Genomic DNA, 65,210 nt, shown 5'->3' with positions numbered 1-65,210 from the left:
GGGGCCAGTGCCATCTCAGCAGCCAGTGTCGGAGCCAGAATCTCCACAGCAGCCAGAGATGGGGCCAGTGCCACCTCAGCAGCCAGTGTCGGAGCCAGAGTCTCCGCAGCAGCCAGAGACGGGGCCAGTGCCACCTCAGCAGCCAGTGTCGGAGCCAGGGTCTCCGCAGCAGCCAGCGTCGGAGCCGGGGCCTCCGCAGCAGCCAGAGTCGGAGCCGGGGCCTCCGCAGCAGCCAGAGTCGGAGCCGGGGCCTCCGCAGCAGCCGGTATCGGAGCCAGGGTTCCCAGAGCAGCCAGATTTGGAACCAGAGCTTCTTCAGCAGCCGGAGCCAGGGCCAGAGTCGGAACCGGGGTCTCCACAGCTGCCGGGTTTGGAGCCAGAGGCTCCTCAGCAGCCAGAGGCTGAGCCAGTGCCTCCTCTGCAGCTACCAGAGTGTCCAGAGTGTCCAGAGTGTCCAGTTGAGGGGGCTGAGCTGCTGCAGCCACAGCCACCAGAGCTAGTGTGGTCCCGGATCCATGCCCGCCGGAGAGGTCGCCCGCCAGCGTGGTCCCGGGTCCACACCCGCCGGAGAGGTCGCCCGCCAGCGTGGTCCCGGATCCACGCCCGCCGGAGAGGTCGCCCGCCAGCGTGGTCCCGGATCCACGCCCGCCGGAGAGGTCACCCATCTGCGTGGTTCCGGGTCCTCGTCTATCGGAGTGGTCGTCCGCCTGAGCGGTCTCGAATCCCCGCCTGCCGGAGAGGCCGTCCGCCAGAGCTGTCTCAAACCCTCGCCTGCCGGAGAGGCCGTCCGCCAGAGCGACTCAGGGACCTGGCCCTGAAGGGCTTGGGGGCTCTTGTTGGGCCCATCCACCCGCCCTTGGGAGCCCTCCTCCTGACCGCCCACCGCCCGCCCTGTTCGTGGATTTGGTTTGGATGGGTTTGTATTTTAAAGGCCGTCCGGAGCCGGCCTTTTTGGGGGGGGGGTAGTGTCATGATCCGCTGTCGGGACTTCCTGTTTGAATCAGTAGCTTACGGCAAATGACTTTGTTTCCTGTCGCGTCACGGTTACGGCTCGGAGGAGCTAACTCTTGACTGTGCTTACTACGAAGAGGGGTAAACTCGACGTGGGGGACGCTTTCCTCTATTGTGGATTACCTGCTGACTGTTGTCGCCTTTATATAGGCACTTTCTGTGCTCTCACTCCTGAGGAGTCCCGGGTGCGAACACTGTTTGCTTTGTTTTGTGTCACTCCTACATTAACCTAGTTTTCTCCTGTTTCCTGAGTTCTAAGTTCGGAGAGAGCCCGGCCTCTGGTTGGCCCCAGAGGAATCCATACCCGTCAGATATTGCTCTGCGGACCCGTGACGGACTTACCACCCCCCATCTCCGAGGACCAGCCCGGCGGTACCGGAACTGGCCGTCGGAGAAACCATCTCCTGTCGACTCCTCTTGGATTCAACACATCCCCACTGGCCTGCATTCCCACTTACATTCTGTTGTTATACATTAAATAAACTTTGGCTTAATCTGCTTCCGTTTCCTGGTCGCTTGTGTTAGTCGAGGTTACGATCCATACAAATTGATACTGAAATCATGACAGAAACTTTCTGTTCCTGTTAACGCAGTCATGATTGAAAACTGCTGGGGCTCCAGCGAGAACTTCAGGGGGACATCCAGAAAGCCGTGCCAAGTCCTACCGCACTATGCTCGGCTTACACAGGTGCCAATCCCCGCTCTGATCACACTGTCATTTCTGAATTCTCTGCGCCCCTGCTGCAAAACCACTTGTTTTGAATTCAAAAATCCTCATGATAATGATATAATGCATTTTCTAAAAACAATAAGGTGCAGCCAAAAGTATTCACAGAGGCTTCATTTCAACTCATTTACTCTCAAAACATGTGAAATGAACACTGATTTAAACAGCAGACGCTTCTCTCGTCCTATATGGCTTCAGTCTCGTTCAATGAACGAGGACAACTACTGCTCTGAAACAGCTGCGACTCGTTTCGTTGCACAGACATAACTACATGAAGCGGTACAGTTGATATTCACTTTGGATATGGATTATCATGCCCATGCCCAAAAATCATCGTCATATTAACATAATGCATTTTCTAAACTCAATAAGATGCTGCCAAAAATATTCACAGAGGCTTCATTTCAACTCATTTCCACTCAAAACATGTGAAATGAACACATTGATTTAAACAGCAGACGCGTCTCTCGTTGTCCTATATGGCTTCAGTCTCGTTCAATCAACGCTGACTACAGCGCAGAACGAGCTGCGACTTGATTCGTTGCACAGTCATAACTACATGAAGCGGTACAATGGATACGTTAAGTTGATATTCACTTTGGATATTGACGCTCATTTGTTGGGCTCGGCATACTAGCAATGCAGTCGTCCTGGTCAGGAGGAGAAACTGTCATGATCCGCTGTCGGGACTTCCTGTTTTGTTTTTGTTGTGGATCATGACAGGAACTGGTTTGGTTGTTTTTTGGTTGCTTGTTTTGATTGCTGATCTGTGTCACCTGCAGTCCCAGCTTAAGTAGCTGGGTTCGTGGTGACACAGATCTCCGGATTGTTTGTCCTTAACTCTCGTGTGGATTCACGCTACGGCAAAGTAAGTGCACGTTTGTGAGCTGTTTTGCTTTGATCGGAGGAATCAGTAGCTTACGGCAAATGACTTTGTTTCCTGTCGCGTCACGGTTACGGCTCGGAGGAGCTAACTCTTGACTGTGCTTACTACGAAGAGGGGTAAACTCGACGTGGGGGACGCTTTCCTCTATTGTGGATTACCTGCTGACTGTTGTCGCCTTTATATAGGCACTTTCTGTGCTCTCACTCCTGAGGAGTCCCGGGTGCGAACACTGTTTGCTTTGTTTTGTGTCACTCCTACATTAACCTAGTTTTCTCCTGTTTCCTGAGTTCTAAGTTCGGAGAGAGCCCGGCCTCTGGTTGGCCCCAGAGGAATCCATACCCGTCAGATATTGCTCTGCGGACCCGTGACGGACTTACCACCCCCCATCTCCGAGGACCAGCCCGGCGGTACCGGAACTGGCCGTCGGAGAAACCATCTCCTGTCGACTCCTCTTGGATTCAACACATCCCCACTGGCCTGCATTCCCACTTACATTCTGTTGTTATACATTAAATAAACTTTGGCTTAATCTGCTTCCGTTTCCTGGTCGCTTGTGTTAGTCGAGGTTACGATCCATACAAATTGATACTGAAATCATGACAGAAACTTTCTGTTCCTGTTAACGCAGTCATGATTGAAAACTGCTGGGGCTCCAGCGAGAACTTCAGGGGGACATCCAGAAAGCCGTGCCAAGTCCTACCGCACTATGCTTGGCTTACACAGGTGCCAATCCCCGCTCTGATCACACTGTCATTTCTGAATTCTCTGCGCCCCTGCTGCAAAACCACTTGTTTTGAATTCAAAAATCCTCATGATAATGATATAATGCATTTTCTAAAAACAATAAGGTGCAGCCAAAAGTATTCACAGAGGCTTCATTTCAACTCATTTACTCTCAAAACATGTGAAATGAACACTGATTTAAACAGCAGACGCTTCTCTCGTCCTATATGGCTTCAGTCTCGTTCAATGAACGATGACAACTACTGCTCTGAAACAGCTGCGACTCGTTTCGTTGCACAGACATAACTACATGAAGCGGTACAGTTGATATTCACTTTGGATATGGATTATCATGCCCATGCCCAAAAATCATCGTCATATTAACATAATGCATTTTCTAAACTCAATAAGATGCTGCCAAAAATATTCACAGAGGCTTCATTTCAACTCATTTCCACTCGAAACATGTGAAATGAACACATTGATTTAAACAGCAGACGCGTCTCTCATTGTCCTATATGGCTTCAGTCTCGTTCAATCAACGCTGACTACAGCGCAGAACGAGCTGCGACTTGATTCGTTGCACAGTCATAACTACATGAAGCGGTACAATGGATACGTTAAGTTGATATTCACTTTGGATATTGACGCTCATTTGTTGGGCTCGGCATACTAGCAATGCAGTCGTCCTGGTCAGGAGGAGAAACTTTCTGTTCCTGTTAACGCAGTCATGATTGAAAACTGCTGGGGCTCCAGCGAAAACTTCAGGGGGACATCCAGAAAGCCGTGCACAGTCCTACCGCACTATGCTCGGCTTACACAGGTGCGCCAATCCCCGCTCTGATCACACTGTCATTTTTGAATTCTCTGCGCCCCTGCTGCAAAACCACTTGTTTTGAATTCAAAAATCCTCATGATAATGATATAATGCATTTTCTAAAAACAATAAGGTGCAGCCAAAAATATTCACAGAGGTTTCATTTCAACTCATTTCCACTCAAAACATGTGAAATGAATACATTGATTTAAACAGCAGACGCGTCTCTCGTTGTCCTATATGGCTTCAGTCTCGTTCAATCAACGCTGACAACAGCGCAGAACGAGCTGCGACTTGATTCGTTGCACAGTCATAACTACATGAAGCGGTACAATGGATACGTTAAGTTGATATTCACTTTGGATATTGACGCTCATTTGTTGGGCTCGGCATACTAGCAATGCAGTCGTCCTGGTCAGGAGGAGAAACTTTCTTTTCTTGTTAACGCAGTTATGATTGAAAACTGCTGGGGCTCCAGCGAAAACTTCAGGGGGACATCCAGAAAGCCGTGCACAGTCCTACCGCACTATGCTCGGCTTTACACAGGTGCCAATCCCCGCTCTGATCACACTGTCATTTTTGAATTCTCTGCGCCCCTGCTGCAAAACCACTTGTTTTGAATTAAAAAATCCTCATGATAATGATATAATGCATGTTCTAAACTCAATAAGATGCAGCCAGAAATATTCACAGAGGCTTCATTTCAACTCATTTACACTCAAAACATGTGAAATGAACACATATTGATTTAAAGAGCAGACGCGTCTCTCGTCCTATATGGAGTCAGTCTCGTTCAATGAACGATGAAAACTACTGCTCTGAAACAGGTGCTACTCGTTTCGTTGCACAGACAAACCAACATGAAGCGGTACAGTTGATATTCACTTTGGATATGGATTATCATGCCCATGCCCAAAAATCATCGTGATAGCACTATAATGCATTTTCTAAAACCAATAAGGTGCTGACAAAAATATTCACAGAGGCTTCATTTCAACTCATTTACACTCAAAACATGTGAAATGAACACATTGATTTAAACAGCAGACGCGTCTCTCGTTGTCCTATATGGCTTCAGTCTCGTTCAATGAACGCTGACTACAGCGCAGAACGAGCTGCGACTTGATTCGTTGCACAGTCATAACTACATGAAGCGGTACAATGGATACGTTAAGTTGATATTCACTTTGGATATTGACGCTCATTTGTTGGGCTCGGCATACTAGCAATGCAGTCGTCCTGGTCAGGAGGAGAAACTGTCATGATCCGCTGTCGGGACTTCCTGTTTTGTTTTTGTTGTGGATCATGACAGGAACTGGTTTGGTTGTTTTTTGGTTGCTTGTTTTGATTGCTGATCTGTGTCACCTGCAGTCCCAGCTTAAGTAGCTGGGTTCGTGGTGACACAGATCTCCGGATTGTTTGTCCTTAACTCTCGTGTGGATTCACGCTACGGCAAAGTAAGTGCACGTTTGTGAGCTGTTTTGCTTTGATCGGAGGAATCAGTAGCTTACGGCAAATGACTTTGTTTCCTGTCGCGTCACGGTTACGGCTCGGAGGAGCTAACTCTTGACTGTGCTTACTACGAAGAGGGGTAAACTCGACGTGGGGGACGCTTTCCTCTATTGTGGATTACCTGCTGACTGTTGTCGCCTTTATATAGGCACTTTCTGTGCTCTCACTCCTGAGGAGTCCCGGGTGCGAACACTGTTTGCTTTGTTTTGTGTCACTCCTACATTAACCTAGTTTTCTCGGCGGAACCGAAGGACTAAGTCCAAAGAGGTTCCTCTGCCTCAGCCGTGCTCCCCCCCTGCGCCTGCGGTGAGGTGTTTAAGGATGGGGGGATTATTCACTCAGTCTCAGCCTAATTCCCCATGTTTGTCAGTCCCTTCGCAGCAAGAGACGGATCGAGTTCACCCCCTCTCTTGGTTCAGTGATCAGGCAAAGAAGCACGACCCATGGTACTCCAGGGGGCCCCCCTTGGATGACCCCCCAGACAGCGAGGCCGACTCGGAGGATGAGTTCGCGACGGCGGTTCCCTTTTGTAGGTTTGGGGCTCTGCTCCGTGACGCCCCAATTAGCGGGCCCTTCCCTGAGAGGCGGCCGGGTCGAGGTTACTCCCCGGGGTCTTTCTTGGATGACCCGTTGGACAGCGAGTACTCCTGCGATGACGCCGGGGAGGAGCCTGTCACTGGGCCTGGTAATTCCCCAGCGTCTGTTCCATCTTCCTGGGAGGCGGGGTGGGAGACCCGTTACGAAGCTGTGGACGAAGTGCCCCTCGCGGAGGACGACGGGGTCGGGAGCCACCATCGAGACGCTTTTCGCGGAACCCGCCTTGCTATCAAGCGTGAGGGTCTGCCTCGAAGGTGTAGGTCCCGGCGATCGCACCCTGTCCCACAGCGTCCAGCGGCAAGGTCTCCATTGCCACCGCGGCCACCGGAACCTCCTGCACCGCCCCTAGTTCCGCAGTCCCCGACGTCGCAACCCTCAGCTCGTGGGCGGGTCGGCTCACCGCCTGGGGGCCCTAGGAGGAAGCGAAACCGACGTCGGGCTAAGGCGCCCAAGGCAGTCCTGCCCCTAGACCCTCAGCCTACGGAGTCCCCTCCTCCAGACTCTCAGCCTGTGGCTCCGTCTCTCATCCCCACAGTCCAGGGAGTCGTGTCAATCGACGATTTCGAGGGGTACTGGCGGGCACAGCTGTCCGGGGTTTTGTCTGGGGCAGTACTGGATCCGGACAACCACACCCAAGCCATTTCCGCCTGTGAGCGCCTACTACAGGTCGCGCAATATTCTTCCCCAGATGTCTGCAGGGACAACCTTCTCTCGACCTTGTCATCTATTATGGATCTGGTCCGGAGGTGCCAAGAGCTGGACCTGCCGCTGAACTATGCTTTTTCCCAGCTTTTGGTTCAGCTACAGCAGCCGTCACCAGGGGTTCCCGAGCCGCCGCAGCCGTCACCAGAGGTTCCCGAGCCGCGGCCGCCACCGCCAGTACCAGTGCTTCCTCTGCAGCCAGAGTCGGAGCCAGGGTCTCCACAGCTGCCGGGTGCGGAGCCAGAGCCAGAGTCTCCGCAGCAGCGAGTTTCGGAGCCAGGGTCTCCACAGCTGCCGGGTGCAGAGCCAAGACCAGAAGTTCCACGGCTGCCGAGTGCGGAGCCAGAGCCTTTGTCTCCGCAGCAGTCGGGGTCGGAGCCAGAGCTTCCTCAGCAGTCCGAGTCGGAGCCAGGGTCTCCACAGCTGCCGGGTGCGGAGCCAGAGCCAGAGTCTCCGCAGCAGCGAGTTTCGGAGCCAGGGTCTCCACAGCTGCCGGGTTTGGAGCCAGAGGCTCCTCAGCAGCCAGAGGCTGAGCCAGTGCCTCCTCTGCAGCTACCAGAGTGTCCAGAGTGTCCAGAGTGTCCAGTTGAGGGGGCTGAGCTGCTGCAGCCACAGCCACCAGAGCTAGTGTGGTCCCGGATCCATGCCCGCCGGAGAGGTCGCCCGCCAGCGTGGTCCCGGGTCCACACCCGCCGGAGAGGTCGCCCGCCAGCGTGGTCCCGGATCCACGCCCGCCGGAGAGGTCGCCCGCCAGCGTGGTCCCGGATCCACGCCCGCCGGAGAGGTCACCCATCTGCGTGGTTCCGGGTCCTCGTCTATCGGAGTGGTCGTCCGCCTGAGCGGTCTCGAATCCCCGCCTGCCGGAGAGGCCGTCCGCCAGAGCTGTCTCAAACCCTCGCCTGCCGGAGAGGCCGTCCGCCAGAGCGACTCAGGGACCTGGCCCTGAAGGGCTTGGGGGCTCTTGTTGGGCCCATCCACCCGCCCTTGGGAGCCCTCCTCCTGACCGCCCACCGCCCGCCCTGTTCGTGGATTTGGTTTGGATGGGTTTGTATTTTAAGGCCGTCCGGAGCCGGCCTTTTTGGGGGGGGGGGTAGTGTCATGATCCGCTGTCGGGACTTCCTGTTTGAATCAGTAGCTTACGGCAAATGACTTTGTTTCCTGTCGCGTCACGGTTACGGCTCGGAGGAGCTAACTCTTGACTGTGCTTACTACGAAGAGGGGTAAACTCGACGTGGGGGACGCTTTCCTCTATTGTGGATTACCTGCTGACTGTTGTCGCCTTTATATAGGCACTTTCTGTGCTCTCACTCCTGAGGAGTCCCGGGTGCGAACACTGTTTGCTTTGTTTTGTGTCACTCCTACATTAACCTAGTTTTCTCCTGTTTCCTGAGTTCTAAGTTCGGAGAGAGCCCGGCCTCAGAGGAATCCATACCCGGCCTCAGAGGAATCCATACCCGTCAGATATTGCTCTGCGGACCCGTGACGGACTTACCACCCCCCATCTCCGAGGACCAGCCCGGCGGTACCGGAACTGGCCGTCGGAGAAACCATCTCCTGTCGACTCCTCTTGGATTCAACACATCCCCACTGGCCTGCATTCCCACTTACATTCTGTTGTTATACATTAAATAAACTTTGGCTTAATCTGCTTCCGTTTCCTGGTCGCTTGTGTTAGTCGAGGTTACGATCCATACAAATTGATACTGAAATCATGACAGAAACTTTCTGTTCCTGTTAACGCAGTCATGATTGAAAACTGCTGGGGCTCCAGCGAGAACTTCAGGGGGACATCCAGAAAGCCGTGCCCAGTCCTACCGCACTATGCTCGGCTTACACAGGTGCCAATCCCCGCTCTGATCACACTGTCATTTCTGAATTCTCTGCGCCCCTGCTGCAAAACCACTTGTTTTGAATTCAAAAATCCTCATGATAATGATATAATGCATTTTCTAAAAACAATAAGGTGCAGCCAAAAGTATTCACAGAGGCTTCATTTCAACTCATTTACACTCAAAACATGTGAAATGAACACTGATTTAAACAGCAGACGCTTCTCTCGTCCTATATGGCTTCAGTCTCGTTCAATGAACGAGGACAACTACTGCTCTGAAACAGCTGCGACTCGTTTCGTTGCACAGACATAACTACATAAAGCGGTACAGTTGATATTCACTTTGGATATGGATTATCATGCCCATGCCCAAAAATCATCGTCATATTAACATAATGCATTTTCTAAACTCAATAAGATGCTGCCAAAAATATTCACAGAGGCTTCATTTCAACTCATTTACACTCAAAACATGTGAAATGAACACATTGATTTAAACAGCAGACGCGTCTCTCGTTGTCCTATATGGCTTCAGTCTCGTTCAATGAACGCTGACTACAGCGCAGAACGAGCTGCGACTTGATTCGTTGCACAGTCATAACTACATGAAGCGGTACAATGGATACGTTAAGTTGATATTCACTTTGGATATTGACGCTCATTTGTTGGGCTCGGCATACTAGCAATGCAGTCGTCCTGGTCAGGAGGAGAAACTTTCTTTTCCTGTTAACGCAGTTATGATTGAAAACTGCTGGGGCTCCAGCGAAAACTTCAGGGGGACATCCAGAAAGCCGTGCACAGTCCTACACCACTATGCTCGGTTTACACAGGTGCCAATCCCCGCGCTGATCACACTGGCATTTTTGAATTTTCTGCGCCCCTGCTGCAAAACCACTTGTTTTGAATTAAAAAATCCTCATGATAATGATATAATGCATTTTCTAAAAACAATAAGATGCAGCCAGAAATATTCACAGAGGCTTCATTTCAACTCATTTACACTCAAAACATGTGAAATGAACACTGATTTAAACAGCAGACGCTTCTCTCGTCCTATATGGCTTCAGTCTCGTTCAATGAACGATGACAACTACTGCTCTGAAACAGCTGCGACTCGTTTCGTTGCACAGACATAACTACATGAAGCGGTACAGTTGATATTCACTTTGGATATGGATTATCATGCCCATGCCCAAAAATCATCGTGATATTAATATAATGCATTTTCTAAACTCAATAAGGTGCTGCCAAAAATATTCACAGAGGCTTCATTTCAACTCATTTACACTCAAAACATGTGAAATGAACACACTGAGTTAAACAGCAGACGCGTCTCTCGTTGTCCTATATGGCTTCAGTCTCGTTCAATGAACGCTTACTACAGCGCAGAACGAGCTGCGACTTGATTCGTTGCACAGTCATAACTACATGAAGCGGTACAGTGGATACGTTAAGTTGATATTCACTTTGGATATTGACTATCATTTGTTGGGCACGGCATACTAGCAATGCAGTCGTCCTGGTCAGGAGGAGAAACTGTCATGATCCGCTGTCGGGACTTCCTGTTTTGTTTTTGTTGTGGATCATGACAGGAACTGGTTTGGTTGTTTTTTGGTTGCTTGTTTTGATTGCTGATCTGTGTCACCTGCAGTCCCAGCTTAAGTAGCTGGGTTCGTGGTGACACAGATCTCCGGATTGTTTGTCCTTAACTCTCGTGTGGATTCACGCTACGGCAAAGTAAGTGCACGTTTGTGAGCTGTTTTGCTTTGATCGGAGGAATCAGTAGCTTACGGCAAATGACTTTGTTTCCTGTCGCGTCACGGTTACGGCTCGGAGGAGCTAACTCTTGACTGTGCTTACTACGAAGAGGGGTAAACTCGACGTGGGGGACGCTTTCCTCTATTGTGGATTACCTGCTGACTGTTGTCGCCTTTATATAGGCACTTTCTGTGCTCTCACTCCTGAGGAGTCCCGGGTGCGAACACTGTTTGCTTTGTTTTGTGTCACTCCTACATTAACCTAGTTTTCTCCTGTTTCCTGAGTTCTAAGTTCGGAGAGAGCCCGGCCTCTGGTTGGCCCCAGAGGAATCCATACCCGTCAGATATTGCTCTGCGGACCCGTGACAGACTTACCACCCCCCATCTCCGAGGACCAGCCCGGCGGTACCGGAACTGGCCGTCGGAGAAACCATCTCCTGTCGACTCCTCTTGGATTCAACACATCCCCACTGGCCTGCATTCCCACTTACATTCTGTTGTTATACATTAAATAAACTTTGGCTTAATCTGCTTCCGTTTCCTGGTCGCTTGTGTTAGTCGAGGTTACGATCCATACAAATTGATACTGAAATCATGACAGAAACTTTCTGTTCCTGTTAACGCAGTCATGATTGAAAACTGCTGGGGCTCCAGCGAGAACTTCAGGGGGACATCCAGAAAGCCGTGCCCAGTCCTACCGCACTATGCTCGGCTTACACAGGTGCCAATCCCCGCTCTGATCACACTGTCATTTCTGAATTCTCTGCGCCCCTGCTGCAAAACCACTTGTTTTGAATTCAAAAATCCTCATGATAATGATATAATGCATTTTCTAAAAACAATAAGGTGCAGCCAAAAGTATTCACAGAGGCTTCATTTCAACTCATTTACACTCAAAACATGTGAAATGAACACTGATTTAAACAGCAGACGCTTCTCTCGTCCTATATGGCTTCAGTCTCGTTCAATGAACGAGGACAACTACTGCTCTGAAACAGCTGCGACTCGTTTCGTTGCACAGACATAACTACATGAAGCGGTACAGTTGATATTCACTTTGGATATGGATTGTCATGCCCATGCCCAAAAATCATCGTCATATTAACATAATGCATTTTCTAAACTCAATAAGATGCTGCCAAAAATATTCACAGAGGCTTCATTTCAACTCATTTACACTCAAAACATGTGAAATGAACACATTGATTTAAACAGCAGACGCTTCTCTCGTCCTATATGGCTTCAGTCTCGTTCAATGAACGAGGACAACTACTGCTCTGAAACAGCTGCGACTTGATTCGTTGCACAGACATAACTACATGAAGCGGTACAGTTGATATTCACTTTGGATATGGATTATCATGCCCATGCCCAAAAATCATCGTCATATTAATATAATGCATTTTCTAAAAACAATAAGGTGCAGCCAAAAATATTCACAGAGGTTTCATTTCAACTCATTTCCACTCAAAACATGTGAAATGAATACATTGATTTAAACAGCAGACGCGTCTCTCGTTGTCCTATATGGCTTCAGTCTCGTTCAATCAACGCTGACAACAGCGCAGAACGAGCTGCGACTTGATTCGTTGCACAGTCATAACTACATGAAGCGGTACAATGGATACGTTAAGTTGATATTCACTTTGGATATTGACGCTCATTTGTTGGGCTCGGCATACTAGCAATGCAGTCGTCCTGGTCAGGAGGAGAAACTTTCTTTTCCTGTTAACGCAGTTATGATTGAAAACTGCTGGGGCTCCAGCGAAAACTTCAGGGGGACATCCAGAAAGCCGTGCACAGTCCTACCGCACTATGGATATTGACTATCATTTGTTGGGCACGGCATACTAGCAATGCAGTCGTCCTGGTCAGGAGGAGAAACTGTCATGATCCGCTGTCGGGACTTCCTGTTTTGTTTTTTTTGTGGATCATGACAGAACCGAACCGAAGGACTAAGTCCAAAGAGGTTCCTCTGCCTCAGCCGTGCTCCCCCCCTGCGCCTGCGGTGAGGTGTTTAAGGATGGGGGGATTATTCACTCAGTCTCAGCCTAATTCCCCATGTTTGTCAGTCCCTTCGCAGCAAGAGACGGATCGAGTTCACCCCCTCTCTTGGTTCAGTGATCAGGCAAAGAAGCACGACCCATGGTACTCCAGGGGGCCCCCCTTGGATGACCCCCCAGACAGCGAGGCCGACTCGGAGGATGAGTTCGCGACGGCGGTTCCCTTTTGTAGGTTTGGGGCTCTGCTCCGTGACGCCCCAATTAGCGGGCCCTTCCCTGAGAGGCGGCCGGGTCGAGGTTACTCCCCGGGGTCTTTCTTGGATGACCCGTTGGACAGCGAGTACTCCTGCGATGACGCCGGGGAGGAGCCTGTCACTGGGCCTGGTAATTCCCCAGCGTCTGTTCCATCCTCCTGGGAGGCGGGGTGGGAGACCCGTTACGAAGCTGTGGACGAAGTGCCCCTCGCGGAGGACGACGGGGTCGGGAGCCACCATCGAGACGCTTTTCGCGGAACCCGCCTTGCTATCAAGCGTGAGGGTCTGCCTCGAAGGTGTAGGTCCCGGCGATTGCACCCTGTCCCACAGCGTCCAGCGGCAAGGTCTCCATCGCCACCGCGGCCACCGGAACCTCCTGCACCGCCCCTAGTTCCGCAGTCCCCGACGTCGCAACCCTCAGCTCGTGGGCGGGTCGGCTCACCGCCTGGGGGCCCTAGGAGGAAGCGAAACCGACGTCGGGCTAAGGCGCCCAAGGCAGTCCTGCCCCTAGACCCTCAGCCTACGGAGTCCCCTCCTCCAGACTCTCAGCCTGTGGCTCCGTCTCTCGTCCCCACAGTCCAGGGAGTCGTGTCAATCGACGATTTCGAGGGGTACTGGCGGGCACAGCTGTCCGGGGTTTTGTCTGGGGCAGTACTGGATCCGGACAACCACACCCAAGCCATTTCCGCCTGTGAGCGCCTACTACAGGTCGCGCAATATTCTTCCCCAGATGTCTGCAGGGACAACCTTCTCTCGACCTTGTCATCTATTATGGATCTGGTCCGGAGGTGCCAAGAGCTGGACCTGCCGCTGAACTATGCTTTTTCCCAGCTTTTGGTTCAGCTACAGCAGCCGTCACCAGGGGTTCCCGAGCCGCCGCAGCCGTCACCAGAGGTTCCCGAGCCGCGGCCGCCACCGCCAGTACCAGTGCTTCCTCTGCAGCCAGAGTCGGAGCCAGGGTCTCCACAGCTGCCGGGTGCGGAGCCAGAGCCAGAGTCTCCGCAGCAGCGAGTTTCGGAGCCAGGGTCTCCACAGCTGCCGGGTGCAGAGCCAAGACCAGAAGTTCCACGGCTGCCGAGTGCTGAGCCAGAGCCATTGTCTCCGCAGCAGTCGGGTGCGGAGCCAGAGCCAGAGTCTCCGCAGCAGCCAGAGACGGGGCCAGTGCCACCTCAGCAGCCAGAGACGGGGCCAGTGCCACCTCAGCAGCCAGAGACGGGGCCAGTGCCACCTCAGCAGCCAGTGTCAGAGCCAGAATCTCCACAGCAGCCAGAGACGGGGCCAGTGCCACCTCAGCAGCCAGTGTCGTGGCCAGTGTCTCCGCAGCAGCCAGTGTCGGGGCCAGTGCCACCTCAGCAGCCAGAGACGGGGCCAGTGCCATCTCAGCAGCCAGTGTCGGAGCCGGGGTCTCCACAGCTGCCGGGTTTGGAGCCAGAGGCTCCTCAGCAGCCAGAGGCTGAGCCAGTGCCTCCTCTGCAGCTACCAGAGTGTCCAGAGTGTCCAGAGTGTCCAGAGTGTCCAGTTGAGGGGGCTGAGCTGCTGCAGCCACAGCCACCAGAGCTAGTGTGGTCCCGGATCCATGCCCGCCGGAGAGGTCGCCCGCCAGCGTGGTCCCGGGTCCACACCCGCCGGAGAGGTCGCCCGCCAGCGTGGTCCCGGATCCACGCCCGCCGGAGAGGTCGCCCGCCAGCGTGGTCCCGGATCCACGCCCGCCGGAGAGGTCACCCATCTGCGTGGTTCCGGGTCCTCGTCTATCGGAGTGGTCGTCCGCCTGAGCGGTCTCGAATCCCCGCCTGCCGGAGAGGCCGTCCGCCAGAGCTGTCTCAAACCCTCGCCTGCCGGAGAGGCCGTCCGCCAGAGCGACTCAGGGACCTGGCCCTGAAGGGCTTGGGGGCTCTTGTTGGGCCCATCCACCCGCCCTTGGGAGCCCTCCTCCTGACCGCCCACCGCCCGCCCTGTTCGTGGATTTGGTTTGGATGGGTTTGTATTTTAAGGCCGTCCGGAGCCGGCCTTTTTGGGGGGGGGGGTAGTGTCATGATCCGCTGTCGGGACTTCCTGTTTTGTTTTTGTTGTGGATCATGACAGGAACTGGTTTGGTTGTTTTTTGGTTGCTTGTTTTGATTGCTGATCTGTGTCACCTGCAGTCCCAGCTTAAGTAGCTGGGTTCGTGGTGACACAGATCTCCGGATTGTTTGTCCTTAACTCTCGTGTGGATTCACGCTACGGCAAAGTAAGTGCACGTTTGTGAGCTGTTTTGCTTTGATCGGAGGAATCAGTAGCTTACGGCAAATGACTTTGTTTCCTGTCGCGTCACGGTTACGGCTCGGAGGAGCTAACTCTTGACTGTGCTTACTACGAAGAGGGGTAAACTCGACGTGGGGGACGCTTTCCTCTATTGTGGATTACCTGCTGACTGTTGTCGCCTTTATATAGGCACTTTCTGTGCTCTCACTCCTGAGGAGTCCCGGGTGCGAACACTGTTTGCTTTGTTTTGTGTCACTCCTACATTAACCTAGTTTTCTCCTGTTTCCTGAGTTCTAAGTTTGGAGAGAGCCCGGCCTCTGGTTGGCCCCAGAGGAATCCATACCCGTCAGATATTGCTCTGCGGACCCGTGACGGACTTACCACCCCCCATCTCCGAGGACCAGCCCGGCGGTACCGGAACTGGCCGTCGGAGAAACCATCTCCTGTCGACTCCTCTTGGATTCAACACATCCCCACTGGCCTGCATTCCCACTTACATTCTGTTGTTATACATTAAATAAACTTTGGCTTAATCTGCTTCCGTTTCCTGGTCGCTTGTGTTAGTCGAGGTTACGATCCATACAAATTGATACTGAAATCATGACAGAAACTTTCTGTTCCTGTTAACGCAGTCATGATTGAAAACTGCTGGGGCTCCAGCGAGAACTTCAGGGGGACATCCAGAAAGCCGTGCCCAGTCCTACCGCACTATGCTCGGCTTACATAGGTGCCAATCCCCGCTCTGATCACACTGTCATTTCTGAATTCTCTTCGCCCCTGCTGCAAAACCACTTGTTTTGAATTCAAAAATCCTCATGATAATGATATAATGCATTTTCTAAAAACAATAAGGTGCAGCCAAAAGTATTCACAGAGGCTTCATTTCAACTCATTTACTCTCAAAACATGTGAAATGAACACTGATTTAAACAGCAGACGCTTCTCTCGTCCTATATGGCTTCAGTCTCGTTCAATGAACGAGGACAACTACTGCTCTGAAACAGCTGCGACTCATTTCGTTGCACAGACATAACTACATGAAGCGGTACAGTTGATATTCACTTTGGATATGGATTATCATGCCCATGCCCAAAAATCATCGTCATATTAATATAATGCATTTTCTAAACTCAATAAGATGCTGCCAAAAATATTCACAGAGGCTTCATTTCAACTCATTTACACTCAAAACATGTGAAATGAACACATTGATTTAAACAGCAGACGCGTCTCTCGTTGTCCTATATGGCTTCAGTCTCGTTCATTGAACGCTGACTACAGCGCAGAACGAGCTGCGACTTGATTCGTTGCACAGTCATAACTACATGAAGCGGTACAATGGATACGTTAAGTTGATATTCACTTTGGATATTGACGCTCATTTGTTGGGCTCGGCATACTAGCAATGCAGTCGTCCTGGTCAGGAGGAGAAACTTTCTGTTCCTGTTAACGCAGTCATGATTGAAAACTGCTGGGGCTCCAGCGAAAACTTCAGGGGGACATCCAGAAAGCCGTGCCCAGTCCTACCGCACTATGCTCGGCTTACACAGGTGCCAATCCCCGCTCTGATCACACTGTCATTTATGAATTCTCTGCTCCCCTGCTGCAAAACCACTTGTTTTGAATTACAAAATCCTCATGATAATGATACAATGCATTTTCTAAAAACAATAAGGTGCAGCCAAAAATATTCACAGAGGCTTCATTTCAACTCATTTCCACTCAAAACCTGTCAAATGAACACATTGATTTAAACAGCAGACGCGTCTCTCGTTGTCCTATATGGCTTCAGTCTCGTTCATTGAACGCTGACAACAGCACAGAACGAGCTGCGACTTGATTTGTTGCACAGTCATAACTACATGAAGCGGTACAATGGATACATGAAGGTGAAATTCACTTTGGATATTGACGCTCATTTGTTGGGCTCGGCATACTAGCAATGCAGTCGTCCTGGTCAGGAGGAGAAACTTTCTTTTCCTGTTAACGCAGTTATGATTGAAAACTGCTGGGGCTCCAGCGAAAACTTCAGGGGGACATCCAGAAAGCCGTGCCCAGTCCTACCGCACTCTGCTCGGCTTTACACAGGTGCCAATCCCCGCTCTGATCACACTGTCATTTTTGAATTCTCTGCGCCCCTGCTGCAAAACCACTTGTTTTGAATTAAAAAATCCTCATGATAATGATATAATGCATGTTCTAAAAACAATAAGGTGCAGCCAGAAATATTCACAGAGGCTTCATTTCAACTCATTTACACTCAAAACATGTGAAATGAACACTGATTTAAACAGCAGACGCTTCTCTCGTCCTATATGGCTTCAGTCTCGTTCAATGAACGATGACAAATACTGCTCTGAAACAGCTGCGACTCGTTTCGTTGCACAGACATAACTACATGAAGCGGTACAGTTGATATTCACTTTGGATATGGATTATCATGCCCATGCCCAAAAATCATCGTCATATTAATATAATGCATTTTCTAAACTCAATAAGATGCTGCCAAAAATATTCACAGAGGCTTCATTTCAACTCATTTACACTCAAAACATGTGAAATGAACACATTGATTTAAACAGCAGACGCGTCTCTCGTTGTCCTATATGGCTTCAGTCTCGTTCAATGAACGATGACAACTACTGCTCTGAAACAGCTGCGACTCGTTTCGTTGCACAGACATAACTACATGAAGCGGTACAGTTGATATTCACTTTGGATATGGATTATCATGCCCATGCCCAAAAATCATCTTCTCATTAATAAATATAATGCATTTTCTAAACTCAATAAGATGCAGCCAGAAATATTCACAGAGGCTTCATTTTAACTCATTTACACTCAAAACATGTGAAATGAACACTGATTTAAACAGCAGACGCGCCGCCCCCGGCCCGTCCCCACCGACGTGCGGGCGTCGAAATCGGAGCGATACGCCCGGGGCCGACTGTCCCCTCCTGCTCTGCCCCCTCGCCCCCCGCCCTCGAGGCATGCAAATTAGCCACGCGGCCGCCGCGTTCGCTGACTTCGGTCAACGGGGAAAGGAGGCGCAACTTGCCCTAGGCTTTGCTTTGTGCGTCGTTTTGCTTTTTCATCAACAACAAAACAACAACAACTACTACTCATTTCACTCACTCACTCACTTAATGTTAACAAGTGTCTGCGTGTGCCCACTTTTGATTTATTTATTAGTTGTCTTTCTAATCGTTTGGATACCTGTTTGTATGTATAATTGCTTAAAACTGACTGAGTCATTATAATTATTATATATATAAATATATGTAAACACAAGCTCTGTCTCCAGGTTTAAATATATATTTAAAAACACCACACACACAGACACAGCAAATAAAACTGCAGACACAATGACGACAACAGCAACAACAACAACAACAACAACAACAACAACAACAAATGGATTATTATAAGTAATGTAATGTACAACAATTACAGTGGAGACGCCTCCGCCCCCCCCCCCCCCCCCCCCCTTAGTCCTGCTTCACCCTCTGCTCTGCTAGCCAAAGCTCCACCGACTTGCACTCATACAAAGCACAGAAGTGCTCTCTCTCGTGCTGACTGTGGCCGTAGTCCTTCTGCTTGGGGAGGCCGCACAGGTGACACGTCCTGAGCTTTTGTGGCTTCCTTTTTTTTTTCCCAGCTGGCTCCTTCATGTCCTTCAGAAGTTTCTGACCTATTCTCCAGGCTGTGGTCCTGGGGACATGCAGTCCCTCGTGGCCGCCCTGCTGCTCGTCCAGCCATTCTTGTGCTGTTTTTGCACCGGGACATTCAGTGGCACAGTAAAACTTGCCCTTAAAGTATGCGTGACCCCCTTGCAGAGTCCTGGGACCACCGCATATGCCACACGGGTCGCCGGGTTTTACAGCAGCACCGGACCCGTACTCCTGGAGGACCTTCGGTTTCTCTTCTTCCTGCTCCTGGAGGACCCTCCTGTCCTGCTCTTGCCTTTGCTTTCTCCTCCAAATAGTCATCCTGGACGGACCAGCTCGAGCACTGCTGGTGGATGGACGGGATGTGGAGGGGTCAGCTGGCGTGGAGAGAGAAGCTGAGGTTGAGGAAGGGAGGAAGACCTCCTCACTGGAAGAGGAGTCGGAGGTGGTGGTGGAGGAGGACGTCTCTGCCTTGCACGGCTTGTAGTCCTGGTCTGAGTCTGAGGGCAAGTCTGACTCTGAGGAAATGTCTGAAATAGATAGTATGAGGGGTAGTCGTTAAGATGACGGAGTATTAAAATGTACATTTTTGTAATTGCAGTGAAGACAAATAACAGAACTGAGATAGTGAGATTACACACCTTCTTCTTTAATAGGCTCCTGCCAGTTCCATTTTCTCTTCTGTTTGGCCTTCCTTGGCAGGTTCATTCTGTGAATAGGATATAAGATATAAGATGTGACGATGTCACAACACAAAACACTAGCCTGTGAATGTAAAATGACTGGATATTAAAACCAAAGGTCACCTTATCCCACAAAGTCAGATCGCTTGTGTTTGCCAGGAATTCAGTGGTCCTGTTGTGTGTCATGCGAGGGAGGGCTCAGGTGATGTTTGAAGAAAATCACCTGGATCATCGGCCAATCGGCTTTCGACGGTGTCACCCACCAGACCCACCAGGACGTTTCCGAGGTGATGGGTCCAGAGGTGACAAAGTCATTTACATTTGAGAAGGCTCATCGACCTGTGTGTCTGTCAGACGCCTGGTGTTGATTGAGTGTGGGCCTGGGGAGTGTGACATGTAAACATATTCACTGGTGTCCAGTGTTTTCCAGGTTTAGGCCCTCTGTGTGGTGTAACAAGGCATGTCTACACTAATAAGTGGATCCAGAGAGAACAAAACAGCTGGAGTCAAAATCCACAGTTCAGCACAGATGGCCTGTTTTTATTGTACAAGTGAAAGAGAAATGCGGTTCAGGTTTGGGTTAAAAAGTACCACCAGGTATTGTTTTGTTCCTACACAGTACATTCAGAAAGAATAGTGAACGAACATAATTACTTTGAAAAGCTGTGTTGTTCAGGTGATGTATGATGAATAAAAAGCACCGTTTGTATATGTGAGTGAGTGCATTTGTCTTTCTTAACAGTAATATGACCTGAAGTTCTTACATTTATAAAATAACCTGAACCATAAAATAACCTGAAGTGCCAATAGGAAGAATTACATTGTAATAAGATTATAAGATTAGTGCTTCACACAGTGAATGACTGATTCCATAAGGCTGATGACATTTACACAGAGACTTACAATGGGTGAGGATGAAGTACAAAATAAGGTGATTTATCGTGATGACTGGGAATGAGGGTCAGGCTGATGTCCACCTCACCTCAGGATGGCATGGAGGAAGGCAGGTGATCTTGCCTTTAGTCTGCAAAGCATGAAAGAATTGTCAGAGATTAAAAACAATGCATTTCTGAAAAAAAAAAAAAAACAAAAAAACAAAACAAAAACAACAAAAAAATATTATGTTAGCATGTAGAGATGACTCACTGTCTGGATTTTTCCTCTTCTTCTCCTCCAGCCAGTCCTCTACAGAGCGACCCTCAGCCTTTGAACAAAAGTGCTCTCCTTTATAGCGGCTGTGACCGTATTGTTTAGTCTTTGGCTGGCCACAGCGCCGGCAACGGTAATGTTCAAAGTTCTTCCTGGGTGATTTAAGGAAGACACCCATTAACTGTGCTCGACGCTCCTCTTCCTCCCTCAGCTTCTCCCTCACCTTCCTCTGCCAGGCTGTGGTGGGAGTCACGGGATGAGGGACAGAGGACGAAGGAGAAGCAGAGGCAGCAGTGGAAGTGGTGGAGGCAGAAGCAGCAGTGCCAGATTTTGAAATTGTGCTGCTGCTGCTGCTGGTGGTGGTGGTGGTGGAAGTAGCAGAAGTGCTATTTGAGGATGAGGGTTCAGTGGCAGAAGGCCCTGAAATTAAGTGGTAGAGGGCCGGCGCGAGAGGCCCGCGGTGGGTGGCAGCCTGACCAGAGGCGTCGTCGGGGAGGTGGTGGTGGAAGGGTTGTTTGGGCTTCACAGGCTGTGTCAATAGAGGCCTGTGTGGTGGAAGGCTCTGTGCAGCTGTTGCGGGTGCACTCGGCCCTGGTATAGCGCTCAGTATGAACTCCCTGGTCTTTTGCTTGCTTCTCTCGGTGTGCCTGTTTGATAAAGAAACATTGATTATGTGTGGGCAGGCAGCCTCATTGTCTACATGATGCACAAAGCGATCGAACTAAGTCTTACCACTGCATGAGGGTGCGTTGGTTGACCAGAAAGAGATTGATGCTGGTGTTCGCCATGAGGGTCTGGCAGCTCACAACAATGTCTCTTATGGTGTTATATTCCCTCATGATGACACCCCAGCGGTTCACCCGGACCCCAGCGATCGTACGTCCCTCGTAGTGGACTTGGCAGAGCTCCACAAACATGGCCTCGACCAGCCTGCTGGCCTTTGGTGTCTGTGCTGCCCCTGCACCTTTTCCCAGAAATGCACTATTCACGCACGCACGCACACACACAGAAACACACACACAGAAACACACCATGCTAGAGCATAATTATAAAGCACATGGAAGACAGAGTGTTAACTGTTATATGCAGGTAAGTCTCACCGTTGCACACTGTCCACACCAGGTGTGTGTGCTGACCGAGAGGTTTTAAAACGCCCCTTGACCAACCGGTCCTGGTGGCATGGGGGAAAGGACACCGCTGCTTTGTCCCTGTCGGTCAGCTTCAGCCACAGTTCAACAATCTGCCAGGCTTGGTGCTGTGGCACAAACGCCTGGTGAAGCAGCTCCACGAGGGTATGGGCAAGAGCAGTGACGTGCTGGTATCCACCCAGTCCATCTGGCCCGATTACATCCTAAAACACAGACGAGTCAGGCTAAGATAGAATTTAAGTTTGGCCTGGCCGTGCTGAATTTTTTATTTTTTTTTCATCCTGAATAGCAGTTCTGAAATTGCAACAGCAGCACAGCAGCACGTGAAAACATCACAAAACAAGACACATGTCATGAAGTAGCACTAATGATAGTAGAAGTAGTTTTAAGAGAAGATAAAACATAACACCAACAGCCCCATCACAAAACATAACACACCTAAGTGATGAAGTTGCAGGGGCAGGGGCCACAGCAGGAGAACAGGTATTCCACGCCAATAAGTTCCCCTAGACAAAACAGAACAGAACACACACCGTCAGTCAGGTCAGGTAACTCTCGAATCAGGCGTGACAGTTAAAACCAGAGCTCCCGGTCCTTACCTTACCAGTGTACTCTCTGTGGGCTTGGTGTAGTTTTCTACCATGGTGTGACCCACGAACTCCTGGGTGAGCTGGTCGAAGCTGTGCTGTAGCATTGTAGCAGTGTGTCCTTGTCCGTGGGGCGCCCTCCACTGCAGCGCGAGCACGGTTTTCATTCCACCTGGCCAGGCCCTCCAGCAGGTACACTTGGAAGTGTAGGGCACTGGCTGAATTGCCTTAAAACAGAGAGTAAATGACGGAACAAACATTAAATATACGCTTGGCAGCAGCATCACCTCTTTTGTCCTTGTGACAGTGGGGGATTAAAACACTCACCTGGAATGAACCGGCACAGGTGAAGGTGGAAGGACTCCAGGGAAGTGGAGCCTCTGGCACACCGATAGACGGGAAGCCTGATGCCTCCCCTCCTTATCTCCCCCGTCTTTGTGTAGAGCTCCACTCCCTGAGGGTCCTGGATGCAGTGGAGATGACGCCGCTGTGTGCTCCATATCTCCTCCATCTGTGCGTGGTCGATGAGTGGCACACCCAAGTCGTCCTTCACGTCCCAGAATGCGTCGAGCAGCTCCTGTATGAGCCGCTCTGTCTCGGGGACACCCCGTGTGCGGCGGTGGCAGTGACGTGCAACCTCCCGGGAGGACAACTTGGTGATCCTCTCCCCCTCCTTGGACATGTTGGCCTTTTCCCGGCGAGCAATGTCATCTTTGTCCCACTCAAAGATGGAGTAGGACAGCCGCGCCATAAACTGACCATAGAAATGGTGGCTCTCAGTTGTGACACCTCGAGCGAAGCGCCGCACATCCAGCCTGACTACCAGCCTGTCCCACTCATGAAACATGGCCACCACCTTCGTTTGTCCTGTGAGGGAGCAGCATTCCCTGTCCACATAAAGCACACGTGGAGGAGGCTCTTGGGCTTCACGGTACCGCTGCATCAGCCCGGCCGCCATGGGCAACAGTCCATCCCCCTCAGCGGCGGTGAGGACAGACATGAGCACCTGTCATTGAGCAGAGCAGAAAGCAACCACGGGGTTATCAGCTGTTCGAGCAGATCTCATACAGCCCATCAAATATTAAACAAAAATATAAACAAAAATACCGTGCACTGCCATACCTGCCCGTGCTCGTTGCCCACATTGGTGACCCAGGCAGCCGTACCAGCAGCACTACCCGCAAGCTTCTTGGTCATCTGGACGGACAGCAGAAGTTCAGTCAGGGATTAAAAACCTGTAATACCAATATGCTCAACACTTGTCATGACCAGAGAATTATAGCTTGCCTTCTTGGTGGAGTCCATCTTTAGGATGTCGCCAAAAACAGAGGTGACCCTGGCTTTTGTCTCCTCCAGCCTGCTCAGGGCGTCCCTGACGTACACTAAAATAAGCCAGGGCACAGTAGGCACTGGGGTCATGGGTGGAACTGACACCGGCCCTTGTGGTGCCAAACCCAGTGTCTTGAATTTGCGAAGCACAGACAGGTACTGCATGCTCTGCACCATCCAGTCTCTGGTGTGCTCCTCCACCAGTGAGGAGTGGAGGCGAGTCGCACTGTTGCCCAGAGTGCGCTCCCTTAACAGCCCAATCAGTGACTTATGACAGGACAACCTGGGAGGAAGAGAAGCATGGCATGGGATGAACAGTGGGCTCATGTTTACACCTATACTGCACTGCTGACAGCTAACCTCCATGTGTTTAATGACAGGATTCCACTGTGGTGACTTTTGTTTAACTGCGTCATAACAGTAAAGAGCTTACTTGTATGTCAGAACAGCCGGGAACTGCTCCTGGTGTGCGGGATCCAGCTGGTCCAAGATGTCCTGTGCCCACGCCGCTATCTTTTTATGACAGGCGCTGCATTCCAGGTACTCAGTGCCCATGAAATACCAGCCCTCTAGGTCCAAGACCCTGCGGATGGTCTTGTAAAGCCCGGCGCCCGTCAACTTATTGTGGCAAGTGGGGCACTTGAGCTTGTATGCCCACATCTTGTATGGCATCCACAAGAAGAATGGGCGCTGGAAGAAAGGGAAGCTCGAGGTGGGTGGCTGAGTGTACAGAAGCCTGGGCCCAGGGGGGTACCACCAGAGGCGGAGATCTGTGGTGAGGACCGTCTGGCCCCTGGCATTTGTTGTGAATAAAGCCCGGCCCAGCCACTCATGCTGCTCTTCAGGCAGCGTCTGTCTCCAGGTAGCTGGCAGCAACTACAACAGTAGGACAATCCCTTGTCACAGTAAATCAAATAACAACACACACACACACACACACACACACAGCCAAATGAAACAGGAAAGGGCAGTTCAAATTTCATATGTGTTTGCAGGGGAGAACTTACTTCTGCTGGTGGTCTCGCAACAGGCAACGGCGAGAGGTCAATTGTTACACGTTTCCGCAGCTGTGGGCCTCTGTCTTCAGCCGGTGAGCTTCCACCCAGAGTGACAGCTGGCGAGGCATCGGCCGCAACTGCAGGGGCAACAAATAATCATATGTGTGCTGACAGTGACACTGTAACATCACATGCTGAGACATAAGTTACTAACTCTAACTTCTATTCATACACTGAGAAGTGTATCGGTCCTGGACTTACTGATTATTAGTGGATCACATAATGCAGGTTATCCCTCTGACAGTGCCAGCGAGAAAGGACATGAGAATAAAAGCTGTAAAAATATTATACAAGACATGGCCGTTAACTGCAAAGCTGTTCACACTACTATGTTAGCAGTAGCTCTACAGGTACAGCATGACTACCAGTGACACAGTGTCACACATGCGCTGTATTACTACAGAGAGGAACACAGAGAGGCACGGTGAAAGCGCACTGACTCAGGACAATGAAGTTCATGCAAAATGTGATTCAAGGAGGCTGAGACATGAGAGCAAACAATGGAAGCAGCAGCAGCAGCAGATGGCACAGACAGTGGTACAGACATTGCCCAGCAGCTGCCCACCTTACCTGGTCATGTTCACAATTCATATTACCTCAACACCACTGACATTACATCCTTTGACGCTATCCATCCATTGAAAGCTAATGAACAACAGAACATGGACTTTTAAACAACAGTTATCAGTTATCATAAGTTAGGGTGTCAATATTCATGAATCAAATACATATTGTAATAAGTGCTTAATAAGTAAAATGAGTGTTTCTGTGTCTGTGTGTACTTACGCTGAGTGTCAAACTCCTTCGCAGCGATCAGGAGTACCTCGTCAGCTACATCTGAAGATGACACACCTAGTTTCAGACACACACAGACACACACACACACACACACACACACATAAAAAAAAAAATCGCATTTCAAGATTGTTTACATACTGCTAAACTTCTTCCATTTATTTCAAGCTGTATGAGATGGTGCAGACCACTTACCGTAGGAGAGAGGAGGAGGCACTCGCTGCTGAGAGAAAGGGCCAGCCAGTGTTGGTGGTGCAGATGTTAGTGCTGAGATTGATGGCCTTGCTGCTTTTACTGTTGGTGCTCGTGTTGACTGTGCTCGTGCTGATGCTAGTGCTGGTGCTTGTCGTGCTGGTGGCATCTTTTCTTGATCCCGCACCAGCACGTAGGTCTTCAGGGCATGCATCTTTGAGCCTGGCTTCACATTCTGCCTTTTCAGCCATTGTAGGTAGCTAAAAACACAACACAAAACATTCTCTACCTCTGGACACACATCACCACACATTTTGTCATCTGTGTGACGACACTTACGTCTGGCACTCGCTGTCTTTAGATTCATACAGGGAGACATATGTTTTCCCTGCATGAGCTCCAAAGCGCACCAGCCTGCGGTCCTGGCTCCTAATGGACACAGTCCCCTGAGTGGCACAGGACTCCTGGATGGCAGCCACCACACGAGGGAACAGCTGAGCGTAACTGGCCAGCTCATCTTTATTGATCATGAGTGGGGTCTGGGACGTGTCACCACTCTCTCGCTCCCTGCGGTGTGATGCCAACAGTGCCATCATGTAACCCACGTCGTAGCTTAACAGCCACTTAAAGGTTTGACCCCGGTATTGCCCAAACTGGAGCTCACTCTCACTGAGCACCAGAGGCCGACTCCTGGGGTCTCCTCCTCCTCGTACGACACGAGCCTTTGCCTCCTCCCTCACCGTTTCAGGGGCCTACACCCTCCATGTCCCAGATGACCCTTGCCTGTGATAGTCTTGGGCCACCCTTAGCGCTTCGGGTGAAGGTCTGAGGGTGAGCTCAGACGACATAGGCTCCAAGCGAAACACTGGATGGTGATCCATTCTGCATAAAAATAGAAAAGAAAATGTGTTGAGCATCAGATGAATACACACTTTATAATGCCTGCTGCAGTTTAAACAACTAGTGGTAAAGGTAAAATGAAATAAGGAAAGAGTAGAGTAAGGTGAAACAAAAAACCACCCACCCACACACACACACACACACACACACACACACACACACACATACACATATTTGTATATATAGAGAGAGAGAACAAAGGCTTTGTGCAATGTGTGTCATATTACCAAGTGAGGGGAAACATAATACATATGTAATGAAATGTAATGACCAGTATCTGAGCACCATTTCGCTTATTTCCACCAGTGAAAAACACAGTCTGTTAATTTCACAGCTGTGGGGGAGGGAAACGTGTTGCACGTTACTCCTCCTGGTACTGTAATACCAGCTGAAGTAACTAAAGTACGTATAACAACATTATACGTATAACATTAACCGCATTAACCGTAAAGACAACAACTTTTACATCCGTTGCCATATATTAAAAACATATAATCCTGTTTTAATGGTACACGGTAAAACATTAGAATGAATAGAGGTACACATCTTTACTGATTTTACGCACACGGCACACGGCAAAGTCCGGTATTAACTTGATGTGTATTATTTTCCGTTGAGTTTTAGCGTGGTTAAACCTAATGTGACTGATATTAATCATTTTATAAAAAGTTTAACACATAAAAAGGTACTATTTCCTGAGCGCACACGTTTAACGGCACTACAACAGCGTATAAAATGCTACATGTCAACGTTTAGCAGTGAAATATGTCTAAAAACAAATAAATGCTTTTCTAAAGTTTTTCATAAATATATCACATCAATTCTTTATATTAATTCCCGTTTGAAATTATACCGAGGACGTGAACGTACCTTTTCGACCGACGGTGTAAGCAGAAATGAAGAGCGAAATGCGTGCTCTGTTACGTCGCCTCAGCCAATCAATGATTGTGGAAGACAGTAGAAATCAACCAATCAGTGATTGCGAGTTTCTTGTGGCACTTTTAGGATTGACCAATAGGAAAGCAAAGATGGGGCAAAAAGTAGAACTCCGGAACAGCATACATCTTTCTTTCGAAGGCGCAAGGATGACACGCAAATTCGTGAAGCGTTTCCACATTTTGCCTTGTTTTCCAACACTTCTGAGTGAGCTGTGTCCTGTGTAAGTGGCTGGAATTCACTGCAACCTCTGCAAAGCTATTGCGCCTTGGGCAGGACCTATTACATCCAAATCCACCCCAATGGACTTGCTTTTGACTTCTCCAGATAAATGCAAGGCAGCAAGCACAGCATAGAAGCCGTCAACTGCGGGTGTTATAGAAGCCGTACAAGCTTTACCGTTTGTACGGGGCCTGTCATGGGCGTAAGTTCAGTTTTCCTGCATTAGCATGTAGGCTGAAGGGCAAGTTCTGGTCGGCCCCCTTTTTATGGTCAAGGTGTTTTTGAACATTTGTTTCTCTACAAACTATGCAGGCAGTATGTGCAGCTTCTGAAAAGATGTTAATGATAGAAGGAGGAGAATTGCCGTTGTGGCTCCTGTGAAGCTCTTTTGATACACAAGTCTGCCACCTACAGCCCTTCCATAGACACCACTGTGAAAATGTCATCTCTCCAGCAGGGGGTCAAAAGGCACTCATCATAGTGCCGTTAGTGTGCTTGCTTAGGCGGCGCATATGATAAATTGGAATCGATACAGAGAAGATTAGCATGGCCCCTGCGAAAGGATGACACGCAAATTCGTGAAGCGTTTCCACATTTTGCCTTGTTTTCCAACACTTCTGAGTGAGCTGTGTCCTGTGTAGGTGGCTGGAATTCACTGCAACCTCTGCAAAGCTATTGCGCCTTGGGCAGGACCTATTACATCCAAATCCACCCCAATGGACTTGCTTTTGACTTCTCCAGATAAATGCAAGGCAGCAAGCACAGCATAGAAGCCGTCAACTGCGGGTGTTATAGAAGCCGTCAACTGCAGGTATTTTGTGCCCCTTACTGGCTCATCCTAAACTGACATGAACTCGTGACCTGTCCAGGATGTACCCCTGCCTTTCGCACAAAGAGAGCTGGGATAGGCTCCAACAGATCCCTGTGACCCAAAATAGGAGTGAGCAGGTATAGATAACGGATGGATGGATGGATGGATGGATGGATTGCTTATCCCAGAGCTGTCAGGCTCTGGTCTGGACTCCCTGATTGGGACTCCTATTTTGTTAGCTTTTCCTGTCTTTACCTAGGTAAGGCTTGTCTGAGAGGCTTGTAGTTTGTATGGGGTCTGTCACCGGGGGGAATTTCAGTTTTCCTGCCTTAGCCTACAACCTTAATGGCAAGTCCTTGACCGCCCCCCTTTTTGTCATGGAGTTTTTGGACTTTTGGTGTGTGCAGAATGAATGAAGATCCTCATAATTACAGGGACAGCTCAAAGAGCATTTTTCCCCCTAGATATTGTGATGTGCAACTGGGACTACCCTTAATGGGGAATTTGCAGATGGTTAATTATACTGATGTACATAGGAATTCAATTGTTAGTCTACAGAGCCATGAACCGGAACAGAGGGTAGTAAGACAGAGAATGGGGTCCAGGACTTTGAGGCCGTCTCAGCAGTCCGCTCTTGTTTCTCTTCAAATCGTATAAGTCTTTCGCCTTTTACTAAAGATTTCCGTGGAGAGGAACAGCAAGAGTATAAGTGAATTTTTTGATGCCCGACTGTGTTTTGGGGCTAACAGCATTGTCCAATTTTGTATGTAACGTGTCTCTTTAGCTTTTCAGCTGCTTTGTTTGATACAGAGAAGGTTAGCATGGCCCATACCCAAATCCACCCCAACGGATTCGCTTTTGACTCCTCCAGATAAATTCAAGGCAGCAAGCACAGCATGGAAGCCGTCAACTGCAGGTAGGCAAAACAGCAAGTACGTCGGCAGGTGAGGCCTTCACCCAAACCAGTGTCTCAAGTCGATATCCGGCCCACTGGGTCCAGTTGTATTTTGTGCCCCTTACTGGTTGTCAAAGACAGATGACATCTGAGGGCTGATGTGCTCCAAGAGCTTCGGAAAATAGCTCTGGCAGGAAGGAATTTCCAGAGTATGGCTCATCCCAGAGCTGACTCTGCAGAGAGAATTCTTTGCCTGAGAGCTTTACCGTTTGTACGGGGCCTGTCATGGGCGTAAGTTCAGTTTTCCTGCATTAGCATGTAGGCTGAAGGGCAAGTTCTGGTCGGCCCCCTTTTTATGGTCAAGGTGTTTTTGAACATTTGTTTCTCTACAAACTATGCAGGCAGTATGTGCAGCTTCTGAAAAGATGTTAATGATAGAAGGAGGAGAATTGCCGTTGTGGCTCCTGTGAAGCTCTTTTGATACACAAGTCTGCCACCTACAGCCCTTCCATAGACACCACTGTGAAAATGTCATCTCTCCAGCAGGGGGTCAAAAGGCACTCATCATAGTGCCGTTAGTGTGCTTGCTTAGGCGGCACATATGATAAATTGGAATCGATACAGAGAAGATTAGCATGGCCCCTGCGAAAGGATGACACGCAAATTCGTGAAGCGTTTCCACATTTTGCCTTGTTTTCCAACACTTCTGAGTGAGCTGTGTCCTGTGTAGGTGGCTGGAATTCACTGCAACCTCTGCAAAGCTATTGCGCCTTGGGCAGGACCTATTACATCCAAATCCACCCCAATGGACTTGCTTTTGACTTCTCCAGATAAATGCAAGGCAGCAAGCACAGCATAGAAGCCGTCAACTGCGGGTGTTATAGAAGCCGTCAACTGCAGGTATTTTGTGCCCCTTACTGGCTCATCCTAAACTGACATGAACTCGTGACCTGTCCAGGATGTACCCCTGCCTTTCGCACAAAGAGAGCTGGGATAGGCTCCAACAGATCCCTGTGACCCAAAATAGGAGTGAGCAGGTATAGATAACGGATGGATGGATGGATGGATGGATGGATTGCTTATCCCAGAGCTGTCAGGCTCTGGTCTGGACTCCCTGATTGGGACTCCTATTTTGTTAGCTTTTCCTGTCTTTACCTAGGTAAGGCTTGTCTGAGAGGCTTGTAGTTTGTATGGGGTCTGTCACCGGGGGGAATTTCAGTTTTCCTGCCTTAGCCTACAACCTTAATGGCAAGTCCTTGACCGCCCCCCTTTTTGTCATGGAGTTTTTGGACTTTTGGTGTGTGCAGAATGAATGAAGATCCTCATAATTACAGGGACAGCTCAAAGAGCATTTTTCCCCCTAGATATTGTGATGTGCAACTGGGACTACCCTTAATGGGGAATTTGCAGATGGTTAATTATACTGATGTACATAGGAATTCAATTGTTAGTCTACAGAGCCATGAACCGGAACAGAGGGTAGTAAGACAGAGAATGGGGTCCAGGACTTTGAGGCCGTCTCAGCAGTCCGCTCTTGTTTCTCTTCAAATCGTATAAGTCTTTCGCCTTTTACTAAAGATTTCCGTGGAGAGGAACAGCAAGAGTATAAGTGAATTTTTTGATGCCCGACTGTGTTTTGGGGCTAACAGCATTGTCCAATTTTGTATGTAACGTGTCTCTTTAGCTTTTCAGCTGCTTTGTTTGATACAGAGAAGGTTAGCATGGCCCATACCCAAATCCACCCCAACGGATTCGCTTTTGACTCCTCCAGATAAATTCAAGGCAGCAAGCACAGCATGGAAGCCGTCAACTGCAGGTAGGCAAAACAGCAAGTACGTCGGCAGGTGAGGCCTTCACCCAAACCAGTGTCTCAAGTCGATATCCGGCCCACTGGGTCCAGTTGTATTTTGTGCCCCTTACTGGTTGTCAAAGACAGATGACATCTGAGGGCTGATGTGCTCCAAGAGCTTCGGAAAATAGCTCTGGCAGGAAGGAATTTCCAGAGTATGGCTCATCCCAGAGCTGACTCTGCAGAGAGAATTCTTTGCCTGAGAGCTTTACCGTTTGTACGGGGCCTGTCATGGGCGTAAGTTCAGTTTTCCTGCATTAGCATGTAGGCTGAAGGGCAAGTTCTGGTCGGCCCCCTTTTTATGGTCAAGGTGTTTTTGAACATTTGTTTCTCTACAAACTATGCAGGCAGTATGTGCAGCTTCTGAAAAGATGTTAATGATAGAAGGAGGAGAATTGCCGTTGTGGCTCCTGTGAAGCTCTTTTGATACACAAGTCTGCCACCTACAGCCCTTCCATAGACACCACTGTGAAAATGTCATCTCTCCAGCAGGGGGTCAAAAGGCACTCATCATAGTGCCGTTAGTGTGCTTGCTTAGGCGGCACATATGATAAATTGGAATCGATACAGAGAAGATTAGCATGGCCCCTGCGAAAGGATGACACGCAAATTCGTGAAGCGTTTCCACATTTTGCCTTGTTTTCCAACACTTCTGAGTGAGCTGTGTCCTGTGTAGGTGGCTGGAATTCACTGCAACCTCTGCAAAGCTATTGCGCCTTGGGCAGGACCTATTACATCCAAATCCACCCCAATGGACTTGCTTTTGACTTCTCCAGATAAATGCAAGGCAGCAAGCACAGCATAGAAGCCGTCAACTGCGGGTGTTATAGAAGCCGTCAACTGCAGGTATTTTGTGCCCCTTACTGGCTCATCCTAAACTGACATGAACTCGTGACCTGTCCAGGATGTACCCCTGCCTTTCGCACAAAGAGAGCTGGGATAGGCTCCAACAGATCCCTGTGACCCAAAATAGGAGTGAGCAGGTATAGATAACGGATGGATGGATGGATGGATGGATGGATTGCTTATCCCAGAGCTGTCAGGCTCTGGTCTGGACTCCCTGATTGGGACTCCTATTTTGTTAGCTTTTCCTGTCTTTACCTAGGTAAGGCTTGTCTGAGAGGCTTGTAGTTTGTATGGGGTCTGTCACCGGGGGGAATTTCAGTTTTCCTGCCTTAGCCTACAACCTTAATGGCAAGTCCTTGACCGCCCCCCTTTTTGTCATGGAGTTTTTGGACTTTTGGTGTGTGCAGAATGAATGAAGATCCTCATAATTACAGGGACAGCTCAAAGAGCATTTTTCCCCCTAGATATTGTGATGTGCAACTGGGACTACCCTTAATGGGGAATTTGCAGATGGTTAATTATACTGATGTACATAGGAATTCAATTGTTAGTCTACAGAGCCATGAACCGGAACAGAGGGTAGTAAGACAGAGAATGGGGTCCAGGACTTTGAGGCCGTCTCAGCAGTCCGCTCTTGTTTCTCTTCAAATCGTATAAGTCTTTCGCCTTTTACTAAAGATTTCCGTGGAGAGGAACAGCAAGAGTATAAGTGAATTTTTTGATGCCCGACTGTGTTTTGGGGCTAACAGCATTGTCCAATTTTGTATGTAACGTGTCTCTTTAGCTTTTCAGCTGCTTTGTTTGATACAGAGAAGGTTAGCATGGCCCATACCCAAATCCACCCCAACGGATTCGCTTTTGACTCCTCCAGATAAATTCAAGGCAGCAAGCACAGCATGGAAGCCGTCAACTGCAGGTAGGCAAAACAGCAAGTACGTCGGCAGGTGAGGCCTTCACCCAAACCAGTGTCTCAAGTCGATATCCGGCCCACTGGGTCCAGTTGTATTTTGTGCCCCTTACTGGTTGTCAAAGACAGATGACATCTGAGGGCTGATGTGCTCCAAGAGCTTCGGAAAATAGCTCTGGCAGGAAGGAATTTCCAGAGTATGGCTCATCCCAGAGCTGACTCTGCAGAGAGAATTCTTTGCCTGAGAGCTTTACCGTTTGTACGGGGCCTGTCATGGGCGTAAGTTCAGTTTTCCTGCATTAGCATGTAGGCTGAAGGGCAAGTTCTGGTCGGCCCCCTTTTTATGGTCAAGGTGTTTTTGAACATTTGTTTCTCTACAAACTATGCAGGCAGTATGTGCAGCTTCTGAAAAGATGTTAATGATAGAAGGAGGAGAATTGCCGTTGTGGCTCCTGTGAAGCTCTTTTGATACACAAGTCTGCCACCTACAGCCCTTCCATAGACACCACTGTGAAAATGTCATCTCTCCAGCAGGGGGTCAAAAGGCACTCATCATAGTGCCGTTAGTGTGCTTGCTTAGGCGGCACATATGATAAATTGGAATCGATACAGAGAAGATTAGCATGGCCCCTGCGAAAGGATGACACGCAAATTCGTGAAGCGTTTCCACATTTTGCCTTGTTTTCCAACACTTCTGAGTGAGCTGTGTCCTGTGTAGGTGGCTGGAATTCACTGCAACCTCTGCAAAGCTATTGCGCCTTGGGCAGGACCTATTACATCCAAATCCACCCCAATGGACTTGCTTTTGACTTCTCCAGATAAATGCAAGGCAGCAAGCACAGCATAGAAGCCGTCAACTGCGGGTGTTATAGAAGCCGTCAACTGCAGGTATTTTGTGCCCCTTACTGGCTCATCCTAAACTGACATGAACTCGTGACCTGTCCAGGATGTACCCCTGCCTTTCGCACAAAGAGAGCTGGGATAGGCTCCAACAGATCCCTGTGACCCAAAATAGGAGTGAGCAGGTATAGATAACGGATGGATGGATGGATGGATGGATGGATTGCTTATCCCAGAGCTGTCAGGCTCTGGTCTGGACTCCCTGATTGGGACTCCTATTTTGTTAGCTTTTCCTGTCTTTACCTAGGTAAGGCTTGTCTGAGAGGCTTGTAGTTTGTATGGGGTCTGTCACCGGGGGGAATTTCAGTTTTCCTGCCTTAGCCTACAACCTTAATGGCAAGTCCTTGACCGCCCCCCCTTTTTGTCATGGAGTTTTTGGACTTTTGGTGTGTGCAGAATGAATGAAGATCCTCATAATTACAGGGACAGCTCAAAGAGCATTTTTCCCCCTAGATATTGTGATGTGCAACTGGGACTACCCTTAATGGGGAATTTGCAGATGGTTAATTATACTGATGTACATAGGAATTCAATTGTTAGTCTACAGAGCCATGAACCGGAACAGAGGGTAGTAAGACAGAGAATGGGGTCCAGGACTTTGAGGCCGTCTCAGCAGTCCGCTCTTGTTTCTCTTCAAATCGTATAAGTTTTTCGCCTTTTACTAAAGACTTCCGTGGAGAGGAACAGCAAGAGTATAAGTGAATTTTTTGATGCCCGACTGTGTTCGGGGCTAACAGCATTGTCCAATTTTGTATGTAACGTGTCTCTTTAGCTTTTCAGCTGCTTTGTTTGATACAGAGAAGGTTAGCATGGCCCATACCCAAATCCACCCCAACGGATTCGCTTTTGACTCCTCCAGATAAATTCAAGGAAGCAAGCACAGCATGGAAGCCGTCAACTGCAGGTAGGCAAAACAGCAAGTACGTCGGCAGGTGAGGCCTTCACCCAAACCAGTGTCTCAAGTCGATATCCGGCCCACTGGGTCCAGTTGTATTTTGTGCCCCTTACTGGTTGTCAAAGACAGATGACATCTGAGGGCTGATGTGCTCCAAGAGCTTCGGAAAATAGCTCTGGCAGGAAGGAATTTCCAGAGTATGGCTCATCCCAGAGCTGACTCTGCAGAGAGAATTCTTTGCCTGAGAGCTTTACCGTTTGTACGGGGCCTGTCATGGGCGTAAGTTCAGTTTTCCTGCATTAGCATGTAGGCTGAAGGGCAAGTTCTGGTCGGCCCCCTTTTTATGGTCAAGGTGTTTTTGAACATTTGTTTCTCTACAAACTATGCAGGCAGTATGTGCAGCTTCTGAAAAGATGTTAATGATAGAAGGAGGAGAATTGCCGTTGTGGCTCCTGTGAAGCTCTTTTGATACACAAGTCTGCCACCTACAGCCCTTCCATAGACACCACTGTGAAAATGTCATCTCTCCAGCAGGGGGTCAAAAGGCACTCATCATAGTGCCGTTAGTGTGCTTGCTTAGGCGGCACATATGATAAATTGGAATCGATACAGAGAAGATTAGCATGGCCCCTGCGAAAGGATGACACGCAAATTCGTGAAGCGTTTCCACATTTTGCCTTGTTTTCCAACACTTCTGAGTGAGCTGTGTCCTGTGTAGGTGGCTGGAATTCACTGCAACCTCTGCAAAGCTATTGCGCCTTGGGCAGGACCTATTACATCCAAATCCACCCCAATGGACTTGCTTTTGACTTCTCCAGATAAATGCAAGGCAGCAAGCACAGCATAGAAGCCGTCAACTGCGGGTGTTATAGAAGCCGTCAACTGCAGGTATTTTGTGCCCCTTACTGGCTCATCCTAAACTGACATGAACTCGTGACCTGTCCAGGATGTACCCCTGCCTTTCGCACAAAGAGAGCTGGGATAGGCTCCAACAGATCCCTGTGACCCAAAATAGGAGTGAGCAGGTATAGATAACGGATGGATGGATGGATGGATGGATGGATGGATTGCTTATCCCAGAGCTGTCAGGCTCTGGTCTGGACTCCCTGATTGGGACTCCTATTTTGTTAGCTTTTCCTGTCTTTACCTAGGTAAGGCTTGTCTGAGAGGCTTGTAGTTTGTATGGGGTCTGTCACCGGGGGGAATTTCAGTTTTCCTGCCTTAGCCTACAACCTTAATGGCAAGTCCTTGACCGCCCCCCTTTTTGTCATGGCGTTTTTGGACTTTTGGTGTGTGCAGAATGAATGAAGATCCTCATAATTACAGGGACAGCTCAAAGAGCATTTTTTCCCCCTAGATATTGTGATGTGCAACTGGGACTACCCTTAATGGGGAATTTGCAGATGGTTAATTATACTGATGTACATAGGAATTCAATTGTTAGTCTACAGAGCCATGAACCGGAACAGAGGGTAGTAAGACAGAGAATGGGGTCCAGGACTTTGAGGCCATCTCAGCAGTCCGCTCTTGTTTCTATTCAAATCGTATAAGTCTTTCGCCTTTTACTAAAGACTTCCGTGGAGAGGAACAGCAAGAGTATAAGTGAATTTTTTGATGCCCGACTGTATTTTGGGGCTAACAGCATTGTCCAATTTTGTATGTTACGTGTCTCTTTAGCTTTTCAGCTGCTTTGTTTGATACAGAGAAGATTAGCATGGCCCACACCCAAATCCACCCCAACGGATTCGCTTTTGACTCCTCCAGATAAATTCAAGGCAGCAAGCACAGCATGGAAGCCGTCAACTGCAGGTAGGCAAAACAGCAAGTACGTCGGCAGGTGAGGCCTTCACCCAAGCCAGTGTCTCAAGTCGATATCCGGCCCACTGGGTCCAGTTGTATTTTGTGCCCCTTACTGGTTGTCAAAGACAGATGACATCTGAGGGCTGATGTGCTCCAAGAGCTTCGGAAAATAGCTCTGGCAGGAAGGAATTTCCAGAGTATGGCTCATCCCAGAGCTGACTCTGCAGAGAGAATTCTTTGCCTGAGAGCTTTACCGTTTGTACGGGGCCTGTCATGGGCGTAAGTTCAGTTTTCCTGCATTAGCATGTAGGCTGAAGGGCAAGTTCTGGTCGGCCCCCTTTTTATGGTCAAGGTGTTTTTGAACATTTGTTTCTCTACAAACTATGCAGGCAGTATGTGCAGCTTCTGAAAAGATGTTAATGATAGAAGGAGGAGAATTGCCGTTGTGGCTCCTGTGAAGCTCTTTTGATACACAAGTCTGCCACCTACAGCCCTTCCATAGACACCACTGTGAAAATGTCATCTCTCCAGCAGGGGGTCAAAAGGCACTCATCATAGTGCCGTTAGTGTGCTTGCTTAGGCGGCACATATGATAAATTGGAATCGATACAGAGAAGATTAGCATGGCCCCTGCGAAAGGATGACACGCAAATTCGTGAAGCGTTTCCACATTTTGCCTTGTTTTCCAACACTTCTGAGTGAGCTGTGTCCTGTGTAGGTGGCTGGAATTCACTGCAACCTCTGCAAAGCTATTGCGCCTTGGGCAGGACCTATTACATCCAAATCCACCCCAATGGACTTGCTTTTGACTTCTCCAGATAAATGCAAGGCAGCAAGCACAGCATAGAAGCCGTCAACTGCGGGTGTTATAGAAGCCGTCAACTGCAGGTATTTTGTGCCCCTTACTGGCTCATCCTAAACTGACATGAACTCGTGACCTGTCCAGGATGTACCCCTGCCTTTCGCACAAAGAGAGCTGGGATAGGCTCCAACAGATCCCTGTGACCCAAAATAGGAGTGAGCAGGTATAGATAACGGATGGATGGATGGATGATGATGGATGGATTGCTTATCCCAGAGCTGTCAGGCTCTGGTCTGGACTCCCTGATTGGGACTCCTATTTTGTTAGCTTTTCCTGTCTTTACCTAGGTAAGGCTTGTCTGAGAGGCTTGTAGTTTGTATGGGGTCTGTCACCGGGGGGAATTTCAGTTTTCCTGCCTTAGCCTACAACCTTAATGGCAAGTCCTTGACCGCCCCCCTTTTTGTCATGGCGTTTTTGGACTTTTGGTGTGTGCAGAATGAATGAAGATCCTCATAATTACAGGGACAGCTCAAAGAGCATTTTCCCCCCTAGATATTGTGATGTGCAACTGGGACTACCCTTAATGGGGAATTTGCAGATGGTTAATTATACTGATGTACATAGGAATTCAATTGTTAGTCTACAGAGCCATGAACCGGAACAGAGGGTAGTAAGACAGAGAATGGGGTCCAGGACTTTGAGGCCGTCTCAGCAGTCCGCTCTTGTTTCTCTTCAAATCGTATAAGTCTTTCGCCTTTTACTAAAGATTTCCGTGGAGAGGAACAGCAAGAGTTTAAGTGAATTTTTTGATGCCCGACTGTATTGTGGGGCTAACAGCATTGTCCAATTTTGTATGTAACGTGTCTCTTTAGCTTTTCAGCTGCTTTGTTTGATACAGAGAAGGTTAGCATGGCCCATACCCAAATCCACCCCAACGGATTCGCTTTTGACTCCTTCAGATAAATTCAAGGCAGCAAGCACAGCATGGAAGCCGTCAACTGCAGGTAGGCAAAACAGCAAGTACATCGGCAGGTGAGGCCTTCACCCAAACCAGTGTCTGAAGTCGATATCCGGCCCACTGGGTCCAGTTGTATTTTGTGCCCCTTACTGGTTGTCAAAGACAGATGACATCTGAGGGCTGATGTGCTCCAAGAGCTTCGGAAAATAGCTCTGGCAGGAAGGAATTTCCAGAGTATGGCTCATCCCAGAGCTGACTCTGCAGAGAGAATTCTTTGCCTGAGAGCTTTACCGTTTGTACGGGGCCTGTCATGGGCGTAAGTTCAGTTTTCCTGCATTAGCATGTAGGCTGAAGGGCAAGTTCTGGTCGGCCCCCTTTTTATGGTCAAGGTGTTTTTGAACATTTGTTTCTCTACAAACTATGCAGGCAGTATGTGCAGCTTCTGAAAAGATGTTAATGATAGAAGGAGGAGAATTGCCGTTGTGGCTCCTGTGAAGCTCTTTTGATACACAAGTCTGCCACCTACAGCCCTTCCATAGACACCACTGTGAAAATGTCATCTCTCCAGCAGGGGGTCAAAAGGCACTCATCATAGTGCCATTAGTGTGCTTGCTTAGGCAGCACATATGATAAATTGGAATCGATACAGAGAAGATTAGCATGGCCCCTGCGAAAGGATGACACGCAAATTCGTGAAGCGTTTCCACATTTTGCCTTGTTTTCCAACACTTCTGAGTGAGCTGTGTCCTGTGTAGGTGGCTGGAATTCACTGCAACCTCTGCAAAGCTATTGCGCCTTGGGCAGGACCTATTACATCCAAATCCACCCCAATGGACTTGCTTTTGACTTCTCCAGATAAATGCAAGGCAGCAAGCACAGCATAGAAGCCGTCAACTGCGGGTGTTATAGAAGCCGTCAACTGCAGGTATTTTGTGCCCCTTACTGGCTCATCCTAAACTGACATGAACTCGTGACCTGTCCAGGATGTACCCCTGCCTTTCGCACAAAGAGAGCTGGGATAGGCTCCAACAGATCCCTGTGACCCAAAATAGGAGTGAGCAGGTATAGATAACGGATGGATGGATGGATGGATGGATTGCTTATCCCAGAGCTGTCAGGCTCTGGTCTGGACTCCCTGATTGGGACTCCTATTTTGTTAGCTTTTCCTGTCTTTACCTAGGTAAGGCTTGTCTGAGAGGCTTGTAGTTTGTATGGGGTCTGTCACCGGGGGGAATTTCAGTTTTCCTGCCTTAGCCTACAACCTTAATGACAAGTCCTTGACCGCCCCCCTTTTTGTCATGGCGTTTTTGGACTTTTGGTGTGTGCAGAATGAATGAAGATCCTCATAATTACAGGGACAGCTCAAAGAGCATTTTTCCCCCTAGATATTGTGATGTGCAACTGGGACTACCCTTAATGGGGAATTTGCAGATGGTTAATTATACTGATGTACATAGGAATTCAATTGTTAGTCTACAGAGCCATGAACCGGAACAGAGGGTAGTAAGACAGAGAATGGGGTCCAGGACTTTGAGGCCATCTCAGCAGTCCGCTCTTGTTTCTCTTCAAATCGTATAAGTCTTTCGCCTTTTACTAAAGACTTCCGTGGAGAGGAACAGCAAGAGTATAAGTGAATTTTTTGATGCCCGACTGTGTTGTGGGGCTAACAGCATTGTCCAATTTTGTATGTAACGTGTCTCTTTAGCTTTTCAGCTGCTTTGTTTGATACAGAGAAGGTTAGCATGGCCCATACCCAAATCCACCCCAACGGATTCGCTTTTGACTCCTCCAGATAAATTCAAGGCAGCAAGCACAGCATGGAAGCCGTCAACTGCAGGTAGGCAAAACAGCAAGTACGTCGGCAGGTGAGGCCTTCACCCAAACCAGTGTCTGAAGTCGATATCCGGCCCACTGGGTCCAGTTGTATTTTGTGCCCCTTACTGGTTGTCAAAGACAGATGACATCTGAGGGCTGATGTGCTCCAAGAGCTTCGGAAAATAGCTCTGGCAGGAAGGAATTTCCAGAGTATGGCTCATCCCAGAGCTGACTCTGGAGAGAGAATTCTTTGCCTGAGAGCTTTACCGTTTGTACGGGGCCTGTCATGGGCGTAAGTTCAGTTTTCCTGCATTAGCATGTAGGCTGAAGGGCAAGTTCTGGTCGGCCCCCTTTTTATGGTCAAGGTGTTTTTGAACATTTGTTTCTCTACAAACTATGCAGGCAGTATGTGCAGCTTCTGAAAAGATGTTAATGATAGAAGGAGGAGAATTGCCGTTGTGGCTCCTGTGAAGCTCTTTTGATACACAAGTCTGCCACCTACAGCCCTTCCATAGACACCACTGTGAAAATGTCATCTCTCCAGCAGGGGGTCAAAAGGCACTCATCATAGTGCCGTTAGTGTGCTTGCTTAGGCGGCACATATGATAAATTGGAATCGATACAGAGAAGATTAGCATGGCCCCTGCGAAAGGATGACACGCAAATTCGTGAAGCGTTTCCACATTTTGCCTTGTTTTCCAACACTTCTGAGTGAGCTGTGTCCTGTGTAGGTGGCTGGAATTCACTGCAACCTCTGCAAAGCTATTGCGCCTTGGGCAGGACCTATTACATCCAAATCCACCCCAATGGACTTGCTTTTGACTTCTCCAGATAAATGCAAGGCAGCAAGCACAGCATAGAAGCCGTCAACTGCGGGTGTTATAGAAGCCGCCAACTGCAGGTATTTTGTGCCCCTTACTGGCTCATCCTAAACTGACATGAACTCGTGACCTGTCCAGGATGTACCCCTGCCTTTCGCACAAAGAGAGCTGGGATAGGCTCCAACAGATCCCTGTGACCCAAAATAGGAGTGAGCAGGTATAGATAACGGATGGATGGATGGATGGATGGATGGATGGATTGCTTATCCCAGAGCTGTCAGGCTCTGGTCTGGACTCCCTGATTGGGACTCCTATTTTGTTAGCTTTTCCTGTCTTTACCTAGGTAAGGCTTGTCTGAGAGGCTTGTAGTTTGTATGGGGTCTGTCACCGGGGGGAATTTCAGTTTTCCTGCCTTAGCCTACAACCTTAATGGCAAGTCCTTGACCGCCCCCCTTTTTGTCATGGAGTTTTTGGACTTTTGGTGTGTGCAGAATGAATGAAGATCCTCATAATTACAGGGACAGCTCAAAGAGCATTTTTCCCCCTAGATATTGTGATGTGCAACTGGGACTACCCTTAATGGGGAATTTGCAGATGGTTAATTATACTGATGTACATAGGAATTCAATTGTTAGTCTACAGAGCCATGAACCGGAAGAGAGGGTAGTAAGACAGAGAATGGGGTCCAGGACTTTGAGGCCGTCTCAGCAGTCCGCCCTTGTTTCTCTTCAAATCGTATAAGTCTTTCGCCTTTTACTAAAGATTTCCGTGGAGAGGAACAGCAAGAGTTTAAGTGAATTTTTTGATGGCCGACTGTATTGTGGGGCTAACAGCATTGTCCAATTTTGTATGTTACGTGTCTCTTTAGCTTTTCAGCTGCTTTGTTTGATACAGAGAAGGTTAGCATGGCCCACACCCAAATCCACCCCAACGGATTCGCTTTTGACTCCTCCAGATAAATTCAAGGCAGCAAGCACAGCATGGAAGCCGTCAACTGCAGGTAGGCAAAACAGCAAGTACGTCGGCAGGTGAGGCCTTCACCCAAACCAGTGTCTCAAGTCGATATCCGGCCCACTGGGTCCAGTTGTATTTTGTGCCCCTTACTGGTTGTCAAAGACAGATGACATCTGAGGGCTGATGTGCTCCAAGAGCTTCGGAAAATAGCTCTGGCAGGAAGGAATTTCCAGAGTATGGCTCATCCCAGAGCTGACTCTGCAGAGAGAATTCTTTGCCTGAGAGCTTTACCGTTTGTACGGGGCCTGTCATGGGCGTAAGTTCAGTTTTCCTGCATTAGCATGTAGGCTGAAGGGCAAGTTCTGGTCGGCCCCCTTTTTATAGTCAAGGTGTTTTTGAACATTTGTTTCTCTACAAACTATGCAGGCAGTATGTGCAGCTTCTGAAAAGATGTTAATGATAGAAGGAGGAGAATTGCCGTTGTGGTTCCTGTGAAGCTCTTTTGATACACAAGTCTGCCACCTACAGCCCTTCCATAGACACCACTGTGAAAATGTCATCTCTCCAGCAGGGGGTCAAAAGGCACTCATCATAGTGCCATTAGTGTGCTTGCTTAGGCAGCACATATGATAAATTGGAATCGTTACAGAGAAGATTAGCATGGCGTAACATATCTCAACAAGGGTGGTTGGTGGGTGGGTGAATCCAGGACCAGATGAAAGCTTATTGGTTGTTGAATCAATGCTGAGAATTGCATAACTGTAGATACAAGGAATGAGGAGATATGAAGGAACCAAAAGATTCCAAATTATGATCTGTTGGCCAGGCCAGAGATGGTAATTTGGAAGAACTTCAAAGGCTCATATCTCAACAAGGTTGTGAGGTGGGTGGGTGATTCCAGGAGTGATGAAAGCTTATTTGTTGTTGAATCGACGCAGGGCAGTTGCATCACTGTAGATACAACTAATGAGGAGCTATAAGGGAACCAAGAAAAGGACTCATATCTCAACAAGGGTGGGAGGTGGGCGTGTGATTCCAGGACCAGATGAAAGCTTGTTAGTTGTTGAATCAATGCAGAGCATTGCATCACTGTAGATACAAGTAATGAGGAGATATAACGGAACCAAGAGATTCCAAATTATGATCTGTTTGCTGGGCCAGTAATGACATTTTGGAAGTTTTTCAAGGGCTCATATCTAAACAAGGGTGGGAGTTGCGCAGGTGATTCCAGGAAAAATGGGACCTTCCTAGGGGGACAGTAGGATAAAAAGGGACACATGGCATTGGTGGACTGCCAGCTTTCAGGCAAAAGTGGTTTTGTATCTCTAGTCCATAAAGATTGGGTGAAAAACTCTGATTAGTTACATCAAGTTGCAACATATTTGAAGGTAATAATAAAGCAGTTCCTTTCTGTAGTGTTGTGAGGTAATGCAGTTGCAAGTTATTTAAATTGCATTAATAAAAAACAAAATTAAACAAAAACAACGCTATTTTAATGCCATGCAGAAGAAACAACAAGCAGAGACATATTAAATGTGGGTACAGGGTTGTAAGCACAGAAGCAGACGTCTATTGACTTTCAAAAGTGGTTTGAGGTCTCTTGCTCATACTATGGCATAATAGCACCCAAAAATGTTTTCTGAATCAGGGGCTTGATTTTTCATTGTGACCCCCTGACCTTTCAGACATAAACTGCCATAAATTGACAACGCAAAGGCTTACAGAAATGTGACCAGAAGTTCCCAGATGCTCTCGGACAGATTTGGACATCGTTGGGAAGCTCTCATAGTGCTTAATCACATATGTCAGAAAACAAGGGTGGCGCTCTCCTGAGGTAACGTCAGCCACTGAGGCATGCGCGAGCCGCCTCTTCTTGAAGGGCTCTCTGCAGTGAATGTGACGGTGTCCCTGACATCCCTAAAGGTGCCAGCCTGAAGGAGTTATGGTCATGTATATTTCTTGAGGTCCTTCCACATGTACGTCTATTGACTTCCAAAGGTTGCTCTGATCGGGGGGGGGGGTCTGCTTCCATGCCTTTTAGGGCCCCATGTAGGGCCCTTCCCAGGGGGACAGTAGGATTAAAAATAGACACATGGCATCAGTAGAATGCCAACTTTCAGTCAAAAGTGGTTTTGTATCTGTAGTACTAGTCTCCAGTGGTGTCAATTCAGTATTTTTGCTCAGTAGTTGTACACTGTAAACAGTGACACTTTTGCCTGGCCTTGTCAAACTGGTCAGAATGTCTGTAGAGCAGCGTACGTAGGTTTGCCCATGCCCACAGTGCCCAGAGTAAGCCCAGACCTGCCCACTGAGGGTCCATGTGGGCATGTTTACTGAGTATTTGCTGAATATTGTGATCGGTGAAAACTTACAAGCTTATATTGCTATAAAGGTACAGTGACACTGAAATGAGAGAAATTAATATGTAAATAGTTTGATGTAGGGAATATGGATGCACTTGTAGATTATAATGTGGAAGAGCATATGCTATAGTGACAGTGTATGCCATATTGTCTTGGTCTCCATGTTTGTTGTGCCAGCAAGGTAAGTTGGTCCTTTAAAAACAATATTTTTTGACTGTTTTAGCCCATATGGACAGTTTTATTTCATTTGTATCATCTTACAACAAGCTTAGGCTCAAGTTGACATGGTTTTCATTAGTCTTTAGCTGGACTTTAACTTTTTAAATTGTGTTTTCATTTTTGCTACTTAGCATGCTAACATGCTAGTGTAATAAATTGGAATCTGGGTCAATGTAATTTGATCTTCCATATTTTCATTTAAGAAAATATTAAGACAATCCATATTTGAAGCTAATCAACTGAAAGTTTTAATGTATTTTTAAAATTTTTCTTTTGAACCTTGTCTTATATAAAGATGCCCATTCCCAGAACGTCTTTATTGAAAAGGTGTCATCAAAGATCCCTCATCTCCAGGCACAGGCTATGGCGTTTCTGGATGGTCTGTATTGCCTCATTTTTGCCTTCCACTGCACAGCCATGTTTTGGACTGAAGATTATCTCAAGCTCAGTGTCACCTACATATGCAGCAGTGGGAGACAGTGTGACCCTCAGGTGTCACTTCAACCTTGCTCCTGAGGACTTGGGAGTACTGGATATCGAATGGAGTATCAAGCCTTCAGATGTCCGTGAAGAAGAGACACTTGTCATCTGGTATGCTGGCAATCACATATATAATAATAATAATAATAATACATTTTATTTCATGGCGCCTTTCAAAGTCTCAAGGTCACCTTACAGATAGAAAAGGAAGCATACAGCATGATATACATAGAGTGCATTAAAACAACAGTAACAAGAATACATAAACGGCGGGAGAGAATGTAAAGGCAAAAGCGTGGATTATCTAGGAAGTGGGCGAAGTACAGTACAAGTAAATTGAAATACAGAAACCCAGATGACAGAACAACAAATATGAAACAGTATGAGACAATATGAAATAGGCAGAGGGTGGTAGGACATCACGGGCTGCTTTGAGAAGTTAAGAGAGTTAGGTGGAAAACGCTATACGGAACAGATATGTTTTGAGTGATGATTTAAAAGTTGATAAGTCCGGAGACGACCGGATGCGATGAGGGAGAATGTTCCAAAGGCGGGGCGCAGTGTGGCTGAAGGATCTAGCGCCCATGGTGGCCAGGCGCGCTGTAGGGGTGCAGAGGAGAGTGGAACTGGAGGAGCGGAGAGGACGAGGCGGAGAATAGATATGAAGTAGTTCAGTGATGTATGGTGGGGCAATAGAGTGGAGGGCTTTGTAGGTGAGAAGGAGGATTTTATAGTTTATACGGAAGGACACAGGGAGCCAGTGAAGTTGTTTAAGGACAGGGGTGATATGATGTGAGGATGGAGTTCTGGTGATGATTCGGGCAGCAGAGTTCTGGACAAGTTGAAGTTTGCGAAGTGATTTGAGAGGTAGACCAGTGAGGAGTGAGTTACAGTAATCCAAACGAGAGGTGACAAAGGCGTTAATGAGTATTGCCGTGCTATCGGTGGTGAGTGAGGAACGGATGCGGTTTATGTTACGGAGATGGGAGTAGGCCGACCGGGTAGTGGTATTGATATGCTGAGTGAAGGAGAGAGTACCGTCTAGGATGACACCCAGGCTTTTAACTTGGGGGGAGGGGGGGACAGTATTGTTGTCAATTTGAATGGAGAAGGTGCTGGTTTTAGAAAGGGTGGATCTGGTGCCCACGAGGAGAATTTCAGTTTTGTCAGGGTTGAGTTTCAAAAAGTTATGGGTGAACCAGGATTTGATATTATGTAAGCAGGTAAGGAGGGAGGGAGGGGGGAGGGTAGAAGATGGAGCAGCAGAGAGGTAGAGCTGGGTGTCGTCTGCATAACAGTGAAAATTGATGTTATGTAGCCTAAGGATATTTCCGAGAGGAAGGAGATAAATAATAAAGAGGAGGGGCCCCAGGACAGAGCCCTGAGGCACGCCACAACTGACAGTAGAGGGCTGGGAGTGGAAGTTCTGGAGATGGACGGACTGGGTGCGGTCAGATAGGTAGGAGGTGAACCATGAGAGGACCGAGCCGGCTATGCCGATGGAAGCAAGGCGATGGAGGAGAATATTGTGTGAGATGGTGTCAAAAGCTGCAGTTAGGTCAAGGAGGATGAGGATGGAGACAAGGCCAGAGTCTGCGGCTACTAGGAGGTCGTTGGTGATTTTGACCAGGGCAGTTTCAGTGCTGTGAAGTTGGCGGAAACCAGATTGAAAGTGTTCGTATAGGCTATTGGCGGAAAGGTGGGTATGGACCTGGTGGTGAACAACTTTTTCCAGGATTTTGGAGAGGAACGGGAGATTGGAGATAGGGCGGAAGTTGTTAAGGTCGGCAGGATCGAGACCAGGTTTTTTTAGAATTGGTGAGATGATGGCTGTCTTGAGTGATGGGGGTACGATGCCAGAACTGAGGGAAGTGTGAATAATGTGGGTAAGATGAGGAAGGAGAGAGGGGAGACAGAGCTTGACGAGGTTGGTTGGTAGGGGGTCAAGTTTGCAGGTTGAGGGTTTGGATTTGAGGATCAGGGAAGAGATAACCGTGGTGGGTGGAATGATAAAACTCGAAAGCAGGGAGGATACTGGTAGAGAGGGAAGGGTACAGTGGAGGCAGTTCGCAGTGTCACAGATGGGGGGAAATTGCTGGTGTATATTTTCGATTTTTGATGAGAAGAAATCCAGGAAGTTATTGCACAAGGTGGTGGAGAGTGAAGGGAAGAGAGGAGTATCGGGAGGGCCCAATAAATTTTTGACAGTGGAGAAGAGGGAACGCGTGGAGCCAGAGGCGGATACAATAAGCGAGGCATAGAAGTCAGATTTTGTTTGAGTAATGGTTTGCTTGTACTTCAGTATGTGGTTTAGGTATAAGTCCTTGTGGGTGGATGAACCGGTTTTTTTGAAGAGACGTTCAAGGCGGCGGGCTTGGGTTTTGAGGAGGCGGAGTTCGGGTGTGTACCATGGAGCAGAGTGCGTAAAGGATACAGATCTAGTTTTGAGTGGGGCGAAGGTGTTGAGTAGATTTCGTAGCTCACAGTTGAAATTGGATAACATGTTGGAGAGGGACGGTGTGTAATTAGTACATGAAAGGTTGTTGAGAGCAGCAGTGAAGGAGGGGAGGTCGATGTTCTTTAAGTTACGGAAGGTGATGGTGCGGGAGAGGTGGGTTTTGAAGAGAGGTAGTTTGGAGTTAAAGCAGACTAGTTTGTGGTCGGAGAAGAAGGTGTCGAGGGTAGAACATGACTGAACTGTGACGCCAGAGCAGCAGACTAAGTCGAGGGTGTGGCCTAGAGAATGTGTTGGGGAGGTGATGTATTGTTGGAGCCCAAAGCTGTCCAGACAGGAAATTAGGTCTTTTGTAGCGGTGTTGTTGGGATTGTCGAAGTGGATGTTAAAATCACCAAGAAGAATTATGTTGGCTGACAGAGAGATGAGGTCAGCTAAGAGGTCAGACAGTTCGTCCAAGAAGGTCGGGTTAGGTTTTGGTGGGCGGTAGATAGTGGCCAAGAAGGTTGGTGTGTGACCATGAATACGTGCTATGAGAGCTTCAAAGGACTGGAAGGTGATAGTGGGGTGGATGGATATTTTGTATTTAAGGTTGTACAGTATGGCGAGGCCGCCACCGCGTCCCGAGAGGCGTGGATGGGTGAGATATGTGAAGCCAGGAGGAATAGATTGATTAAGTTCAGTGAAGTCGTTGGGCTGCTGCCAGGTTTCAGTTAAGCACAGGATGTCGAGATTGTGTTTAAGAATAATGTCAAAGATGAGGGATGCTTTTTGAGAGAGGGAGCGAACGTTAAGAAGCCCAAAATGAGTGTTGTGGAAAGGTGTCGAGTCCATGTTTCTGGGGATGTTAGCTAGTACAGAGTGGTTGATCTGGCGTATACCTGATTTTCTAGGCTGAGGTCGGGAGGATGACCAGATGGAGGGGATTGGTAGTATGGAGTCAGATAGTCAGGCATGTGGGACAGAATGGACAGATTGTCCAGTGTTAGTGTGTGGGGTACAGTGAACTGCATGTTGAATGTTGGTGGAAAGTATATGGGAGCCCAGGCGGTTAGGATGCAGACCATCTCCTGCAAAGAAGGCAGGTCGGTTCCAGAAGAGGTTGAAGTTGTCAATGAATTGGAGATTGTAGGACAGGGAGACAGACTTGATCCAAGTGTTGAGACTGAGGATTCTACTGAAGCGGCCAGAGCCTCTTCCAAACGTGGGGATGGGACCAGACATGAAAATAGTCTTACCACAGTTGCTTAGGAGGTGGAGGAGAGAGATAAAATCCTTTTTAGTCAGTTCAGACCGGTGGAGTGACGTGTCACAAGTTCCAATATGAACAATCACTCTAGAGATGGAAGACGGAAGTGTTGGCAGTAATCCAGGAAGCATGGCCAAGATGTCAGAGGCCATAGCTCCAGGGAGACAGTGAGTAGTGGCGTTGAAAAAGCGTACATTCCTTATAATTGAGTCTCCGATGATTAACGTGGTTGGGGGGAAAAGGGGGCGTGGAGAAGACGCCAGTAGTTGGCCGTTTGAGTCGTGTCGTCTTGCTGACTGGCGGGGAGGCGGGGCGGTGACATCGGGTGCTGAGGTGGAAGGTGGAGGCGGCAGTTCGGTTGGTCCGTAGCTAGGGAGCCCGTGAGTGTGCCTGAGCACGGCCTCGCGAAGGATCCTACGGCGCACTGATGTAGTAGCTGAGCGGGATGGAGACTGTTTTCCGCCGTGGCAACGGGCTCCGCGAGGAGCACTTGGACTAAGGCGGGGGCGGCGGGTGTCGTCAGAGGGGAGCGAGAGCAGGTGACGGCGCTGAACGACATTGGCGGGTGACGGGGGTTGTTGGGAAACCGGAGCGGAACGATCCGGTACGTGGTTAGCGGATGAGGCCGTATGTAGGTCCGGGGTGGCAGAAGACAGAGGTGCAAATGGATTGGAGAGGTCTAGAGAGGGACGCGGAGACCCGTGGTGATATCTTTTCCGCCCACGAACCGCAACCTCGGTCCAGGAGGACCGAAGACATGGTGTAGAAGAGGAGGAGGGTCGAGGACAGGTTGACGGGTCCCATGGGGCAGTGTCCTGGAGAGTGAAGGTAAGTGTGGAGATCTTCCTCGACTGCTCGAGGGCAACGTCCCTGAAGCTAGTCAGTATGGAGTCTTTCTGTTGGAGATCGTGAGAGAGGCGGCGTATTTCCTGCTTTAATTTGGTGATTTCATTGTTTGCTAGACGGAGTAGTAGATTGGCATTGTCCGAGTTGGTATTGTCAGGTAGTGTTGGCGTTGTTGTTGTTGCTCTTGGTGTTGGTGGCGTTGTAGGAGCCTGGCTGGTTGTGTCGATCGCCATCTTGTCGGTCGCCATCTTGTCGGTGATGCAATCAAGAGTCCATATATGATGGATAGGATCCATTCAGGGGGAGAGTTGAGTTTGTATCTCCTGATCCTGCAAGTGGCAATGCTTCAATAAGCATCACTGACCTGACACCTACAGACCACAACACCTATCAATGCAAGGTTAGAAAACTTCCTGGAATCAGCATGATCAACATTTGCCTGAATGTAATGGAGAGACCAACTGAACCTGAGTGCAATCTGGAAGGCGTGGTTGACTTGGGTCACAAAGTGGTGCTCAGATGTAGGAGCACACAAGGCAGCTCCCCCATGTGGTACAGCTGGTACAAGGAAAGCAGAAACGAGATGCTCCCTAATGATGGCTATGTTAATTCTGTGCAAGGTGACCTGTTTTTAACAGTAACCAAAGAAAATATCCTGGGGACCTACATTTGTACAGCTCAAAACCTTGTGGGAATGGACACTTGTCGGTTAACACTCAAATTCAGCTCAGCAGTTAGGATTAGAGTTGCAGCAGCTGCTGCAGGTACTGCACTTATCACCATCATCATCATAGCTATCATCATTTTCTGCCATCACAAAAGAAAAATTGAGCTGCACTTAGGATGTGAGATCATAGAAGATGAAATGCCCCCCCACAAATGGCTGCCTAAAAAGAGTCAACAGGTCATACCTTCAAGGAGTGTACTGAAGGTGAGGAAGGTGTGTAATATTTAATGACTACACTTTGGAAAGGCTTTGATTGTGTTCTTATGTAACATAACTTTTGCAAGATGTCTTGTTAATGTATGTGAATTTGCATGTGAATCAATATTTCCTAATATGGAAATCAGTAGATGTGAACATGGCAGTCAGAACATGTACTTGCACAGAGTCACTCTAAAAAGGGTTTAGAAACATCCATGTGTATTTCTGTACAGGAGCAATTCAAGAACAAGATGCTGGAGAACAAAAATGACAAGAAGTCTGAAGAGGACAGTGGGTACATGGATATGACATCCAAACAGTGGATGGTATGTGTCAACAAGCAAATAGGTTAAAAGAGAAATACTCACTGAGCATACTCAGAGTTTGTATACTGCACAAATTGTGAATCAATATTTGCTAATGTGGAAATCAGTAGATGTGAACATGGCAGTCAGAACATGTACTTGCACAGAGTCACTCTAAAAAGGGTTTAGAAACATCCATGTGTATTTCTGTACAGGAGGAATTCAAGAACAAGATGCTGGAGAACAAAAATGACAAGAAGTCTGAAGAGGACAGTGGGTACATGGATATGATATCCCAACTGTATGTGTCAACAAGCAAACAGGTTAAAAGAGAAATAATCACTAAGCATACTCAGAGTTTGTATACTGCAGAAATTGTGAATCAATATTTGCTAATGTGGAAATCAGCAGATGTAAACATGGCAGTCAGAACATGTACTAACTCTAAAAAAGGGTTTAGAAACATTCATCTATTTCTGTACAGGAGGAAACAAAGAAAAAGATGCTGGAGAACAAAACTAAGAAGTCTGAAGAGGACAATCTGTATGAGATACCCATCGAACCTGGGCAGATGTCTGAAGAGGACAATCTGTACGACATGCAGTGACCCCTTGACCTGGTTAATGGTTAAAGACCCAGCTGTTGCCATGTGTTGAAGTGTTCCTGGACAAAACCCCGTGTCCACTTACATATTTACTTTTATTTCAAGCTAGGTCAGCTTTCATATATTTAGATGAAATATTTGCAATTTAAAATGGTTGTTTTATAACATATTTCTTTGGGTTCAAGTAAGGTCTGAGCAAGAACAGCAAGCAACTGTTGATGATCTTCAGGGGGCTATGCCCTGCTTTTTGCTTTACTATGTTTGAGGAGAGTTCAGGGTATTTAACATGACAAACGTTCAGATCACACAAGGTACATTAAATGTATGCACTATGTACTATTAAATAAATTCTGATCACATGCTGGATCAATGGGCAATATTATGAAGAAAGGGGTGATATCAGATTGGTACTAGGAAAAATTGGAAGTTTGTACATTACTGAATAAAGATAAGACGATGGCACCATTCCAGATACATGTTCAAGAGAACCAAGAAATTCCATATTCTTAACTATTGGCCAGGCCAGAGATGGAAATGTGGAAGTATTTCAAGGGTTCATATCTCAAAAAGGGTGGGAGGAGGGCGGGTGATTCCAGGACTAAATGAAAGCTTATTGGTTGTTGAATCAATGCTGAGACTTGCATCACTGTAGATACAAGGAATGAGGAGATATGAAGGATCTAATAGATTCCAAATTCTGATCTGTTTGCTGGGCCAGAGACAGTAATTTGGAAGTATTTCAAGGGCTCATATCTCAAGAAGAGTGGGAGGTGGGCGGGTGATTCGAGGAACAAATGGAAGGTTGTCAATTATTGAATCAACACAGGGCAGTTGCATCACTGTAGATACAAGTAATGAGGAGATGTAAGAGAACCAAGATTTTCCAAATTCTGATCTGTTTGCTGGGCCAGAGATGGGCATTTGGAAGCACTTCAAGGGCTCATATCTCAATAAGGGTGTGAGGTGGGCGGGTGATTCCAGGACGAGATGAAAGCTTATTGTTGATTGCACAATTAAGAAGTTGCATCTCTGTAGATAGACGCTTTTTCTGTGTTGCCCCCTCTTTCTTTTTCAACCTCTGAGTCTTTTTCTCTTTCCCGCCTTGTCCTCCTCTTACTGTCCTTCCCCTTTTTGCTCTCTCCATGTGTATTTCTTGTCCTACCTCTTCCTGTTTCTGATATTTTCTCTCCCTCTTAATCCTCTGGGGTCTGAGGGGGTTTTGGGGCCCTGGGCAAGTTTGACATGTCCTGACATTTGTGCTTTTTTCAGTGTCTTTTAAACATATTACTGTCTAAAGTTTGATAACACTGTAATCAGCACAAAATTGGCAACAATAATATGTGAGCAGCAAGTTTATACATGATTGTGTTTTTGAGAAAACAGTGTTTATGCATGGTTAGTGCAAAACTACAGTTTTTTATTCACTGAAATAAGACCATAAAACACAAACAGAACATTGGTTCACAAGACTTTGGAGAAATGCATCTTGCAGGCTAAAGTGTTTACTTCACAGTGTTGTGAATGTCATCTTGTTCACTCATTCACAGTAAACAATACAATTTTTTAAATTTTCTAAGACACTTTTTCTTCAGAAAATCCATATTCAAGAAGGTGTGTCTCAGGATGAATAGTCATGTGATTTACCTGAGAAGACAAAAGACACACTGAACGCCCAGACAAAAAACGCGCTGGCGTATTTGTCAACCCCAGCTATAATGTAGTTACTTTCCAGATTTTAATCTATAGATCTGCTATTGCGTGTAGATGTAAACCTGGATTTCCTCTGCAAGCAGGAAATAGGAATTCAGCAGCAGTACCAAGCACATGGTGAGTAAGAGTTAAGTCTCTAATTTATCAATTTTTATTAAAGCAATATGCTGAAACTTGTTTGATTTTGCCTTATTACAGTGTGTATCATCCCTATGTCACAATTACCAGTGTTGTTATGCAGTTTTGAACTTAAAGAAAGATCATTTTAATTGCATTTGTGCTGTACATGAAAATGTTATAACATAGATGTAAATGTGAACAGTCAACTTATTTTTCCAAATTTTCATCTATGCCACTTTAAAAAAGATTGAAATATGGAACTTTAGACTAGTTGGGTAGCTACATAACACATAAATTTCAGACTAATTAATTGTTGTCCAACATTCTGCCCTAAAGTGCTTTCAGATAAGACATGATTTTTGCTGTGCTTGCCAAGAAGGTTAGGCACAGTGGGGATTGGGGGAGCACAAATGCACAAACCGTGGGTGCCAACCAAAAAAAATACAGGAAGTGATTAGCAGGCAGGTAAGCATAAGGAAGATATTGTAAGCAGGCAAACCATTACTGGTCTATACTGGTGCATGTTCTGATGAAAACCAGTTAAAGAACAAAAACTTTTAAGTTTTTGGCAGTATGATGGTCACTGGAGGCCTCAAACTCAGCATGCACCTGGAAAGGTTTTTTTATTTTTATTTTCTCCCTTCATCATTTTTAAATTGGGAATACTTGTCCCACTTAACCCTCTTGGACACGTGTTCTGCATTTCCAGTTCAAAAAGATGGTGAATACATAAAAACAGGGGGTTTACTTTATGACATTTCGCTGAAGATGTGAAACCTCAATTTGGAGTGTCATTTTGATTTATCCCCAGGCAAACAAATTGTGTGGAATGTGTTTTGGAAACTTCTCCAACTTGAAGCAACACCTAAGAGATTGCCACACAATTCCAAACAGAGAGGAGTTTCAGCTTCTCATGAAATATGGGCTTGCACGGTGAGATTAATTATTTTTCCTTTAATGTTTATGCCTAGATACCGTGTTGTTATTTGCATGGATTTCTGACTTGTTTTTTCATTTCATACCAAAGAACCCCAAAAAACTTGGATTGTGAAATATGTGGGAAGAAAACCCTTGTCCGTCTGGATAAACATCTCCAAGACTCACACAACATGGGTTCAAAAGAGGTAAGAATGCAGTTCTAGAGATTTGTTTTATGTGTGAGTTAAAGGACATGTCCTGGTCAAAAATAACTCCAAGGTTTTTTACAGTAGTGCTAGAGGCCAGGGTTATGCCATCTAGAGTAGCTATTATTTGAGAAAAGTTATTTCTGAGATATTTTGGCCCAAATATAATGACTTCTGTTTTCTCCGAGTTTAAAATTAAAAAGTTACTGGTCATCCAGGCCTTTATGTCAGTTAGACAGGCTTGAAGTCTGGTTAACTGGTTTGTGTTAACAGGTTTAATAGATAGATATAACTGAGTGTCATCTGCATAGCAGTGGTAAGTAAGTAAGTTGATATTCACTTTGTATATGGATTACAATGCCCATGCCCAAAAATCATCGTGATAATAATATAATGCATTTTCTAAAATCAATAAGGTGCTGCCAAAAGGCTTCATTTCAACTCATTTACACTCAAAACATGTGATATGAACACATTGATTAAACAGCAGACGCGTCTCTCCTAGTCCTATATGGCTTCAGTCTCATTCAATGAACGATGACCACAGCGCAGAACGAGCTGCGACTCGATTCGCTGCACAGTCATAACTACATAAAGCGGTACAGTTGATACGTAAGTTGATATTCACTTTGGATATGGATTATCATGCCCATGCCCAAATATCATCGTGATAATAATATAATGCATTTTCTAAAATCAATAAGGTGCTGCCAAAAATAGTCACAGAGGCTTCATTTCAACTCATTTACACTCGAAACATGTGAAATGAACACACTGATTTAAACAGCAGACCCGTCTCTCTTCCTATATGGCTTCAGTCTCGTTCAATGAACGATGACCACAGCGCAGAACGAGCTGCGACTCGATTCGTTGCACAGTCATAACTACGAAGCGGTACAGTTGATACGTAAGTTGATATTCACTTTGTATATGGATTATCATGCCCATGCCCAAAAATCATCGTGATAATAATATAATGCATTTTCTAAAATCAATAAGGTGCTGCCAAAAATAGTCACAGAGGCTTCATTTCAACTCATTTACACTCAAAACATGTGAAAAGAACACATTGATTTAAACAGCAGACGCGTCTCTCCTAGTCCTATATGGCTTCATTCTCGTTCAATGAACAATGACCACAGCGCAGAACGAGCTGCGACTTGATTCGTTGCACAGTCATAACTACGAAGCGGTACAATGGATACGTAAGTTGATATTCACTTTGTATATGGATTACAATGCCCATGCCCAAAAATCATCGTGATAATAATATAATGCATTTTCTAAAATCAATAAGGTGCTGCCAAAAGGCTTCATTTCAACTCATTTACACTCAAAACATGTGATATGAACACATTGATTAAACAGCAGACGCGTCTCTCCTAGTCCTATATGGCTTCAGTCTCATTCAATGAACGATGACCACAGCGCAGAACGAGCTGCGACTCGATTCGCTGCACAGTCATAACTACATAAAGCGGTACAGTTGATACGTAAGTTGATATTCACTTTGGATATGGATTATCATGCCCATGCCCAAAAATCATCGTGATAATAATATAATGCATTTTCTAAAATCAATAAGGTGCTGCCAAAAGGCTTCATTTCAACTCATTTACACTCAAAATATGTGATATGAACACATTGATTTAAACTGCAGACGCGTCTCTCTTCCTATATGGCTTCAGTCTCGTTCAATGAACGATGACCACAGCACAGAAGGAGCTGCGACTCGATTCGTTGCACAGTCATAACTACGAAGCGGTACAGTTGATATTCACTTTGGATATGGATTATCATGCCCATGCCCAAATACCATCGTGATAATAATATAATGCATTTTCTAAAATCAATAAGGTGCTGCCAAGAACCTCCGTGAAGTTGGCCCCCCACCCAACGCAAAATTTCGCAAAAATATTCTCAATCGTTTGTGCTTCGTTTGTGCTGGTTTGTGCTGTAAAAATTTTCGTTTGTGCTGTTTTGGTTTTTTAGATATAAAAGATTTATTTAAAGGTCATTCTCCGGTCACTCAGCCCCCCCACATGCTCCAAACTCACCCGAAATAGTCTCAATCGTTTGTGCTTCGTTTGTGCTGGTTTGTGCTGTAAAAATTTTCATTTGTGCTGCCTCGGTTTTTAAAATATTAGACATTACGTTTTTGGTGATGACGTCATCAGCCCCCCTACATGCTCCAAACTCACCCGAAATAGTCTCAATCGTTTGTGCTCCGTTTGTGCTGGTTTGTGCTGTAAAAATTTTCGTTTGTGCAGGCCATGTCTGTCTTCAAACCAAAACTGCCACACAGAATAATCCACTCCATCGAGCCTGACTTCCAGAAGAGCAGAAACAGCTTCTCCAAACAGGAGTAGGAAAACAAGGGTGTGTGGCATATAACAAAATACTTGAGATTAAATTTAAACAGTGCAATCAATCCTTTGTGTATAACACTGCATGTGGGCAGATTTTGTTTTTTTCTGACACTCCTGTCACTCCACTTCTCAGGTCATCATACATCTCCCAGACATATGGAGACCTCCTGCAGTAGGCTACATAATGTCCAAGACTAGCCTGCGTTAAGCCTCCTTTGAAAGCGATGACTGCCCTTAAAGTAAGTCTCTCTCCCTGGAGCATCAGATTGGGGGGAAATTCACTCAATGGAAATTCTATGGAATTACTTCCCACGTCAGTGTCAATCCACAGAAGTTCTCCCAGACTGTAACTGTGAGACACTTTCCCTGCACAGAGCTCTTGTCCTGATGTAGAGTCTGTCTTGAATGCAGAGGGACACTGTAATGGACTTTGGACTGGCCTGAGGCAGGGGGACTCCAGAAGGTTAAGGCCTTCTTCCACTGCAGTCTGAAGATGAGCAATGCCAGAAGCCTGTAGTACAGCAACAGAAGTACAAACAAATGGTATTTGCCTTGTTGTTTGTGTGCTGAGACTGCAATACTGTGAGGAGCACTGCTTTGTGAAGTAAACACATGAATGTTTTGTCATTGATTTTTCAATGATAGTGGAGATGTGGCACTGTGTATCGATTTGGAGAGCACCAACCTTCAGTTGGACAGGGTTGAATATTTCACTCAGCAGCTCTGCCCTCTGTATGTAGGCCTGTGCATTCAGACCCTTTGTGCTGATGGTTTTCACTAGCTGGAGGAGGTTGTTGGAGTCCTCACCACAAACAAAATTTGCAAAGGTGACACTATCACAGAAAGCACAACATAATTACTCACTTAAATAATCCTAACTCCAAAAATGTCATGTATAGTATAAACCTGTATTACTGTATTGTCCCAAATATAAGGACAATCTAGTAATAATATGTTATATCTTATATTACTAACAATAGAGTAATGTTGATCCCTAAATGCTTAACATATTCTAAAACTAACATGGGTCATATGTACAACTGTAATTAGCATTTAATTGCTAGTGATATAAGTGATACAAGTATTAGCAATGTGTTTTTTGTTCAATAAACATTGGAAATCTTACCTCACTTGAATTCTGTACCGTTGTTCTTGAAGTTACCCTTACAAAAATTAATCTTTGTTTTAGTATTGTAAGAGTAGTAACCAAGTATCATAACTTTTATTATTTGGCATATTCATTACAGTTTGTACAACAGTTTTACTACAAATACCATGGTTAAACTATGGTTAGCAAGAACCATGGCTAATTTATGGTTACCACTGTTAAAACATTGTACTTACATTGGCCAGAAATTTGAGTTTGTAACTTTATCAACTTTTCCTCTACTAACTTGATTTTCACAACAGCATCTTGAAGAGGGCCACCTCGTGGTGGGAGTGATGGGTATCAGACGATACTCGTAAATAAGGTCAATCAGATGGGAACAAAAGTGCTGAAGTTACATAAAGCTACGACTTGATGGCGCTCTCGCACAAATCTATTTTAAGTAAGACGGTGACAGAAAAAGAGTCTGACAGCAGATGAACATTGAGCTGCTTTTAATAAACACCACAACGACTACAAAAAATATTGATAAAGAGTTGTTCTATTAAAACATCACTAGAATCAAACAATTTGGTAAGAAAGTGAATAAGTGAGCAACCCAAAATAAAATGCTAAATAAAAGCAAAATAAAAAGCCGCACAAACGGAGCTTCGAGCAGCACAAACCAGCACAAACGAAGCACAAACGATTGAGACTATTTCGGGTGAGTTTGGAGCATGTAGGGGGGCTGATGACGTCATCACCAAAAACGTAATGTCTAATATTTTAAAAACCGAGGCAGCACAAACGAAAATTTTTACAGCACAAACCAGCACAAACGAAGCACAAACGATTGAGACTATTTCGGGTGAGTTTGGAGCATGTGGGGGGGCTGAGTGACCGGAGAATGACCTTTAAATAAATCTTTTATATCTAAAAAACCAAAACAGCACAAACGAAAATTTTTACAGCACAAACCAGCACAAACGAAGCACAAACGATTGAGAATATTTTTGCGAAATTTTGCGTTGGGTGGGGGGCCAACATCACGGAGGTCTGCCAAAAGGCTTCATTTCAACTCATTTACACTCAAAACATGTGAAATGAACACATTGATTTAAACAGCAGACGCGTCTCTCGTTGTCCTATATGGCTTCAGTCTCGTTATATGAACGATGACCACAGCGCAGAACGAGCTGCGACTTGATTCGTTGCACAGTCATAACTACATGAAGCGGTACAGTTGATACGTAAGTTGATATTCACTTTGGATATGGATTATCATGCCCATGCCCAAAAGTCATCGTGATAATAATATAATGCATTTTCTAAAATCAATAAGTTGTTGTCAAAAATAGTCACAGAGGCTTCATTTCAACTCATTTACACTCAAAACATGTGAAATGAACACATTGATTTAAACAGCAGACGCGTCTCTCCTAGTCCTATATGGCTTCAGTCTCGTTCAATGAACGATGAACACAGCGCAGAACTGAGCTGCGACTCGATTCGTTGCACAGTCATAATACAGAAGCGGTACAGTTGATACGTAAGTTGATATACACTTTGGATATGGATTATCATGCCCATAGCCCAAAAATCGTCGTGATAATAATATAATGCATTTTCTAAAATCAATAAGGTGCTGCCAAAATAGTCACAGAGGCTTCATTTCAACTCATTTACACTCAAAACATGTGAAATGAACACATTGATTTAAACAGCAGACGCGTCTCTCTTCCTATATGGCTTCAGTCTCGTTCAATGAACAATACTACAGCGCAGAACGAGCTGCGACTTGATTCGTTGCACAGTCATAACTACGAAGCGGTACAGTTGATACGTAAGTTGATATTCACTTTGGATATGGATTATCATGCCCATGCCCAAAAATCATCGTGATAATAATAATGCATTTTCTAAAATCAATAAGGTGCTGCCAAAAATAGTCACAGAGGCTTCATTTCAACTCATTTACACTCGAAACATGTGAAATGACACACTGATTTAAACAGCAGACCCGTCTCTCTTCCTATATGGCTTCAGTCTCGTTCAATGAACGATGACCACAGCGCAGAACGAGCTGCGACTTGATTCGTTGCACAGTCATAACTACATGAAGCGGTACAGTTGATACGTAAGTTGATATTCACTTTGGATATGGATTATCATGCCCATGCCCAAAAATCATCGTGATAATAATATAATGCATTTTCTAAAATCAATAAGTTGCTGCCAAAAATAGTCACAGAGGCTTCATTTCAACTCATTTACACTCAAAACATGTGAAATGACACACTGATTTAAACAGCAGACCCGTCTCTCTTCCTATATGGCTTCAGTCTCGTTCAATGAACGATGACCACAGCGCAGAACGAGCTGCGACTCGATTCGTTGCATAGTCATAACTACGAAGCGGTACAGTTGATACGTAAGTTGATATTCACTTTGGATATGGATTATCATGCCCATGCCCAAAAATCATCGTGATAATAATATAATGCATTTTCTAAAATCAATAAGTTGCTGCCAAAAATAGTCACAGAGGCTTCATTTCAACTAATCTACACTCAAAACATGTGAAATGAACACATTGATTTAAACAGCAGACGCGTCTCTCTTCCTATATGGCTTCAGTCTCGTTCAATGAACAATGACTACAGCGCAGAACGAGCTGCGACTTGATTCGTTGCATAGTCATAACTACGAAGTGGTACAGTTGATACGTAAGTCGATATTCACTTTGGATATGGATTATCATGCCCATGCCCAAAAATCATCGTGATAATAATATAATGCATTTTCTAAAATCAATAAGGTGCTGCCAAAAATAGTCACAGAGGCTTCATTTCAACTCATTTACACTCAAAACATGTGAAATGAACACATTGATTTAAACAGCAGACGCGTCTCTCTTCCTATATGGCTTCAGTCTCGTTCAATGAACGATGACCACAGCGCAGAACGAGCTGCGACTTGATTCGTTGCATAGTCATAACTACGAAGCGGTACAGTTGATACGTAAGTTGATATTCACTTTGGATATGGATTATCATGCCCATGCCCAAAAATCATCGTGATAATAATATAATGCATTTTCTAAAATCAATAAGGTGCTGCCAAAAATAGTCACAGAGGCTTCATTTCAACTCATTTACACTCAAAACATGTGAAATGAACACATTGATTTAAACAGCAGACGCGTCTCTCTTCCTATATGGCTTCAGTCTCGTTCAATGAACAATGACTACAGCGCAGAACGAGCTGCGACTCGATTCGTTGCATAGTCATAACTACGAAGCGGTACAGTTGATACGTAAGTTGATATTCACTTTGGATATGGATTATCATGCCCATGCCCAAAATCATCGTGATAGCACTATAATGCATTTTCTAAAACCAATAAGGTGCTGACAAAATAGTCACAGGAGGCTTCATTTCAACTCATTTACACTCAAAACAGTGAAATGACACATTGATTTAAACAGCAGACCCGTCTCTCTTCCTATATGGCTTCAGTCTCGTTCAATGAACGATGACCACAGCGCAGACGAGCTGCGACTCGATTCGTTGCACAGTCATAACTACGAGCGGTACAGTTGATACGTAAGTTGATATTCACTTTGGATATGGATTATCATGCCCATGCCCAAAAATCATCGTAATGCATATAGATGCATTTTCTAAATCAATAAGGTGCTGCCAAAAATAGTCACAGAGGCTTCATTTCAACTCATTTACACTCAAAACATGTGAAATGAACACACTGGAGTTAAACAGCAGACGCGTCTCTCTTCCTATATGGCTTCAGTCTCGTTCAATGAACAATGACCACAGCGCAGAACGAGCTGCGACTTGATTCGTTGCATAGTCATAACTACGAAGCGGTACAGTTGATACGTAAGTTGATATTCACTTTGGATATGGATTATCATGCCCATGCCCAAAAATCATCGTGATAATAATATAATGCATTTTCTAAAATCAATAAGGTGCTGCCAAAAATAGTCACAGAGGCTTCATTTCAACTCATTTACACTCAAAACATGAACACATATTGATTTAAAGAGCAGACGCGTCTCTCGTCCTATATGGAGTCAGTCTCGTTCAATGAACGATGACCTACAGCGCAGAACGAGCTGCGACTCGATTCGTTGCACAGTCATAACTACGAAGCGGTACAGTGGATACGTAAGTTGATATTCACTTTGGATATGGATTATCATGCCCATGCCCAAAAATCATCGTGATAGCACTATAATGCATTTTCTAAAATCAATAAGGTGCTGCCAAAAATAGTCACAGAGGCTTCATTTCAACTCATTTACACTCAAAACATGTGAAATGACACACTGATTTAAACAGCAGACCCGTCTCTCTTCCTATATGGCTTCAGTCTCGTTCAATGAACGATGACCACAGCGCAGAACGAGCTGCGACTCGATTCGTTGCATAGTCATAACTACGAAGCGGTACAGTTGATACGTAAGTTGATATTCACTTTGGATATGGATTATCATGCCCATGCCCAAAAATCATCGTGATAATAATATAATGCATTTTCTAAAATCAATAAGGTGCTGCCAAAAATAGTCACAGAGGCTTCATTTCAACTCATTTACACTCAAAACATGTGAAATGAACACATTGATTTAAACAGCAGACGCGTCTCTCTTCCTATATGGCTTCAGTCTCGTTCAATGAACGATGACCACAGCGCAGAACGAGCTGCGACTCGATTCGTTGCATAGTCATAACTACGAAGCGGTACAGTTGATACGTAAGTTGATATTCACTTTGGATATGGATTATCATGCCCATGCCCAAAAATCATCGTGATAATAATATAATGCATTTTCTAAAATCAATAAGGTGCTGCCAAAAATAGTCACAGAGGCTTCATTTCAACTCATTTACACTCAAAACATGTGAAATGAACACACTGATTTAAACAGCAGACCCGTCTCTCTTCCTATATGGCTTCAGTCTCGTTCAATGAACGATGACCACAGCGCAGAACGAGCTGCGACTCGATTCGTTGCATAGTCATAACTACGAAGCGGTACAGTTGATACGTAAGTTGATATTCACTTTGTATAGGATTATCATGCCCATGCCCAAAAATCATCGTGATAATAATATAATGCATTTTCTAAAATCAATAAGTTGCTGCCAATAATAGTCACAGAGGCTTCATTTCAACTCATTTACACTCAAAACATGTGAAATGAACACATTGATTTAAACAGCAGACGCGTCTCTCTTCCTATATGGCTTCAGTCTCGTTCAATGAACAATGACTACAGCACAGAACGAGCTGCGACTTGATTCGTTGCATAGTCATAACTACGAAGCGGTACAGTTGATACGTAAGTTGATATTCACTTTGGATATGGATTATCATGCCCATGCCCAAAAATCATCGTGATAATAATATAATGCATTTTCTAAAATCAATAAGGTGCTGCCAAAAATAGTCACAGAGGCTTCATTTCAACTCATTTACACTCAAAACATGTGAAATGAACACATTGATTTAAACAGCAGACGCGTCTCTCTTCCTATATGGCTTCAGTCTCGTTCAATGAACAATGACTACAGCGCAGAACGAGCTGCGACTCGATTCGTTGCATAGTCATAACTACGAAGTGGTACAGTTGATACGTAAGTTATATTCACTTTGGATATGGATTATCATCCCATGCCCAAAAATCATCGTGATAATAATATAATGCATTTTCTAAAATCAATAAGGTGCTGCCAAAAATAGTCACAGAGGCTTCATTTCAACTCATTTACACTCAAAACATGTGAAATGAACACATTGATTTAAACAGCAGACGCGTCTCCTCTTCCTATATGGGCTTCAGTCTCGTTCAATGAACGATGACCACAGCGCAGAACGAGCTGCGACTTCGATTCGTTGCACAGTCATAACTACGAAGCGGTAACAGTTGATATGTAAGTTGATATTCACTTTGGATATGGATTATCATGCCCATGCCCAAAAGTCATCGTGATAATAATATAATGCATTTTCTAAAATCAATAAGGTGCTGCCAAAAGGCTTCATTTCAACTCATTTACACTCAAAACATGTGAAATGAACACATTGATTTAAACAGCAGACCCGTCTCTCTTCCTATATGGCTTCAGTCTCGTTCAATGAACGATGACCACAGCGCAGAACGAGCTGCGACTTGATTCGTTGCACAGTCATAACTACATGAAGCGGTACAGTTGATACGTAAGTTGATATTCACTTTGGATATGGATTATCATGCCCATGCCCAAAAATCATCGTGATAATAATATAATGCATTTTCTAAAATCAATAAGTTGCTGCCAATAATAGTCACAGAGGCTTCATTTCAACTCATTTACACTCAAAACATGTGAAATGAACACATTGATTTAAACAGCAGACGCGTCTCTCTTCCTATATGGCTTCAGTCTCGTTCAATGAACGATGACCACAGCGCAGAACGAGCTGCGACTCGATTCGTTGCATAGTCATAACTACGAAGCGGTACAGTTGATACGTAAGTTGATATTCACTTTGGATATGGATTATCATGCCCATGCCCAAAAATCATCGTGATAATAATATAATGCATTTTCTAAAATCAATAAGGTGCTGCCAAAAATAGTCACAGGCTTCATTTCAACTCATTTACACTCAAACATGTGAAATGAACACATTGATTTAAACAGCAGACGCGTCTCTCTTCCTATATGGCTTCAGTCTCGTTCAATGAACAATGACTACAGCGCAGAACGAGCTGCGACTTGATTCGTTGCATAGTCATAACTACGAAGTGGTACAGTTGATACGTAAGTTGATATTCACTTTGTATATGGATTATCATGCCCATGCCCAAAAGTCATCGTGATAATAATATAATGCATTTTCTAAAATCAATAAGGTGCTGCCAAAAGGCTTCATTTCAACTCATTTACACTCAAAATATGTGATATGAACACATTGATTTAAACTGCAGACGCGTCTCTCCTAGTCCTATATGGCTTCAGTCTCGTTCAATGAATGATGACCACAGCGCAGAACGAGCTGCGACTCGATTCGTTGCATAGTCATAACTACGAAGCGGTACAGTTGATATTCACTTTGGATATGGATTATCATGCCCATGCCCAAAAATAATTAGTGATAATAATATAATGCATTTTCTAAAATCAATAAGGTGCTGCCAAAAGGCTTCATTTCAACGCATTTATACTCAAAACATGTGATATGAACACATTGATTTAAACTGCAGACGTGTCTCTCCTAGTCCTATATGGCTTCAGTCTCGTTCAATGAACAATGACCACAGCACAGAACGAGCTGCGACTCGATTCGTTGCACAGTCATA

At 46.4% G+C, this 65,210-nt stretch overlaps 1 protein-coding gene and 16 non-coding genes across 17 annotated transcripts; 16 read left to right on the top strand and 1 right to left on the bottom strand.

Annotated features, from left to right (window-relative positions):
• Positions 1-21,289: 21,289 nt before the first annotated feature.
• LOC113143926 (uncharacterized) lies at positions 21,290-23,503 on the bottom strand. The gene is made up of 5 exons (XM_026329555.1): positions 23,419-23,503; positions 22,624-23,302; positions 22,309-22,523; positions 21,662-21,912; positions 21,290-21,542 (listed from the first exon to the last, which is right to left on the bottom strand). The coding sequence occupies exons 1-5, from the start codon at positions 23,491-23,493 to the stop codon at positions 21,290-21,292; spliced, it is 1,473 nt and encodes a 490-aa protein (XP_026185340.1). The 5' UTR covers positions 23,494-23,503.
• Positions 23,504-28,219: 4,716 nt separating this feature from the next.
• Positions 28,220-28,326, top strand: LOC113143939 (U6 spliceosomal RNA). Its single transcript, XR_003297115.1, has one exon. It is a non-coding gene; the product is annotated as a U6 spliceosomal RNA (small nuclear RNA).
• An 842-nt stretch (positions 28,327-29,168) lies between these two features.
• Positions 29,169-29,283, top strand: LOC113143943 (U5 spliceosomal RNA). Its single transcript, XR_003297118.1, has one exon. It is a non-coding gene; the product is annotated as a U5 spliceosomal RNA (small nuclear RNA).
• A 731-nt stretch (positions 29,284-30,014) lies between these two features.
• On the top strand, positions 30,015-30,121 carry LOC113143937 (U6 spliceosomal RNA). The gene has a single exon (XR_003297113.1). It is a non-coding gene; the product is annotated as a U6 spliceosomal RNA (small nuclear RNA).
• An 842-nt stretch (positions 30,122-30,963) lies between these two features.
• LOC113143942 (U5 spliceosomal RNA) lies at positions 30,964-31,078 on the top strand. Its single transcript, XR_003297117.1, has one exon. It is a non-coding gene; the product is annotated as a U5 spliceosomal RNA (small nuclear RNA).
• Positions 31,079-31,809: 731 nt separating this feature from the next.
• Positions 31,810-31,916, top strand: LOC113143936 (U6 spliceosomal RNA). Its single transcript, XR_003297112.1, has one exon. It is a non-coding gene; the product is annotated as a U6 spliceosomal RNA (small nuclear RNA).
• Positions 31,917-32,758: 842 nt separating this feature from the next.
• Positions 32,759-32,873, top strand: LOC113143941 (U5 spliceosomal RNA). The gene has a single exon (XR_003297116.1). It is a non-coding gene; the product is annotated as a U5 spliceosomal RNA (small nuclear RNA).
• A 731-nt stretch (positions 32,874-33,604) lies between these two features.
• LOC113143935 (U6 spliceosomal RNA) lies at positions 33,605-33,711 on the top strand. The gene has a single exon (XR_003297111.1). It is a non-coding gene; the product is annotated as a U6 spliceosomal RNA (small nuclear RNA).
• An 843-nt stretch (positions 33,712-34,554) lies between these two features.
• LOC113143928 (U5 spliceosomal RNA) lies at positions 34,555-34,668 on the top strand. Its single transcript, XR_003297104.1, has one exon. It is a non-coding gene; the product is annotated as a U5 spliceosomal RNA (small nuclear RNA).
• Positions 34,669-35,399: 731 nt separating this feature from the next.
• On the top strand, positions 35,400-35,506 carry LOC113143934 (U6 spliceosomal RNA). Its single transcript, XR_003297110.1, has one exon. It is a non-coding gene; the product is annotated as a U6 spliceosomal RNA (small nuclear RNA).
• An 847-nt stretch (positions 35,507-36,353) lies between these two features.
• LOC113143929 (U5 spliceosomal RNA) lies at positions 36,354-36,468 on the top strand. The gene has a single exon (XR_003297105.1). It is a non-coding gene; the product is annotated as a U5 spliceosomal RNA (small nuclear RNA).
• Positions 36,469-37,199: 731 nt separating this feature from the next.
• Positions 37,200-37,306, top strand: LOC113143933 (U6 spliceosomal RNA). Its single transcript, XR_003297109.1, has one exon. It is a non-coding gene; the product is annotated as a U6 spliceosomal RNA (small nuclear RNA).
• Positions 37,307-38,150: 844 nt separating this feature from the next.
• On the top strand, positions 38,151-38,265 carry LOC113143938 (U5 spliceosomal RNA). The gene has a single exon (XR_003297114.1). It is a non-coding gene; the product is annotated as a U5 spliceosomal RNA (small nuclear RNA).
• A 731-nt stretch (positions 38,266-38,996) lies between these two features.
• Positions 38,997-39,103, top strand: LOC113143931 (U6 spliceosomal RNA). The gene has a single exon (XR_003297107.1). It is a non-coding gene; the product is annotated as a U6 spliceosomal RNA (small nuclear RNA).
• Positions 39,104-39,941: 838 nt separating this feature from the next.
• Positions 39,942-40,056, top strand: LOC113143927 (U5 spliceosomal RNA). Its single transcript, XR_003297103.1, has one exon. It is a non-coding gene; the product is annotated as a U5 spliceosomal RNA (small nuclear RNA).
• A 731-nt stretch (positions 40,057-40,787) lies between these two features.
• LOC113143932 (U6 spliceosomal RNA) lies at positions 40,788-40,894 on the top strand. Its single transcript, XR_003297108.1, has one exon. It is a non-coding gene; the product is annotated as a U6 spliceosomal RNA (small nuclear RNA).
• An 847-nt stretch (positions 40,895-41,741) lies between these two features.
• On the top strand, positions 41,742-41,855 carry LOC113143930 (U5 spliceosomal RNA). Its single transcript, XR_003297106.1, has one exon. It is a non-coding gene; the product is annotated as a U5 spliceosomal RNA (small nuclear RNA).
• The last annotated feature ends 23,355 nt before the right edge of the window (positions 41,856-65,210 follow it).

The sequence above is a fragment of the Mastacembelus armatus genome, unplaced genomic scaffold (assembly GCF_900324485.2).
Source record: "Mastacembelus armatus unplaced genomic scaffold, fMasArm1.2, whole genome shotgun sequence".
Taxonomy (NCBI): domain Eukaryota; kingdom Metazoa; phylum Chordata; class Actinopteri; order Synbranchiformes; family Mastacembelidae; genus Mastacembelus; species Mastacembelus armatus.
Note: the sequence above shows the minus strand (reverse complement) of the source record. Positions and strands in the feature narration are given on the sequence as shown.

Bases quoted from the DNA above. Each gene is read 5' to 3' on its own strand.
- LOC113143926 (XM_026329555.1), bottom strand. From the start codon at position 23,493: ATGACCAAGAAGCTTGCGGGTAGTGCTGCTGGTACGGCTGCCTGGGTC. The intron at 23,303-23,418 runs GTATGGCAGTGC...GCTCAATGACAG, and splicing joins TGGGCAACGAGCACGGGCAG to GTGCTCATGTCTGTCCTCAC. The intron at 22,524-22,623 runs GTGAGTGTTTTA...CTCTGTTTTAAG, and splicing joins CCTGTGCCGGTTCATTCCAG to GCAATTCAGCCAGTGCCCTA.